General features: G+C 48.0%; 1 protein-coding gene and 1 long non-coding RNA gene across 3 annotated transcripts; both read left to right on the forward strand.

The window, feature by feature from the left end:
- The first annotated feature begins 11,686 nt into the window (after nucleotides 1-11,686).
- On the forward strand, nucleotides 11,687-14,800 carry CRYAA (crystallin alpha A). Its single transcript, XM_083855803.1, has 3 exons — nucleotides 11,687-11,895; nucleotides 12,837-12,959; nucleotides 14,006-14,800. Exons 1-3 carry the CDS (start codon nucleotides 11,707-11,709, stop codon nucleotides 14,213-14,215), a joined length of 522 nt encoding a protein of 173 aa, XP_083711929.1. The 5' UTR covers nucleotides 11,687-11,706; the 3' UTR covers nucleotides 14,216-14,800.
- A 10,556-nt stretch (nucleotides 14,801-25,356) lies between these two features.
- LOC310906478 lies at nucleotides 25,357-40,289 on the forward strand. 2 transcript variants are annotated; one of them, XR_014589405.1, is made up of 3 exons: nucleotides 25,357-25,719; nucleotides 26,649-26,801; nucleotides 38,197-40,289. It is a non-coding gene; the product is annotated as an uncharacterized lncRNA (long non-coding RNA). The 2 variants fall into 2 exon arrangements; XR_014589406.1 differs by lacking the exon at nucleotides 25,357-25,719 and adding an exon at nucleotides 26,423-26,565.
- Nucleotides 40,290-70,933: the final 30,644 nt, after the last annotated feature.

Genomic DNA, 70,933 nt, shown 5'->3' on the forward strand with positions numbered 1-70,933 from the left:
GAAATTCTTTATATGAGGGTGGTGAGGCCCTGGTACAGGTTACTCAGAGAATCTGAACATTGCAAGTGTTCAAGCCCAAGTGTTCAGGCTGGATGGGGCTTTGAGCAAACTGGTCTAGTGGAAGGTGTCTCTGTCCATGGCAGGGAGGTGGAACAAGATGATCTTTAAAGTCCCTTCCAACCCAAACCATTCTGGGATTCTGTGAATGGGAAAATCACCTCCACGAGGTGAAGAGGGATTGCTGGTCTACCTCTATGGCAGTCATTAAACCCAACCACTCCCACCTCTGCAGTGGCAGAGCAGCAGCACATGTCCATCCCACCCCTTTTCCACACAGGCTCTCTGTGCCCTTTGTCTCTCTCAACAAATGGGCAGCTGCAGTGAGCAGACCCTAAGGCAAGATCCGTGGCACTTTAATCAGTATGCCAATGCCTACAAAAGAGCCTGCTTGTTTTTTTCCCCCATATAAACTGCTTTCCTAAGCAGTTGTCTTCACTGGAATGTCATGGGAATTTTGCTGTGTTTCTAGAGCAGAAGTGGTCCTAAAATCACGGCTGCAAAAAACCGTGCTGTTAGCAGTGCTTGGGTATTGAGCAGGCATATCAATGCAGGCTCACCTACAGCTGCTATCTAATTACACATTCTACTAAATAGCTGGACGAACAAGGTCAAATCCTGCAGGCTGTCATTCCTCACTCTGTTTGGATGTGCTAGATAGCGTGTGTCAGGTCTTCAGCACTCCTACATCCAGCTAAATTTTGGGAAAGAAAAAAAAATCGGCTGCTCTTTATTTTTCCTGGTGATTCCCCATCCCTAGTCTATCCTTGTGGCCAGTGGAGCACAGAGTGCCATCTGCAGCACAGATCCAGCTTGGGTGTGTGTGTGTACCACTTTTGGGCTGGTGGAGCACTTGGTGCACAGGTCAGGACATGCCACATGTGGGAGGACAGGAGGACAGGAGGCTCCCTAGCCGTGGATGCAGCAGGATGGGGAAGGCTTAGGCTAAACCTTTCAGCTCTGGATTCTGTACAACGTAGGGCGTTTAAACCGAGGGTCACATAACAAGGCTTTGCACTGGAGCTGAATTTCCCATTGCAGCTGGAAGGGTTTAGGGAACAGCTCAGGTTGAGAAGTCATCCTGCAGCAGGGGCACGTTAAAGCCAGTGCTTACCTCCAAAGGGTACTGCTGACTGGGAGATCAGCTAAAGAGGTGTGAAACAAGGCTACAGCACCTTCAGAAACCTCAGCTCTTTTCTTTGCACCTTCTTTTGTTTAGTTGATAACTCTGATTTTCTCCACCTCTTGCCTATTTGTGCCAGGTATTAGAAGAATATGGCCCATTTCCTGAGGGCTGCTTGGGAAAATCTAATTGTCTGTGGGCCGAAATGAGCTGGGAGATGAACACTTCGAATATCAGATGTGATTTAAGGGTGAGAATGAGGCACCTATCTTTGTCCCTTATGTAGGGAATTACAGCTAACAGAGCAACTCGCTGGGATGGATGAGATTCCTGACTAATTCAGGTCATCTTGTCGCCAGTGTGGGTGTTAGTGCTTTCCAGAGGTTTGGAAAAGCCTTTTTTCGGTGCCTGGGAATGGTAACAATGACCCCGCTGAACCCCTTCCAGAGCCGTGCAGATTTTACAGACCCAGGAGCATGTTTTGCCTGAGTGCTTTGTAAAGGAAAAGCCAACTCTGCAGTGTGGCAACCTCTGGGAATAGATGTTAAATGGATGTAGAGCATATTGTGATCTCAGCTGAAGGCTGCACATCGCGTCTGATATGTTGTGAACACACTGGAAAAATTGCCTGTGCTACAGTTTATGGGGATAAAAAGCCCGTGCCAACCTCTGTAAGCCATGGAGCAGCCATGTCCACACCCTTGGAATGACATTCACTGGAGAAGGGAAACGTCTCCTCTGCTTGGTGGGAAGACATTTATTGCACATCCTTACAAGGGTTGCACTTCTATTCACATGGTCTGGAATTCTCAGGTTCTGGGAATCCCAGAGGGACAGATGCAGTTTTTGGGAAGGCTGTCCTCATTTTCTTAAAGATACATGCCAATTTTCTTTATATATATGTATATATATATATATAATTAAAAAAAATGTTTTTATTGATCACAGTAGGTATTGTCTCAGCTGATTGTTTATTTTTTCAACCAAAGTGGATCTTTGAAAGTCAAGATAACCCACCCCCCTGGGTCTGGACAGAGGTTTGCAAATAAAGTGTCACAGCTGCAGCAGTGGCTTCGGAGGAGCTGAAGGACTGGCCCTTTCACAGCTGCAGCCTCTTGAAAATCTTGTCTTCAGAAAGAAAAGAACCCCCCCAAATTCCAGAAGAAAGTGGTGCAGGAGAGGAGAAACAGAGTGAACAGGGACTGGCTAAGTTTAGTGGTGTGGGCTGGAAGAGGAGGAGGAAAGGTGCTGTGTGTCAGAGTGAATTGTGAGACTCTCAGGAATACTTTTCCCATAGGGAAACATCCCTTTGCCCTCTGTGATGCTTTCTTTACACAACTTTTGAGCACTACACCTAGTGTGGTCATGCCTATATCCCCTTTTTCCCCTTTACAGGGTAATCAGCACCAAAGTGTGAATGTGTCCTTTCAGGTAAGGAATGTCTCCTTCCACCTGGGAAGTCGTGCCCACCCTCGAGAGGAGCAGAGCTGATGGAGCCCCCAGGACCACATTTTGTTACCATAGGGATAATTTAATATATGTCCTCCTTCTCTTATCTCTCTTATGTTTGGGTTATCCCTGGGCAGGAGCCACCTTCCAGCACAGGCTGGGACAGGAAGAGGATGGGCACAACAGGGACATAAAAGCAGTGAAATCTTCATGCCCTTCAGAGAATGGTGGCCTGCTTTTAACTCGATTGGGAGGAGCAGGCAGCTCTTTAGAAGCACCAGCTCTTTTAGGAACCCTGGAACGGGTCTATAAAGCAGCACAGACCCAGGGGAAGACTGAATAGCACTGACAGCTGTCAATCACTCCACAGCACAGAAATACACAGATATCCTGGTGAATAAAACTAGAGAGTCAGAGTGAGAGCAGGACAAGACTTTGGGGGTAGCAAGGGAAGGTTGAACACTCTCGGTCAGTGGCAAAACAGTGGTTATCACTGAAGGAGATTTACCTCTCAGATCTCTGTGTGTGGCTGCAGAACATTCCTCCTCTTGTGCTCTAGGTGGAGAAAGAACACCAAGCCTTGGGCTGCAGTTTTATTTGCTCGTCTGCCTGAAAGCTATGGGAAGGCTCCAGAACCATTCTCCTCCATCCACAGCTGATCATAAAGTGCATTATTTAAACCTTTATAACTGAGAGCCCCCTCTTTGCGTCACTGAAAACCCCTCTGTGATCTACAGGTCACTGTGTCAGCCCAGGGAGGGAGAAATGTTATCCAAATACTTTTATGTTTGCATGCTGCCAGTTTAGATTGGGGACCTTGCATTTAAAAATGATTGTTCTGAATTTCCCTCCTGTTGTTGTGCCCACAGCTGCAACTCCTCTCCACTGCAACACTTTTCCCAGAACTAACATACAAATTCTTTTATTTCTTTCTGCAGCATCTGCAGCAGGGATTTGTCTGTTTGCTTGTTTTCCCTCACTGCATTTGGTCCCCCGGCTATGACCTTTTGACAAAATGCATAAAACATCTGTGAAGGAAAAAAAAAAAAAAAGAAAAAAAAGGAAAGTGAAAAGAGCGTTTGTTTCAGACTGCAGATGCTGTGACAATCTTTATCATTTAACCTTAATTATACACAGCAGAGCCATGGCCATTGGTGTAGCGTCAGCAACACCAATGATCCCATCTGCTGTGCCTGAGCCGAGCACTTTGCTGTGGGTTAAAGCCTGGGAAATGATGTGATGCTCTCCAGCTTGATTATCCCTTAGTTTGCATCTCCTCCCCCGGAGCATGCTGCAGTCTGGCCCTGGTGCTCTATTTGCCTCACAAGCTCTTTTAGAGACGTCAGGGGGAATTTTGGCTCAGGGTGGCTCTTTCCCTTGCTCTGGGGATGTGGAAGAGGCACAGAGCTGTGTGTGCAGCAGCTGAGGAGCCCTGCTGGGGTCAGGCCTGGGCTCGGTGACGCAGGAGAGGCGCGCTCAGCGCTCTGCTCCAACCTCCGCCACCCTCCTGCTAATGCTCATCCTCACATGAGTGCGCACAAATCCAGCAAGAGGATTTGGCAGCAGCTTAGACAAATGGTTCATTAGGGTCTTTTCTCTGCCAAGGGGTGTGTTGTTTTTTTTTTTTTTTTTTTTCTTCCCTGAGGTTCCCATCAGCGAGGTGCTGTAAAAATAAATTCTCCAAGTCACCAGACAGCTGCCACCCTAAACAGACTCTTCTGGCATCCAGGCATGAGGGACAGGGATCATTATCCCATCAAGAGATGTGGGGTTTTTTTGCTCTCAGTTAAGCTGCTGGATGGACAGAGTGGGTCCCTGCAAGCCAGATAAAAGCTGAGATTGTTTTGTGTTTCTCCTCCGCATGGGGAGATTTGCAGATCCTGTGGTGCTGCACAGGTACTTCTGGACCTGGTGGTGGTTCAGAGAGATTCACTGCTGTGCAGGGACATGCTCCCTCCCTGGGGAAGTCTCTGGATGTGTGCTGTTCAATCACTGCAAGTTTTCCAGTTTCACTTTAAATAACCTAATTATACAGGTAGCCTGTGTACTCACAGAAGCTGGTGGAGAATCGAGTTGGTTTTAGTCTCTGTAGGACCAGCAGCTCTGTCAGCACCTCCAGCCTGAATCAGTAACAAGCCTTGCCTGTCCAAACCCCCTTAATCAGTGTCCCTGTTACATTTGATACTGCCTTTTTGCCTTGTCCACCATCTCTGCATGCCAGTCTGCACTGACAAACAGCTCCATTCCCAGTCCCCCATTGCACCTGAGCACTAAACAACTACTGCAGCACCACCAGGTGATTTTTGGAGCTTTCCTGGGTGGTTTAACGATTCTTGCAATGATGTCTAAATTCAATGTTTAGTGCTTCCCCACCAAGCCCTGCTCAGACAGAGAGGCAGACTCAAACCAGGACTGGGTTGTTCACTGCAATGATCACCAGGTGGCTGCAGGGTTTGCAGAATGCCTTTTACAGAGCTGCTTGTCCTGATCAGACCATGGTATCTTCTCTTCCAGTCTTCTTTCCTCCAGACCTCCTCCTCCTCCTGCCTCTCCTTCCCCACTACATCAGCACCACTTCCCCTGCAGCAGCAGATAAAGCCACTTTTCCTTCTGGTTACTCACTCTTCTTTCTGGCTTCCCACTCCTCCCTGTATTCCCTACTTTCCCAGTGCAAAGGCTGGGTGTCAATCCTTTGGAGAAGAAAATTCTCTATGACCACCCTGCAATGGGCTCTGTAGGATGAACTGCTCAGTGCAGGAATGCTCATGTGGACTGTGAAGAAATAACCCACACATAAACAGTCAAGAACACTGGAAGAAAAAGAAAATAACTGTCTGGATTCAAAGTTATAGCAAGTTGTGATTTATTTTTGGAGAGGTCTCTGCCTGAAGAGATATTTTATTTATTTATTTATTTTGAGGTTCACACCAAACTAAGAATGGACATAATTTCTCCTTTCTTCTGAAAAATAGCCAAGATTTTAATTCCTCAAGGTGTTGCATCATTTGCCATAATTATTTGCTTTAGACGAGTAAACATCACGTCACAAAACAACCCTATGCTCTCAAACTCTCTGGTCTGAAAATAAAAATTGATCTAATTTCCAGAGCCAATTTTATACAGCAGGACGAGGGGCCATGGAAAGCTCAGAGAGATGAGATCTGGTTGCAAGGCAGGGGAACTCTCAGCAGCAAGCTCTGTGGAGTTACAAACGAGATGGTTTTATTTAAGAAAAAGACCAGGGGAGTGCAAAGGGCTGAAATTGTACCTCTGCCAAGTCGTTTTACAGGAATGATACTCACCTGAGATCTACAGATGGGGAGAAACATCACTGCTTAGCAGCTGTAAACTTCCAAACCTGCTCCTGTCTCCGTTCTCCTGCTCTGTGTGTGTGTGTGTGAGATGCTCCCTCCACATCTCCCACTCTCTGGGAGCTGCTGCAGGCTGGGAAGCAAAGAGCATCCCTCATTCCCTATGCAAATCCATTGATGAAAACATAAAATGCATTGTGCTGCTAAAACTTGCTGAGCTTGTTTGACTAAGTGCCAAGGATTAGCAGCACGTAAATTCACCATTGATTTGACAACAATGATATTATGTGCCCTAAACACTGATGGGATTTGTTCAGTGTTTAGGATGTGGGCTCTGATGTGGAAAAAAGGGATTGCTAGTAATTTTTTAAGCCTCTTTGGCTGCACCAAGGCAGACTGTTGATATTATATAAATTCTTTAGATAAAATAAATATCAGTCTTAGGATAAGTGGAGTGGATGTTTAACTTTTCCCGTGTACAGCTGAATTGTAAAGCTGACTGTGGATTGCTGCAAACTGTAAAATGAAAATTGCCCCATCCCTATAAAATGGGCAAAAAGGAGATGTTGGAGTAGAAAAATAATCACAAAGGTCAGCAATAAAACAGAGGACTATGCCTTAAAAATGGTGAGGTGAAGATTTGTCAGTAGAAGTCTAAAAATGTCCCTTCCACGACTTGTCCCCACTGTGATTGTTCCCTCCTTGGCTCTGGGGTCCAGCAACTTTGCAGCCACAGTCCCTGTGGGACAAAAGCACTGTCAGCATGAGTGGGGACCACCTGGGACAAACCTTGGGGTGCAGGGTCGACCATTCATTAGGCAGGAGCTGCAGAGGTAAGGGAAGGGAGTAGCTGTGGTGGTTTGCACCAGGACAAGCTTAGCCAGGAGTCTGGAGGGCAGGGGCTGCTCCCAGCTGGGCACTCAGGGCTGTTTGAGAGCCATGGGAATTTGCAGGGTTCCCCAGGGATGTGCTGGTCTCTCTTTAAAAGGAAAGCAAGCCCAGTTTGGTGATTTTTCTTTTTTTTTCTGTGAACTATTCCCAAGAGTTGTTTTCAAGTGTTCTCTGCTTTTAATAAAGAATCACTAATTAATCTAATTTAAAAACAAAATAGCAGCTGCCATTTCTCACACCAGACCTCTCATTGCATTGTCCCAACTCCAGATAAGAATCCTGCAAACTACATTGATAACGTGGCCTCCCTTCCTCCCATCCCTTATAAACTGTAGCAAGATATTAACAGCGTTTAGAACTCATCAGAATCACTGCTTTTCTACTTTCCATGGTGTCGGGTGGGGAGGAAAATGAGAGTCACTGCTGTTATGATCACCTGCTCCTTCCTCCACCAGCATCCCAGGTCGGCCTTGGTGAAAAGGTTTGAAGCTCCCAGCCATGAAGAACAGGAAATGAGTCTTCTAAAGAAAAGAAAGAAAGGAACAAATGCTCTCTGATAATTTCTAGGGAAAGCTTTTAGTTAGTGCTTAGCAGCCAAAACTGATAACCACGAGCGAGCCTGCCCTTTCTGCTTGACTGCTTGCCTTCTGACTTCCATGACTTCATACTGACTTCTTGCATCCTTTCCAAAGCTTGATCTATGCAAGGTTAGGAAAAACAAGGTCTTTTGTTTCTTTTTTTTCCCACTCACTAGCTTTCTTACACACGTTATGTAGTATTTTCCATCGCAGCAAGAGTGGCAGGAAGAAAATCACTTTATTATTTACTCGAGTTTCATGTCCTTCTCACGATCTTGTTTTTGTAACTCATAGATTTCTATGAAGTGGTAACAGTCTGACTGGCATGCTGCAACAATTTTATTATTAAATATTGCCAGAGGTTGCTCAATCCCTTATATCATCACTAAGCAGCTGACATCTAAACACAGAGGACCTTTTCAATGAGTATAGTTGTATTTTGGGGGTTGACATGTGTATTTGAAAGAAGCAGCACTGAGATGCATTCCTGTTTTCCATGAAAACTATCTGAAGAGTTGCATCCTCTGCAGGGTGACAGGGCACTCTTGACTTGGGGGGAAATGTAGATCCGAGCAGAGTCTGCCTTTTTTTGGTTCTCTTGGGGCTGCAACAAACCACTTGGGAACAGGAGCCCACATTCTATCAGCACTTCAGAATCTCCTACAAACCCTCCACAGTCACTGCTGACCAGTCACTACCCCTGACCAATGACTGCTCCACTGCAGTATTTGCTTTTTTCTTCACACTGGGCTTGCACAGAGCTTGGCAAAGGGGCTGGAGACAGCCCTGGGCTCTCCTGGAAATGGGGAGGTGGGAGTCAGTCATGCAGACAAACACAAGCAAAGGCTGTCCTTGATTGCTGATGGCAGCTTTACTCAAGAACGTGGTCTGGGATTTCTTCAGTTTGTCCTCGGCAATATCCTTTAATAAATGTCTCACTCACACGCTGGCAATTACACATCATGGTTTAGGAAGGGATTATTTCAAAGGTAAGCTGGACAGCAGAACATTCTGGAGGATTTTCTCAGTTTGACTCACATTCTAAACTTGCAATGAAGCTTTGGAAAAATCTGCCTTTGATGCATTGCTCTTGGGTGTGCTCATGACCATATGCATTCATTTTCTTCCATTCAATTTCCTCCAACAAACCTCACTGCTTTTGCCCAGCAGGTGATAATGATGCTCAAATGTTGTGTGTCTTGTCAGGTCTGGTCTGCTGAACTGGTGGAAAATGATCACTTTCTCTTCTCATACCAAATTCTCACTGGATGGGATTCATCTCACCAGCTTTGCTTGTCCAGAAGGAGATTAGAATTAGAATTAGAATTAGAATTTGCTCCTCAGCTCCCTCCTGAGATACAGACACTGCTGAAAGGGGTCTCATCTGTCCCTCCACTGGCTGGACAGGCACCATGGACAATTCATTTGAACAGGACACCAACGTTTTAGATGTGATGCATCTCAGGAGATTAGGTTGGTTTTTTTTTTTCCCAGAGGCATGCAGGCAGTGTAAAGTCTGCATCAGGAAAAAAAAGAAACCAACAAAAAATGCTGTAAATGAAATTTACATTTCAGCAAAATATTTTTGCCCACAAAAGACAAAAATGCCTGTCCAAGACACATGGATGTGATTAATTCTAGGGAAAGCCATGAAATGTGGGTCCAGAAGAAAGGAAAGTTATAAACCCACAAAGCTGGCTGCTGCTTTTCAATTATTTGAATGTGTGGTAATATACATAAGGAATATACATAAGGAAATTATAATAATTTCAGATAAAGTTCAACTGGAGACATATTTCTCATTTTTTTTTTCTAAAGAGCCAATTCCTTTCATCTCACTGAACATACAGAGTGCTCTGGTTCCCTGGATGTTGCCCACTGGCACAGGTTGCCCAGAGAAACTGTGGCTGCCCCATCCCTGGAAGTGTTCAAGGCCTGGTTGGATTTGCCTTAGAGCAACCTGGGCTCCCTCCTGGCCTCAGTAATCCAGGGAATAATCTGGGGAACACGCTGGAAGTCAGAGCTCAAGGGTTTGGCAGTTTTGTAAGGACTGAAGGATGCCCAGAGAGGATCCTGGCTTAGTGTGCATTGCTCCCTGTGCTCCCAACATAACCCCTGATTTGGGAAACACAAAGAGGATGTTCCCAACACACTTTAGGGATGGCATTCACCCCTTACCCCCTAACCTGGGGCCCAAATGGTCTGTCAGACCCCCAAATCTCTCTCACTTTCTGTGTGAGCACAGTTCCCACAGTTCCTCTACCAGCCAAATAAATAACTTTGTGTGTTCCAGTGAGTGCTTTAGGATTTGAACTTGTTCCTGTGTCTCTCCTCTCATTTTTCCTCTTATCCTGCACATCAGGTGATGCATTCTGCATCAGGTCACTGCTGCCAGTTGGCTAAGTACAGGTTAACAGGTCTCTGGAACTGGCTGGCTGAGGAGAGATGTTTTTTTCCTCTGCTAGGACAAATCTCACAGAGTTCTTGAAGAAAAATCTTGGTAGTGCTTTATGACTCCTTTGCTTTCCCTTAATTTCTCAAACAAAATGACAGATTTGGTAAAATGGGAATAAATGAGGGGTTAGGCCTCTCTCTTGTGGTTTTTCCCTCCATGGCTTGAGGAGGGAATAATCTCATTGACACCTGATTTTAGAAAATCCTTCATGCCTGAGAGCCAAGGCTGAACCATGGGGCCTTTTCCTCCTGGAGCTATGTAAGGTGGAACCTAAGCTCTTGTCTGTCTTAGCAGTCTTTACTGTTGTTTGGGCGTTTTCTGCTCAAGTTTTTGCTTTTCATGAAGGAAATCCTCTGTGACAGGATCTTTTGGTTCCTACAATTCCTCCAAGGTCAAGGATTTTCCGAGCCCACACAGTGCCTGGATGCCAGGCAATTCTGAGCTGAATATCACTCAGTGACAGAAAAGCCTCAGTGGTTTTCTCAGTTTATCTCCTCTGGCCTGAAATGATCTGGTTTCTCCCAAAGAAGAGGGCAGGATCTCAGCCACCCTTGGTTTCTTTAGTCCCTGACAATGTGAGAGGATGATTCAGCCCCTCATATCTGAAGTGCCTTCTGGAAGTGCCCTCTCCTCTTTTTCTTTTGTTCTCTGCTGACTGCAAAAGGTGCTGAGATGCACAAGGCTCCCAACACCAGTGCTGCTGCTGCTCAGGGGCTGCTGGAATGCAATCCCTGCATCTCTGGATGTGATGGAAATGGGGTTTCAGCTGTGGCCACAGCCTGTGAGCCTTGCTGTGGAGCTGGGCAGCCTGGCTGCCCTTTCAGTGCCCAGCCCAGCTCAGCTCTCTGGCAGAGCCCACGGTTCCGGCGGCGGGCACAGTGCCCATGGCCCAGCAGCCCAGGGTGCCAGCTGACCCCTTAAAGGAGGCTTTAAGTGAAACAGAAATGAAAAACAGCTGTAACCAGAAATGCATGTTAAGCAGGATCTGTGCTGTGACACCAGGAGATAAATGGATCTCCCACATCACTCCTAAATCAAAACAAGGACACTCTCAAGAGCAGCTTTGGGACTGATGTTACGGTCAGAGACCAAGCTTATTTTTCTTTATTTCTTTTGCCAAAGTATTTTTTGTTAAAAGTTTTTGTTTTGTCAGGCAAAAAATTATGCTCTGCATCATTTGTTAGTCCTGCTTCTCTACCAGTCCTGCCATGATCCCTGTGCCAGGGATGTCAGGCCCCTCTCAAGTGGCAGAGGCACTTTGTAGTGCATTGCAAAAAAGTTTCCCCTTCTTCAACCTGAATCAGACTCTTTTTCCTTGCTTGGAAAAAAGCTGTTCCATTTATTTGGAAGAAATATTGAGTTTTTGCTTCAAGGAGGGGCAGAAAAGAAACAAATTAATGAAACCCAAGGTGAGGTTACGGAGACTCACGGAGCAGATCTCTTTCACAAGCATCTTTGAGATGCCCACTCGGGTGTCCTGCTCAGCCTGCCTGATTCCACAGGGGACATGCCAACACCCCTGGGCACCCTGTGCCTCGCAGCCTGCTGCCTGGCATCGTCCCTCCAGGACATCTGGCACCGATTCCAACCAGACTGTCATTTCCAGGTCAGTCTCCGCATTTCTGCTGACCATGTTGCCTCCATCATGAGATCATGTCTTTCCAGAGGGATCCTGCTAATGCCTTCATTCTGCAGGGCCGGTATAAATAGGGGGAGCTTCCCTGGGGCTGCAGTCCAGCCAAGGCATCGCCGTCTCCCCAGCAGCGGCTCTGCCCCTTCCGCTCTCCCCTTGCAGCCACAGGTCTCAGCAGCAGCAGCAGCAGCAGCAGCAGCAGCAGCAGCATGGACATTACCATCCAGCACCCCTGGTTCAAGCGTGCTCTGGGACCCCTCATTCCAAGCCGTCTGTTCGACCAGTTTTTTGGAGAGGGTCTCCTTGAGTATGACCTCCTGCCTTTGTTCTCGTCCACTATCAGCCCCTACTACAGGCAGTCCCTCTTCCGCAGCGTGCTGGAGTCTGGCATTTCAGAGGTAAGGGCCCTTTCATTTCCTCCTTTTCCTTCCTCCTTATGCCTCCAGCCACTCCTCTCCACCCACACCTCACACCGCTGTTGTTCCATGTGAGGGGATGAGGAAGACCCCCAAAATGCCAGGCACAGCCCACCCACCCCCTCTTGGGCACAAAGGGAAACCCTCACTGAGAACAAAACTTCTCTTGGAGAGACAGGAACCACTTTGGCTCCTTTGGAGGGTTGTTTCCAATATAAGGAGTCTGATTTTGCTGCTCTGTGCCCGCCATGTGTGCAGCAAAGAAGAGCAAGGCTGCTCCCAGAGTAAGTGCCTGTGAGGGCAGCTCGCCACGGGAGAGGACCCTGGCAAGTGGGAGCTATCTCCACCTTCTCCTCCACATTGGGAGCTCAGTGTTTTTAGCAATCCCTCACTGAAGGACTGTGGAGCAGAAGGGAACTGTAGGGGAATATGTAGCTGTGGGGGCCATGATCTGAAATTCAGGTATAGGTGCTTTCTGTAGCCCTCTCTTATTGCTTTCCTCTCACAGCTACAACCACAACAAAACCATAAATCACTGAAAGGACAAAACACGTGCCACCAGACAGTCTTACACTGGTCTCCATCCCCTCTCTGTACCTGGTCCATCTGGCAGGTCACTGAGTGCTAAAGGGTCCCTGGCACAAGAATAGCAGCAAGGAGTAACACCTCTCCCCAAAGGAGTAGCCAAGGTGCAGACACCTACCAATGGCCTCCTGGTGACCCTGACACCTCCCAGTGACCCTGACATGGCCTCTCAATGTCCCTGGGTCCCCACAATGAGAAAAAGACCCCCTCTGAGGCCCAAAGTCACAGAAGGACGAAGTGCCAGACCACCCCTTTTTTTGGCCTTTAATCTGCGGTGATGTTGGCACTGCCCCCACACCCAGAGCTCTGGGCTCACTGTGTGACAATGCTCGTTTCAGGTGAGGTCTGATCGGGACAAGTTCACAATCATGCTGGATGTAAAACACTTCTCTCCTGAAGACTTGAGTGTGAAGATTATTGATGACTTTGTGGAAATCCATGGCAAGCACAGTGAAAGGCAGGTAAGTGGAAGTGATGGTGATGGTGGAGCAACTGGGGAGTCCAGCTCCTGTTTTCCTTCTTTCCAACAGTTCTCAGCTGAAGGAAAAAAAAAAAAAGAATATATCAGAAGAAGGAGTTAATTATGAATTGTCATTATTGGCATGGCCTGTTCCCATAGAGCCCCCACCTGATATCTTGACAATAACAAGCTAATCCACCCCTCTTTTGTTTATTTTCAATCATCATCTTCCGTAACCATCAGATGACGATGTCCATTGTTCACTAATAACACTGGGCCAGACACAGAACATCATCTGGCGCTGCTGAAGCATGGCTGAGTTTTTATAAGCCAGAATCCTTAGTGAAAACAGAGTTTTCATATGCCAATCTGAGAGAGAAAAGCAAGAGCAAACAAAACAAAAGAAAACCAACCAAGTGCCTCAGGCTTGGAAACTTTTAACATGAATGTCATGGAAATATCTGTGGGGGTCAAAAAGTGAATTATACCAGCAGGGGTTTAATTCTTCTCATACACATTTTTGGCCAGACAAAGCTCTAGCCTGGAAACAGTATGTATTTTTTAATATAGTTATTATTCTCATGGCCAACTTTAAAAAAAAAAAATTGCATTTCTCATTCTTTTGGCCAAAAAAAGAAGGGGGCCAGGATTGTGTACTTTGGCTGACGCAGCATTGCAGCCTAGTAAATAAATACATGGGTGTACACGTCCACCTTGGTTTTACCTTCCCAGGCCTCCAGACTTTGTCTCTGAGCATCCTTTGAAATCAGAGGTCCAAATCAGACCCCAACCTATGGCCAAAATCACTCCCTGCTGCTCTGCTCAGCTCTTGCAGCTTCAGAGGTGCCACAGGGAACACCTGCCCCTACAAACCTGTCAAATTAAACCCAGCAGAGCTGTGCCCAGCGGTCTGGCAGTGCAGTGTCACCATGATCCAGGGTGGCTGTGAATCCCCTGCTCTGAGGGAGCCATTCAAAGGGAAGCACAGCACATTGCTGGAGAGTTTCTGACACACCTTCCCCCCCCCCTTTCCCCACTGCCTCTCAGGACGACCACGGCTACATCTCCCGTGAGTTCCACCGCCGGTACCGCCTGCCCGCCAATGTGGACCAGGCTGCCATCACCTGCTCCCTGTCCAACGATGGCATGCTGACCTTCTCGGGCCCCAAGGTGCCCTCCAACATGGACGCCAGCCACAGTGAGAGGCCCATCCCTGTGTCCCGGGAGGAGAAGCCCACCTCTGCACCCTCCTCCTAAGCCCGCAGGCTGCCACCACCCCGCCGGCCTCGCTCCCAGAGCCTTGGCGTAGATATCAGTGAATATCTAGAGGGGTTTTCTTCTGTTGGTTCCTCTCCCCCACTTTGTTTCCTCTTTTTTTTTTTATGTTTTCTTTTTTTTTTTTCTTTTTCTTTTTTCCCCCCCCTTTTTCCCCTCGGATGGAACGAGGGGCTGGGTGAGCGGCTGGTGGACTTGGGAAGGTTAAACCTCGTGGGGATGGCATGGATGGCAATGCTGCCATGCTGCTGTGTTTGCTGAAAGGGTCTTTGTCTGGTGCTGTAGCCTGTATCCACCATCAGGCAGGAAGGAGTGCAGGAGTAACGCTGGCTCCTGGTGCACCAAGCCTTGAGGCGAGGCTTGGGACAGGGGGAAAAAGCCCTGTAGAGTTGCTGTACCCCATTCAGAGTTAAACTGGTTACTCTCAAACAGCAACAGAGCCAAGCCCCACACTCAAGACCCCACGTCCATGTGATGAACCTGACATGAGATCCTTGCAACCACAGGAGAAATAACAATAATAATTAATAATAATATCTCACCTTTGGGGGGTTGCAATGTGTATTTTTTTCTTTTTCTTCAGCAAAGTTTAAGTGTCTCTGTTCACGCCTCTGCCCTGTCATTTCCCTTTGGGACAACTGGCAGGAGGACAAGCACGTCTCTCCACTGTCCTTGTAGGCCCTTGGGGTGGGGGAGAGGGGGGCTCACCGCTGTGCAGAGGCTTCTCATCCCCAGCCAGCTCTCCCCAGCCTGTTTGTGACACTCCCTTGCTCTCTCTCCCTGTGAACTGTAGGGTAGCCCCACCTCTCCCACTGGTATCTGTCGCTCAACCTGAGAAACGTGGTCAGTGGCGGTCAATAAAGTGATATAGGAAACACGCAACCAGCCTCAGGGTTTCATTTTCTTCCTTTGTAAGGCTTTGTGAAGGTCAGTGTGGTGCCCAACACCACTTGGAGGATGTGCTTTCCACCACTAGAAGTATGTCTTGTGAGGATGACTCGCCCTTTCTTTTGTGTTCCCGTTGCCCCTCATGCAAGCAAAGCCAAAATCATCAGAGAAAAAAAACAAAATTCAGCAGCCTGACCACCACACTGTCCCTTCAGATCACTGGGTCAGTACAAAGAGCAGTTCCAACCTCATGTCCATGGAATTTAATCCAAAACTAATGATTAAAATTGTTTGAAGGCAGGGTGGGTGGGGTGGAAGTACGAGCTCTCCCTGCAGTTGCCACACATGAAATCCACAGCTCCAGTGTCTGTTTATACACCCGTGAATACCCAAGGCTAAAGGTTTCAGCACTCATGCTCTACCCAAATAGCTTCACACACAGATGGATATCCAGGGTGTGCAGGAAAGGCCCCCCACCATCCCTGTAATTTACCACATAGGTATCATCATCTCAGCCAGTTTTTGCTCTGCCAAAAAGCTGAGCCCACCAACCTCCTCCTCTCTGATGCTGATTAGCTGTGAAAAACAGAGGGAATAAATGCAGTTGTTTGTTGGTTGTGGCTTTTTAGTTTTTTTTTTGTCACAGCGTGGGCTTTAATATTAATATGAGCCATAAACACAGGAGCTCTGAGACTATTTAAATTTAAAAGCCACTTGCTTCTGCCATATCTAGGCCAAAACTCAGGGAGGGCTGGGAGTTATGGAGCAGAGGCATTGCTTCTTATCCAGAGAAAATGAGTGTGCCCCAGGGCTCATCCCAGTCCCCTGCCTGCATCCCCTGAGGCATCATTACAGCATCACAGCACCTGAGGCAGAGGTTGGGAGTGGGACAAGGCTGCAGGAGTGGGAAAGTGCTGCAGAAGCAGGAGAAAACAGGCAAAGGAGGCAGATTACTGTCGGGTAATTAGAAAGCAATAAATCCCCTCAGCGTCTGACACTCTTTTAAACCAATTTTTTACTGAGATTAATTACTGGACAATCTCAGAGCTTTCTACCGCAAATTGTGCAGCCCGTTGTGTTTGCATCTCCGGGGGAAAAGGCGTGAATGAGTGCACTTTGGGGAAGGGCAATTTCATTCCAGGAGGGAGCTGGAGCTGCAGGCATGGAAAGGGCATTTTAACTGAAGCTGCCTCCTTTCTTTGCCTGGTGCTAACAGGTCCCCAGCCTCTGCTGCTTTCCCTTCAGATGCACCTTTTTTGCCAGAGCCTCGGTGCCTCCCTGCCATGTGCTGACATCTCTCTCTCCTTCCTGACAGAAACCCAGCAAAGCCAGGAGGAAAAAAAAAATCGAATCCCAGACATTTGACCCCTATTCAAACCTCTCAGAGGTGTAAACACAGGGAAACAATATTTTGAGCGTGATCTGTGTGCAGATGTTACCTGCGGGTGCCTGAGCACCCTGTGTGTCTGTCAGGGCCATGAAATGACATTTGAGCCATTTGTGAGCTCCTTTTTATGCCTGGCTGGCAGAAAGTGAGAGTTTTGATAGGAAATGATGACTGGAAATCAGGGCAAGTTTGAGGAATGCCAAGAGCCATGCAGAAGGGGCAGCAGGTCAGGACCTATGCTGCTCCTCACTTTTGGGGACACCAGACCATGACTGTCTCCCTGCCCTGAGAAGGGATGATTTTAAAGCCTTTTGCAATCCATAAGATAATTAAAACCATAAGCAGCTCGGAAAGCCTCTGTGCAAGGACATTGGGGTGTCTGGTGGGACAGGGAATGTGTCACTAAAGGCTTCCCAGCCTGTCCCCAAAACCCAGAGCCCCTCTGACCCCAAAAGTCTCATCCACTTGCAGAACAGCTTGAGCACTGCCACTAATGTGTGTATGTCACTCAAAATATTTCACTTTTTTCACCCAGAGGTCTTCCCCGTCACATCTGTCCAGGATACTCCTCCTCTTCCTCCTCTTCTCTGCAAAAATTCATGTTCCCCTTTGCTGAGATTGTCATTTAAAGAAATCCTTGTTATTCCTAACCTATGGTGGTTGCAGGAAGGAGCTCTTCACCACAGCTTTCTTTGCAAATTCACCTGTTGGTAAGGTGTTGATAATACTCCTTAAGGAGTACCAAAATTTACTTGGAGGTTCTTTTAGTTGTGAATTAGTTGTCAGTTTCATGATGGAGGGAAAGGCAGCAAAGGACCCTGCCCACAGGGAACTTTCAAAGTGTCTGGGCGGTTTGTGAAGCGTGGCCTTTGATCAGGGGCTTCTGCTCAGGATGACTATTCATCCTTTTTGCAGTGTGCTTTTCATTATCTGCCTTCCATTTCCACCCAGACTGATAATCTTGCTTCCCTACAGCAAAGCAGAAATGACTATAGCCTCTCATCCAGGGGAATTATGAGAGGGATCGCAGGAAGATGCAGCAGATGGTGGTCCAGGGACATGCAGCCTCCTCCAAGTAATTCCCCTCCTTCCCACAGGCCCCAGTGACTCAGTGGAGGTGGCAGTGACGTGGGGACAGCAGCAGCTTCTGGTGCTGTACCTGCCCCCTGCCCTCTTTGGCAGTGCCCTGCTTGGGCAGGCTGCCTCTGCCAGGATCCTGCTTCCTCCAAGAAAAACCCAGGAGCAAGAACTGGCAGGATCCAACCTGCAGGCCACCAGCCAGGAAGATGTCCCTGAGCATTTGGACCAGAGCTCCTGGCTTGTCACCCTTCTTGGCAGGGGGATAAGGAGCCTTCTCCTCATCCTGCTCTGGAGAAGGCACCAGAGCTCACACAGCCCTCTCTGCAAGGGAACAGGCAGTTAAGGGATGCTGCATCCTGCCCACACTGATCCTTTAGTTTTGGAATGTTGTCCTTGCAGAAGGACAGCCCTGGAGACAGGGAGGGATTGCCTGGCACAGCCGTGTCCCCACGGGGTGGCAGCGTTTTCTGTGCTCTGGCACTCCAAAGGGATCCCTTCTCACCAGCTTTCAACATCTCCCCTGGGAGGTGGGACCCAGGGCACAAGGCAAGCAGGCACATGGACCCAACCAGAGTTGCACAACTCTTGCACACACAGCAAGCATTCCTTGCTTTCTGATTGATTTACAAGTTAGCCAGTACTTCATTAAAAACTGGGAGCAGCCTGAAAGTTTACCAGCATTTTTCACCCAAAGCAAATTCTGCTCCATGCAATTGCTGTAACCCCTCATCTCCTTGGCATCATCATCATCAGGGTTTGGGTCTCTAAATCTGGAATTAAAATTGCAGTAGCTGCCTCTGTTGGCAAAAAAAAGGGGCTCCAAACACATAAAAATCCAACCCCCCCCTCCAGTATTCTCTCACATCTCTGCAGTTTATTGCTGCAATGTTGGGCACATAAATTTGGGAGATGCAGCCAGAGGAGACTTTAATGACCTGGACTCTGTTCCCCCTAACTTGGACTTTGTCCCTCTGGTGTGACCTCTTGTCAGGGCTGGCTTGGAAAGCTACCAGCCTCACATGAGAAGAGCAGGTGGCTGCTGTGTCCCTCATTTCCCAGCTCCTGGTCTGGCTGTGGGGCTCTTCCCAGGGGAAATGCACTTGGGGCCCATCCAGAACCCATAGAACAGGGCTGGAGCCTGGTTATATGGCTGGTGCTTCATTTGCAATTAACTGTCCATTTTAATGAAAAATGTGAGCTTGGGACAGGCCCAGATGTTCGTGGCATTTCTGAGAGAGCAGCACAAGTGGAATAAAAATGAAATCTCATTTCAGAGAGGCTGAGGCAAGATGATGGAGTGACGCAAGTCAGCCAAAGCTCAGGAGACTTGTCTCTGCCTCAAAGTTCATCCTCCAGCTGACTGCAGAGATCTACCACGCTGCATGAGAGCCCTGAACTCCTCTGAGAGAGAAAATTATCTATCTGCTTGGGGAGGGTGAGACCCAGCTGCTCCAGGGTACAGGCAGAGGCTGATCCACAAGGCCCTGGAGCCTCCTTGAAGGACTCATGGCTTCCAGAGTGGGCTGTGATGTCTCTCTGAAGCTGTTTTGGGATGGCTGAGGGTCACTGTGTAAGGGTCCAGAGGTGGGGAGGGCATGCCCAGGGTGGGTTCAGCACAGGAGGGGCTCAGGGGCAGTGTGGCATTGCCTGGCTGGTGTGTCCCAGGGGAAAGAGCAGCTCAGCTGGCAGGCAGGAGAAGGGGAATTTCCATCATTTGCTTGTGGTGCTTTCTCTGTTAAAATTTCATAGCTGGTCGATCATGTCATTACACTCTGATGAGGGGAAAAGGAGCATTGCTTAATTCAGAGTCTGCCCTGCTTTCAGACCAGCAGTGAGGGTCTGCACACTTGTGTATCTCAGTGCACACTGATGCCTTGGGAAGGCTGACCTGAAACAGAGGCTGGACAGAGCTGGAGAATAAAGTAGGTATTTATTGAAAGGCCTTTAGGATACACCTTGGGCAGGACAAGAGCCTGACCGGGGCTGCACCCAAGGTGGACTAAGAATGGTCACCAAAATGGCTGACCAGTCACAAGGTCTCACACTTTTATAAGTTGTGGTCCATTTGCATATTGGGGTTTAACTGTCCAATCCAGCTTCAGGTTGTGAGGTCTCATCCTGCTTGTTCCTCCCTTCAGTCCACTGTTGTTTGTGCTTTTGGGCTTGAAAGTTGTCCTTGGTCTGCAGCAGGAAAAAGGTTTGTTTTGTCTCCCTACTCTGTGAGGAGAGCTGACTAACACTTAATAAAAGGCTCAGAACTGCACCCCTGGGCAGCACAGAATCTGAAAAACACAAAAGCTAAAACTTAAGGCACCGACACCAAAGCTGCAGTACCCAACACAGCATTTGCACAGGAACAGTTTTATTTCCTTGGCGTCTTAAGCGCTGTGCTCAGAGATGCTGCACCCGAGGATTTTTACAGACTCATCCAAGTATTCCTGCGTTATTCCAAGGAACCAGCTCTGGTCCTTTGGCGATGCTTTCCTGCCCTGCCCGCCCGGCAGGATCCGCTGCGCTCCCGGGAGGTGGCAGCAGCCCCTCGCCGGTGGCTCTGAGCATCCTCCGGCTGGGAAGGGAGCGCACCATGGGAAGGTCACACTCGGTACTTGCCCAGCACCTCCTGTACGTTCCTACAGAGAATGCTAGGCTTTCCTTTCTTCCTTCCTTTTTTTTTCCCCTCTCCCCGACCCCCAACAATAATTATTTCAGTTTTCTTTCCTCTCTTTCCTTTGTCGAGGTGCTCAGAGGGAGCAGAGCAGCCCCATTGTCTGCGCTGTCTCCGTTTTCCACCCACTCAGGCTGATGTCAGCCCCTCACTGCAGGGTTTAATGCACTGCTGTCTGCCTTCCACACTGCTTATTTCAACAACTTTTTGTTCCCCTCTTTTTCCATCTGCTGGGGAAATCTTGGAGCCAAAGCCTGGCTCTCACTTCTGATGCCCTTTTCCTCCCTGCTGAGCCACACTGGAGGATGGGACATGCAGGATCACCCTGCCACTGAGCCACCAAAGTGGAAACAAGGGGGAGCCCAGGGGAATAGGCCCCCCAAAGTGTTTTTCAGGCCACTGAGGGTCAAAGAGGTCTCTTTTATCCCCCCCTCATCCCTTCCATGAGCCCAGGACACTGGGCTGAGCCTTGCACAGAGCAACATTTGGCTCTGATGATGTTGATATTAAGATAATTTCAGAGCTGAGCTGTAAGGGCCTTTGAAAGTCTGCTTCATAGTTCTCAGTGCTGACTAAGGAAGGTCTGGGGTTTAATTTCCTGCTATGTTTTTGTTGTTATTGTTGTTTGTTTTTACTTAAAGGGAAGTATTTGGAATGTCTAGCCTTGTCTCCGCTGGTTTTGCTGGAAGGCTCCTTGGACTTTTGGGAGGATTTGCATGTTGAACTCTCACACTGTAAACAAAGCATGTCAAATCCCTCCCAAGGATGCTGATTTTCCAAAGCATTCTTTAAGAGCCTGACCTTTCTTCTCCAGTAATTTATGAACTGCTTCCAAACCCTCCACAAAACAGTAATGCAAAAAGCCTGACTTATTTATGTGCTTCAGCAGGCCATAGGGGTAAGAAAAGCTATACATAGCTGTGTTTCAGTCTCTGGATATGTCATTATTTCCCCTGTGAGGTTCATGACACCAGGATCTATGACCCTGTCCATGGGACTGAAACCAGGAAGTCCAACAGGCTCATTCAGCCCCTGTAGCAATTTGGCTTCCCCCAAGATAATTTCTGCTTCTCATTGATTTCCAACCTGTCAGCTCAAAGTCTCACCTGAATTTAATGCAGAACAAATACCCTGTCACATCAGCACAGGGAAAATGGAATACAGTGAACTTAATTAGCAGTGGCAGGGTGGTTCAGCAGAGTCTGGGAAAGGATTTTGTGGAGGGAAGCAGTCGTACACAATTTTTTGCTGGGCTGTACTTTCTCTAGCAGCACACACCAGAGCTGACTTGCAAGCCTGCCAGGCTGGCTTTTCTCTTCCAGGCACTGCTGATGCCCTATCATTCTATCTCCCCATCATTTCAGCCCAATAAAAAAGGCAGCACAAAGTAAGAGAGGCATAGACTGGGATGCATGGAAGACTCAAACAAGAAATGGTATCAGTGGGTGAGCTGGAGAAGTTGGCTATAACAATATTTCCATCTCCCTTGGAAAAAAGGCACCCCAGCCACACTCCACCTCTCCTGGGGGGCTGGCAGATAACCCAGAGATAAAGTCTAAAGAGCTAAAGGAAAGATCAACTCCTTTATGGTTCAGTAACACAAAATTTTAAAAAGTCAAAACAAAACACAGATTGGAGGCTGTATATGTATTTTTCTCCTTTGATAAGATGAAGTGCAGGAGCCACTGTAGCACCTGAAATGCTTGTAAATACTCTCCAGTGGAGTGTAGAAGATTCAGCTGTGGTCCTGCTGGATTGTCCTGCTCTCCCTCCCACCAACTGATGCTCAGTCAGCCACTGAAGGGGACAGAACTGGAATTTGACCTTCTCATTCACATTTGTACCTGGAAAATTGCAGGAGGTTTCCTCACTGTGTGACTTCCATGTTTGGGCCATTAACCAAGCAGCTGAAAATGCATTAATGAAACCAAGAGATTAAAAATCCCTTCTCCCCGCCCCACCCCCCCCCAAACAAACAAACAAAACCAGAGAAAAACAACCAACCAACCAAAAAAAGTAATTAAAATAAGACAGAAGACTCTGACAGAATTTTACCTGCATGTTTTGGAGTAAGACAGCATAAATGGAAAGAAAAACCCATACCCACAGCACTTGTGATTTCATTTGCTCAGACTTCTTTATTGCCAGCCCTTGCAGGAGGGGATTGCAGCAGGAGTGACAGGAGTCACTGAGGTGAGCAGTCACTGTGCCAAGAATCCCCTCTCCCTGTGACCAGCACAGTCAGAGAGGGGTTTCTCACCATGTGTTTGCACGACAGAATCAAGTCCCCCAATAAATTCAGATATGAACTCAGGTTTCTCAGGCCTCTGAGGTGAAATGCTCTCCTGACCTTGGAACAGAACCAGTCTCTAGCACAGTTTCCTGCAGCTGCAATGTCTCAGGACACAGCCAGGTCAAAGGGCCATAGACAGAGGGAACATTCTTCATTATATCCACTAGCACAGCTGGAAAAATTAGAGGAGATTTTGAACACTGAAGACAATCTTCAGATCAGTGAGGACTCTGCGAGATGAGCCTTGACCATGGCTGTTATGGTAGGTCTGACATTACCCCCTTGTACTGCTGTGGATTGGTCTGCAGGGGAGGACAGTGGCAGCAGCCACATTTCCCAGACCGTCTGCCAACATTTTCCTGCAGGATGCCTGTGCTGCAGTCCTTCCATGGGCTCACAGGTGCTGTCAGCACTCATGTGTCTGCCAGTGAAGGGGAGCAGAGTTGGGAGACTATGCAACAGCAGCAGAAATCTGGTTTAACCTCTGGTCTGATAAGTTCACTTCTCTGATAAACCTTAAAGAAAGAGAAGATGGAAGTCTGGACATTGGAGAAGGGTAAAGAGGTGGGTAGGATACAGTTAAAGTGTTATTACTTCTTATGATAAGGTAAGCATGAAAATTAGGTATAATTCTTTATGTTAAAAAGTGCACTGTAGACATACAGATTACAGAAACCTGGCAGAAAACTCTTCTAGACCATGGGATTGCTTTAAGGCTGGGTGCTCTGGGTGCAGAAGCTGCTTGGGTGGCTCTGGGCAGACAGATGACATGAGCTCAGGTGGCTGCACGAGCCCTGCACAGGCAGGGTTGGGGCAGGGAGAGGGAATTATTGAGCCCTTTCATAATGGGGACCAAAGTTTAATTGTGACAAGATTTAAGAAGACAGAGGAGGGGCAGAAGAGGAGGTACATGGAAAAAGGAACATTTGCAAGAGCAAGGACAAGGGGGAATGGCTTCAAACTAAAAGAGGGTAGGTTTAGATTAGATATTAAGATGAAATTTTTCCCTGTGAGGGTGGTGAGGTCTGGGCACAGCTTGCCCAGAAAAGCTGTGGCTGCTGGAAGTGTTCAAGGCCAGGTTGGACGGGGCTTGGAGCAACCTGGGGTAATGGAAGGGGTCCCTGCCTGTGGGAGGGGGTCGGAATGAGATGTTCTGTAAATTCCCTTCCAAACCATCCCGGGATTCTGTGAGAAGCAACCACAGGACACTGACACTGGGAATACTCAAGGCATGAGGGCTGTGTGCCAGGATCTGTGCCTGGAGGAGGCTTTTGTGGTATTTTTGGGCCTGGTGGGTGGGTGCCCTGGGGAAGAGTGTGGGTGTTGTTACTCTTGTTAGAACTCTTTGGCAGCATCTGCTCACAGAGGATGGACAAAATTCAGACACGTCCTGTTCTGGGGAAAAATCTCCTGGGGAAAGTCCCTGGAGCTAGAAAGCCAAAGACTCCTTGGGAAAGCCCCAGAGTATCCCCAGCATGAGGTGGTGGAGAAGAGGCCTCAAGGGGAGAGATGAAGTTGTGCATAGGTGGAAAACCCCCTGCCCAGCCCAAAGGGAGGGCTCAGGGCCTGGCTTTGGGCTGGGGGCACAATGACACTACCTGGGACATCTCCAGGGCATCAGCTGGGCTCCTGCAGGGAGAACATGAAGAGAGGGAACAACAGCCACTTTTTTTTGTTGGTTGTTTGGGGTTTGTTCTAATTGGTACAAAGCACCAACTTTCCCTGCTCCAGAGAAACTCAGAGGGTTTTTTTACTGGGTTTCCTTTGAATCCATCTCCCTTCTGAGATGTCTCCCTCCTAAAGGCCTTTTGATCCATCCACCAGTCCCTGGCACTTCCCTGCCCCCAAAGTGACTCCAGCTCTCCCTCTGTGTCACCTCCCTTCTGCAGCCACCTCCCAGCTCTGCTCCTGCTCACCTCTGGGATTAATTCCTGATGTTGCACCCCTGGGGCAGCTGCTCAGCCAGGTGAATTTGGCAGCAGTGCTTTCCAAAAGGGTCAGCTCTGGGCTGGGAGTGAACAGACACTGTGTGCAGAGGAAGGTGCTGACCCCTGTGCTGTACACCTGCAGTGGGAATGCCAAAGAAGTAACAGAATCACAGACTCACAGAGTGGTTTGGGTTGAAAAGCACCCTAAACATCATCAATTTCCAACCAAGGGCCAGACTGCTGACATTAATCAAGCTGTCACTTTACCCTTGGTTGTGTGGACATGGTGACACCACCATGCCAGGAGCACTGTGGGGACCAGCAGGCACCAAAAATTCAGCTGAACCTTGCAAAATGCCAGAACTCTACCCACAACTTCCCCTTCCCGGATAAAATCACAGCTGAAAATAACCCTCCCTTCCAAAGGATGGCCCTGTTTGAGCCCTTGGTGTGCCCACAGTGCATGACGAGGGGGTTATTTATTGCCAGCATGCCGAAAATAGGATTTTACAAGGATTGGGAGGGTGACAAAACCTATTCCCAGCAAGCTGGGACATTTGGACACCTGTTACTGAGTTAACCAATGCACTCACGTGCATCAGAGGTGTATGGAGTTATCAAGGTCTCCTGCAACACTTCAGAGCCCACAAATTTTCCAGCTGCCACCAACACGCTGGCTGGTGTCCAGGGCTCTCCTTGGACATTTATTTTCATTGCAGTTGGATCTGGCTTGGCAACAGAACTCCCCCAGCAATTATGTGAGTTTCCCTTCACTTTTTGAAGAATCAAAGCCCAGAAGGCTGCACACCAGTGGAACAGGTAATGTGGAGGCTGACCTGCCCTACTGGTGCACCTGGGGATGTCAGAGGGGAAGGGACTGCCTGCTCCACCCCATCCAGTCCCCTCCTGTCATGAACAGCAACTTGAAAGCCTGTCCTGCCCAGCACAGCTCACAGAACATTTTGTTCCCAAGCCTCAGTGCACTCCAGAATGCAAAGCACTTCCTGACCACCCTTGGGCCAACTTGGATCAATAAGGTGGAAGATCAAAAGACCCAAACTCTGCTGCTCTAGAGGAGGGCTGCAGGTCAGCTCAAGGGCCTTGCCAGCATCCCAGCAGGAGAGGGATGCTTGGAGATGAAAATGCAGGGAGCAGTCCACAGAGGAATAATCCTGCTTTCAACTTGCTCAAGCTTTTTGGAGGTTTGTAGGAAGTGTGGGGAAAGCTCAAACTTGCAATGAGCAGGTAAGAAGGGATTTGGGATCAGGCTGTGAATGGCAAGCCCCACCATCCATACATTTCCCATCCCTATTAATTACTCAGGATTCAGCTCTCCTGGCTCTCCTCTTTGGAGGCCTAGGGTAGGCATCCCAGTCTGAGCTCACGGTCCTTTTCTCCCTGAGCAGGCAGAGGAAAGGAGGAGCTGCTCCATGGACACACTCCAGTTAACCCATTCCTTGCCATCCCCACCAGGAAGGGAGGTATTGCCACCAGGATGGGCTCTGTCCTTGGGCCAGGGAGCTCAGGAGGAGATAGTTAATCTACATCCGAGTGGATAAATCTTTTCCAAAGCACCCACCTGGTGCTTGGGAAGACCTGGATTCAGGAGACCTGCTGGATGACTTTGCTCCTCATCTGAGTGCCTGGAAACCTTCCTTGTGAACCAAGTGCCAGGCTCTCCCTCTTGGCAGCATCCTGGAGCTCAGGTGAGGAGTGTGCACAAGCACAGACTCATGCAGAGCCCATGTGGTGGTGGAGGAAGTTGTGACAGAAGTGTGAGGATTGGTACAAAAGGAGAATAAATAGGAATATTGGCATGCAAAACTCCCAGAGGAGTAACTGGCAGCAGGGGGACAGGAGGGATGTTGGTGGCACCTGGACTGGCAGGTCTTTGAGAAGCACAGCTTGGGGACAGCTCCTCAGAACACCCAGATCAGGAAACAAAGGGCCCAGGAGACATTCCCTGGTCTTGGAAGGGTCTTAAAGCATCCTGGTGGATTTGTACTTAATTATTGAACTTACTGGATGGTGTTAGGCTCCATCAGAGTCTAAGCTTACCCTTAACTTTCCAAGTGAAAGGCAGTGGCTCAGGTTTGCTTGAGACTTGGTCTTGTCTTGTCTGACAGATCTGTGAATCCCTAAAACCCTTCAGCTTTTGCTCACTTGTTTTACAGGCTCCTGGCGAAGTACAAGAAATTTGCTGCTGCATTGATCACAGACTACTCTGAGCTTGAAGGGACCCACAAGAATCATCACAGCCCAACTCCTGGCCCTGCATGGGACACCCCCAAGAATGCCACCAGTGCCTGAGAGCATTTTCCAGCCAGGTATTCCAGTGCAATGTTGGTTAGGGTGGATCTGGAACTCTGGGACCATTGGGCAGCCCCTTGGTCTGTGATTCCCATCCCTATGGAGAGCCTGACTCTGGCATTCCACTTTTTTTTCCTTGAATCTATCTTTCCTTGGAAGTTTAAAGCAGAGATTCCCATAGGAAAGGTGCCTTCCCTCTTTGGTCTGAGGCTGGCTCAACATTTTCTGAGTGAAGACCTGGAGACAAACTGCTGGGAAATGAAGGCAGAGGGAGGGGGCAATATGGGTTAGGTCTTTGCACACTGGGACAAACAAGCCAATGGAATGGATGCTCAGTGTGCATTCCAAGGCTGGAATTTCTGCTTCAGTGTCTGTTAAAATCCTGCCCTGTTCAGCTGCACACCTTTATCATTACATTCAGACATCCTTCTCCACATGGGGTTATGTAGGACGTCCAAATTGGTCGGTATCCACCATGAATTTCTTAATTTTTTAACACATGCACACACACACACACACACACACACACGCTTTAGTAATGGAAGAAAGGATCAAATCTAGACCAGCTGAACCAATGAGGCATTCAGCTAAACACAGCCTTTTTGTGCAAAGGCCAGGCACAGAGCTGGTTTTGCAAAAATCTTACCAAACACGAATTGAAAACAGTGGAAGTAGCTTGCAGACTTTTGCTCTTGATTTTGCACTTTTTGTGGTTTAGCTCCAGCTGATAAATAAGCCAAATGGAGCCCCACACCAGCCACTGTGATGAAAATTAACTCTACCCCAGCCAAAACCAGCTCATCACCTCACCTGCCACATGGTGCAGGGATCAAAGACTTCCGACACATCCCAGCCATTCCTGGAAACAGGCTTAAAAGGAGCTCAGTCTTGGCTCTTCAAAGCCTGAAAGCCAGAGGGATATTTGATCAGGGCTGTATTCTGCCAAGATCCAGAAGGAGGCAGGTGGATGCTTTGGCTCTCTTGCAGATGAGGGGGAACATTGTGGGTTTGTACTTCCCACAGAGGCCAGCGGGACCTCTGGAGATGTTGTTTTAATTCCCTCAAATGGCTTTGGCAGACAAGTGGTCAAATGGCTTAAAATGAGGGGCCTCCCAGAAAGGAGGCAGGATGCCACCATCCCTGGGGGCAGCCTGAATGGTGCAAAGAGAAATGTGGGGAAGAGAAATGTGGGTTAGACTGGGAGCTTTAGAGGAGAGCAGAGGCACAGCCTGGACTTGGCTGTGTTTGTACACACGAGGGAAGGATCCACATCAGCATTAAAACAGGAATTGCTGCTCTGACAAGACGTTACCACATTGACTGTGGAGGAGTGAGCCTGCCTACTGTAACAGGCCTGGAAGGTTTATTCCAAGTCTTGCAGATGTGGGACTGTTGAGACAAACCTAGAATTGGTACCTCTTTTGGAAAATTACCATTATGAGAAGACTCATTAGGGATAATATTCTCATTTCCTTTCTGGCAGCAAGTCTGTCAGCTAAAATAGACAGTAGGATGCTTTTCACTGATAGGGAAAGACATATCTCTGCATTTTAATTTAAAAGGATAAATTATTTTCTTTCTTTAAAGCAACACAAGTAAATCATCTGCATTGTGGCTTTAGCATAGATTGGATTTTAGTTATTAAGTTTCCACAGGGCAGCCTTAGGTCTTGGTGGAATGTCCCAGTGGACAGGCTGAAGGTTTTGTTTCTGCCTTGAGCTGTGCTCTGCTGGAGTCCCCAGGTTTCAGGTGTAGTTACTAACCCTGTGGTGCCTTACAAATGATTATAAAGGTTTAGTAACCCTGAGGTGAGAATCATGAGTCTAGGCCAAGTTTAAGAAATCTCTCTGGTTCTTAGGAAGGTGCCTGGGGTCAGCCAGGCTGAAGGTTCACAGTTTTCTGACTGAGGCAGAGTGAAAAGTGAGGGATGTGCCAAGTCCCAGTGCCCATTGCCTCTGCTTTGTGCAGCTTTGGGTGCTGCAGCTCATCTGAAAACGAGGATGTTTCCTTCTCCATGGTGAAACCCAGCTTTGCCAATGGGATTTTGGAGAGATTTTAGAGGACTAAAGCTTCCCTTGGCCAGCAATCCCTTGTGCCTGGCTCGGGCCCAGGACAACTCTTTCCTTGTCCCAGTTAGAGAATTGCCTTGCCCCGAGGGCAGAGATGTTTCCATTCCTTTCCTCACTCTGGTGCTGCTGTGCCCTGAGAGCACACATAATGAGATAACATTGTGTTCACACTAAAAACCGCCCCTAATTCCTGGTACTGCAAATCTGTGACAACTCACCAGCCAGTCTGTGCTCTTTGAGAAAGAAAAACAGCCTGACCCTGCCTTGGGGGCATGAGCCCAGCTCCTGTCACAAGCCATTGGGAACTGGGAGCAGATGCTGCTTCTAGAACTGCACATTCCAGGGTGTTCCCATCCCTGGCCATCCAGGTCTGGCACTGCAAAGCCCTGCCAGATCATCCACAGGTGTTTTTGCCTGTTGAATGCCACCTCCTTCTTTAGAAGGGTGCAGGACACGGCCACGGGTCAGTGCTGAGCAAACCACCTTGCTGTGCCTTTGTGTTTGACACAGGTCACTTCATCCAGGTGTTTATGGGCACAAATATCACGTGGGAGAGCCCAGAGATTCCTCTGGCTCAGGGTCATGGGCAAGGCCAGCTCGGTGAAGGTCACTGAGTTTAAGCAGAGTAAAATCAGGGCTTGTCTTTCCTCTGAGGAAAGGCAGAAGTTAGAGGCAGACAGTTTTTGGAGAAGCCAGGTAGCCCCTGGTCTGTTTTCTCTTGCTCCCACTCTGCTGGGTGACAGTGTCTGGCTGGGGCAACATGGAAAAAAAAAAATATTTCCAGTTTAAAAGCACCTGTGCTTGGAAATATTCAGGAGGCTTATTCTCCACCGAAACCAGGGCAGGCAAAAAAAGTGCATTTGGGGTTTCTAAGTGAAATTCTGGGCAACTCAACCCACCTTAAGCATGTGTATGAGTTCAAGTGGAGGCTGGCAGCTCCCAGGATCCAGGCAAGGATGGGCCACACTCTGCTGTGGACATCTGACTTGTGGCTGAGACAAAACTTTCCAGGTGACATTTGGGCAGATAGAGGTAAAAGTCCTTAGGATTTGAAAAGAGAGAGAGAGAGAGAGAGATTCCTTTTAATTGTGTCCCTGCCCACGATCCTCTGACTTGTTTAGAGAAGGTATTTGAAACAAATGAAGGTTCCTGCTTTGTTTCAAGTGTCTGACACATCCCATCCTCTCTCCTCCTCCCCAGAGAGCCCTGCTGGCCCTCCTGCACTGTGCTGGGCTGTGGCCTTCTTCCCAGCTGCACTTTTCACTGGGGCCACAACTTGCTGGAAGCCTTTCTAAGGATTCCCATGAAGAATAAATCAAAACAACAGAATCAGACTAAAAATTAATTGTTTTTCCATCTGTTGAAAGTAAAAAAAAACCACCTCCCCAGCACCCTCTTTCATTAATCAGTCTGTTTTCTATCTGCTTTTGACCCTCACCTGCTTTATTTAACAATAAAATACAGACAAGTGTTTTGATTATCTATTGTTGAGAAACTATTAATTCAAGGAAATGTTTGCAGTGGAAGGAAATTTAAGTCAAGGAGGATTTAACCTTGGAACAGTCCTGGGAGCAGTGGGAGTGTCTGCAGGGCTGGCAGTGTGGGATGTGGTGGCCCTGACACCCTGGTCCAGCACAGCCCAGGAGGCAGCAGGAAGGGAAGGAGTTATCCATGAAATACCCAGTTATTCCTGCTCTCCACAGAGCCAGGAACTCCCTGGGAAAAGGTCCCTTCCTGGCTGATTTGGGGTTGTTGCTCTGGCCCAAAAGAGAACAGGGAGACAAGTGAGTGACCCCCTGCTCCAAACCTTTATACAGGGTGGGAACATTTTCTGATTCAGAAAAGAGCTATTTTTTCCCAGAGGGTGTCTGAAAGCAGCCAATTCCTCAGATTTTCTCTGCTCATGCTGATACATGGTGCAATCCATGTGCAGATCCAGGTGGCAAACACTGCAGTGCAAGGTGGGATCCACATCCAGGGTTTGATCCACCTCAGAACTGGAATCACAGAAATCATTTGGGCAACTGAGTCAGATGTCCCCACCATCATCAATGGTCGGGAAAATCTAAACCACACAACAGGACCACCTTCAAGAGTCAATTCTGTGACTTGAGATAGACCCTTTCCCCCCCAAGCCCAGAGTCCTACATCTGTAACTCCTGGGGTTACAACAGGCAGACAGGAGATATCCTCGAGTGCTTTCTCAACTCAGAGTCCAGCTTAGCTGGAATAAAATAATAATAGTAATAGTAAAAAGCAGTGGCAGTAGCAATAGTAATAGTAAGTATAAATAACTATATAAACAACAACAAGCAAAATATAACAGAGATGACGAGGAAAATCAAATCCTTTGTCCTCAGAAGTGCAGTTTCCACCTACAGCAATCTAAAGTCTTGCTTCTGGAAAACTTCTGCAATGCCTCTCTTACTTCAAGCCCTCCACTGCCGACAGGAGCCAAGCAGGAAAAGAGAGAAGGCAAAGCAGGAGCTGATGTGACAGCAAAGACTGCAGTGATTTTAATTTGCCCAGACAGCCCTGACATCCCTGCCTGCCCAAAGGATGCTCTTGCTAATGGGATGGGTGGCAGGTCCTGAACCCGGGCCCTCAGCCAGGGAAGCTGCACACATCCCTCCCCTGGGAGAGGCTCCACATCCATCCCAGAGCATGGAACACTCACCTGTGGGGCTGAACAGCTCACGGGGGGAGGAGAGGAGGAATGAAGGGCACAAGGAGGGACTTGGGGCTCCCAGGCTGGAGGAGGCTGAGGAACAACCTTGTGCCATGGTCTCCTGTGAAGGCTGAGCCTGGTGGAACCTCCCCACACTGACAGCCAGAGCAGGGCAGGGCTGAACCCCACATGCTGGAAACTCCTGCAGGACCTCTGTGGTGCACATCAGGGTTTTAAAGAGGTAAATAACGGTGTCTGAAATGTGGGGCCCAGGAGAACTGCAGGTGCCAAAGGTCCCAGCCTTATTCTGCCAGTGGCCCCATTGCTCTGTGTGCTTTGCTCAGCACCAAAGGCAGGAGGAGGCAGGGACAGGGACCCTCCATCTTTCTGGAAACATCACTCTTGAGCATGGCCATTGAGGAAAATCACAGGATCAATGAGGTTGGAAAAGGCCTCTGAGACAGAGTCCAACCTTTGTCTGAACACATTTTATCAACCAGACCATGGCACTGAATGCCACGTCCAGTCATTCCTTGAACACAAAGATGTTCAGGCTGAGTTGAGGGACAGGTACCCTCTGTTCAAAGGCTTTCAGAAAAAAACAAATGCCACAGCCTTCCTCCTAGCCCCTGTTACATGCTCAGGTTCCCTCCTTTCCCCCCTTTGCAGCTATAATTAGTCTGAGCAGCAGACATGGAAAGACACTCCAGACAAATCCTTGTGCAATCCACAAATCTCTACTTTGGGCTGATTGCTCAAGTTGCCTTATTAGCATCACACCTGCTTTAAGCACCAGGGCTACCAAATTAGATGGAAAAAACATGCAAATGCTCTGTGGCTCTCTGGCAAATTAGCATGCTTCCTTTACAGAGGTGGAGATTGCTTGGAGGGGGGAGAAGTAGTAACAGTCATCATTTGCTTAATTATCAAAGCAATTATATCAAATTAGGGAAGGGAGGACTTAAAAAAAAAAAGAAGCACAAGTATCAATGCTGTCATATTGGCTGGCAGCTGTAAGAGTGGCACAAAGAGCAGTTCCTCTGTACAGCCACAGGTATCTATGAGGAGGTTTTGCCATCTAAATCACCATTTTTAAACTTGTGATTTGATTGAAAATTCCCAAGATTTCTGTGTTTGTTGGTGGGGGTTTTTTTTGTTTGTTTGTTTGTTTGGGTTTTGGTTTGCTTTGTTTTTTCAGGTTTTGTTTTTTTTGTTTGTTTGTTTGTTTTTTGTTTTGAGGATGTTTTGGTTTTGGTGGGGGTTTTTTTGTTTGTTTTTTTTCTGGTTTTGTTTTGTTGAAGGTATTTTTGTTTGTTTTTTGGAGGTTTTTTTTGTTTGTTCCTTTTTTTTTGTTTGTTTGTTTGTTTTTTCTTTTTCTCTTTAAGATAAAATCACAGTTTTTTAGAAGAAGCCTAAGGAGGAGAAAGGAAACAGCAGCTTTCAAGCAGTTGCCATATCAGCAAAACCCACTTGCTGCAGCAGTGGGGATCTCCTGCTCCCCTTTCCTAAACAAATGGCTCAGCCAGCCCTATTGGCTGTCCCACCCCTCTGGGAGCAACAACCTTCAGCTCTTCTGTTTTCTGGAACATCTCTGCTGTACTCAATGTCCCCATAATCCACGGGTCCATTTTCTCCTCATGTCTGCACCTTCAAAGGACTGAAAACTTCAATAATTCCCAGAAAACCACAGCAGTTACCTCAAACCATCTGATATATTTTTAAAATAAATGCAAATGTGTAGCTGTTCTGGTTTAGGTTGAGTTAGGGGAAACCCTCCAAGGAATCCCCTAATAACAAAACCTCTACCACCCCTCCCCCCAACCCTGGGTTTGGGAAGGAATCTCTTGAACACAAAGTGGAAAAAACCGGTTTATTAACAAATGAATAAACACCCCCCGACACAAGGGAAAAAAAAAAAAGAACAGAAAAAGCTCAGGTTACTGTGAGGGGGAGGGCGCGCCGCTTCTTTTACAAGCCCCGGCGATCTTCCTTGGACTCCTCCAGCCAGATCAGCTCCGGGTGCCGGTCCTAAATCTTAAAGGGGGGGGGGGGGGGGGGGAAGGAGAAGAGGAAAAAGGAAAAAAAAAAAACAAACAGAGCACAGAGGCGGCAGAAGGAAAGGAAGGAAAAACAAAAGAACGAAAAGGGCAAGAAACTAGCAGAAAAATTTGCGATACAGCGAGCGACTAGAAGCGACTAGAAGCAGGGAAGCCAAAAGCCAAAGTGGAGCCAGCCCCGCAGGCCAGTGCCCGCCCCCCCTAAAGGGGACGGATCACCTTCTTAGACATAACAAGGGTGTCCACGATATGGGATTATGGGATAGAGAGCACTGTCAACCCAGGACATTCCACCCCTTATCCCATATCGTGGACACACAATAAAAAACTCCCATCTCACTTACTCAGACCCTTGACACTTACACATTTCCATTCATCTTACTTGCTCAAACCTTTGACACTTACACGTTTCCTTCTGTTTCACCCCACATTCAGATCTCCCTGAGGTACACATCGTGTTGTTCCATCTTTCTGCATTATCCACCACGTATAACCTGGTCCTTGAGCAGAGACAATTCCACGGATGGGTTTGTCTGTACTCGAGGAAGGGTTGATCCATACTGTCTTTCCCAACAAACCTCTAACATGGGCCACTGGAGCTTTATCTCCATCTACTATATTAAGGAGCTGGGACTGAGCAGGACCCGCTCGGTTGGTAGAACCTCGGGTGTTAACTAGCCAGGTGGCCTTCGCTAAATGCTGTTCCCAGTTTTTTAAGGACCCCCCACCCAATGCTTTCAGGGTGGTTTTTAACAACCCATTGTACCTTTCCACTTTACCTGCAGCTGGTGCATGGTAGGGGATATGGTACACCCATTCAATGCCATGTTCCCTCGCCCAGGTTTTAATAAGATTATTTTTAAAATGAGTCCCGTTGTCTGACTCAATTCTCTCGGGAGTACCGTGCCTCCAAAGGACCTGCTTTTCAAGGCCCAGAATAGTATTGCGGGCTGTAGCATGAGACACAGGGTAGGTTTCCAACCATCCCGTGGTGGCTTCTACCATGGTCAGCACATGGCGCTTGCCTTGGCGGGTTTGAGGCAGTGTGATGTAATCAATCTGCCAGGCCTCCCCATACTTGTACTTAGACCACCGCCCTCCATACCAGAGGGGCTTCATCCGCTTGGCTTGTTTAATGGCAGCGCACGTCTCACAGTCATGGATAACCTGAGAAATGCTGTCCATGGTTAGATCCACCCCTCGGTCTCGTGCCCACTTATAGGTGGCATCCCTACCTTGGTGACCTGAGGCATCATGGGCCCATCGTGCTAGGAACAACTCTCCCTTGTGCTCCCAGTCTAGGTCTATCTTCAACTCTCCTATTTTTGCAGCTTGATCTACCCGCTGATTGTTTTGCTGCTCCTCATTAGCTTTACTTCTGGGGACATGGGCATCTACATGGCGAATCTTCATCGGTAGTTTCTCTAACCGGGCAGCAATATCTTTCCACTCTTCAGCAGCCCAAATGGGTTTTCCTCTACGCTGCCAGTTGGCCTCTTTCCATTTCTTCAGCCATCCCCACAGAGCGTTGGATACCAGGGCCTCTAATTTGCACAGCCGAGATTTGGAGGAAGTCCTCCTTAATCTCTTCCCTGAGTTTCCTATGATTCTCCTCTATCTTGTCCTCTAATTTCTGCAGTCGTGTTTCCACAGCTGCAATTCTGGCATGAGTTGGGCCATGTACAGCATCAGCATATGCTCGAAGCTTTTTTGCCATATCGAGCACAGTCTCATCTGTCTCCTCTCGCTTCATTATTGCTAGGGCAGAGGCGTATTCAGATGGCCCAAGTCGCACAAGTTTCCTCCACATTACAGGTGTACATGCTACCAGGTCTGGATTCCTAGTTGTTATGTCATCTGAAAAGATAAGCTCTGCTACTGCCATCTCTCTCAGACGTTGGATCCCCTGTTCTATGGTCCTCCACTGTGTCTGCTGCAAATAAAGGTCATCTGCACACAGGTATCTTTGTGCTACACCGTCCAGAATCCGTTCCCAGAGGCTGTGAGGGCTAGCCTCCCTCATCATGCCCTGATCAATAACAGGGTCTAGCGACAGAGATCCCAAATGCCTCGCTTCAGTGCCATCCAGAACTGTAGCCTCCCCTGCAGCATCCCAAAGGCGGACTAACCAACTTATTATAGATTCATCAGGTTGTCGTCTGTAATCTTTCCTCAGGCCTCGAAGGTCCTTTAGGGAAAATGAATCAATATTGGCTCCAGAATCTACACCCCTCGATGTAGTTTCTGATTTTTGTGAAGGTCCTTCTCCTGGATTATCATCATCATCCTCCACCTTGCGATCTGTCTTAGTTGTACACTTTCCGCCTCTTCTATTAGCAGCAACAGCCCTCGGTTGAGCCCTGCTGTCTGATTCGACTACTGGCCTGGAGCCTGGGATACTAGCTGCAGCCTGAGTAATTGGGATAGTAACTAGCTTATCTCCCTGTTCCCTGTTTTCTGTCTGCTGCCCTTCAGTATCTAAGAGAGTGCGATAAACATATGCCAGGGCCCAGCTCACTGTAATAATCCTTTTCTCCTTGGTATTACCCTGGCACCTCTCTTTCAAATACTTAGCCACCTCGGCTGGGTTCTGAATTTGTTCAGATGGAAAGTCCCAGGCTATAGGGTCGGAAAATTCCTTTAAAATTTGGCCCATATCTTCCCATTTCCCACTCCACTCAAGATTTCTCCTACTTGGGTTTGCTGGTAACTCAGAAGTCTCATTAGCCCCTTTGGAAATCTCAGCTTTCAATTTATATAAACTGCAGACAATATAGAGAATGCTTATTAAATTAAATGTCAGAAAGATGGTCTCTTTGACACTTAGGGGAAACTGAACATTTCCTAATAAAGATATAAACAATTCAAAGGAGAAGAGGGAAAACAGAGGCTGAAAAACCTCTTCCCCTGCTTCTCCCCTAACAAACTGAGTGCCCAACCATAACAACGAATCATCAAACATATTTACAACCTTCTTGTAAACAATCACAAACAATCCGAGCCCGGTCAATATTCTGGTTAGTGCCCCACGGCAACATAAGTTACGTATAAGAAGAAATGCTAAAGCTATCTCCGGGTAAGGAAATAACCCTAGACACCACAGAGGTAATAAAACCTCAAAAAACCCTAGAGACCAGAAATATTGACAGGCTTTCACCCCGACTGCCATTACGAGTCCAGAAAAAAGCATCCTGATACACCCACCAAACAATTAGAATCACCAGTATTATTATTAAGGTTTTTTCCACTTTCTTTGACTCGGGTTTCCCGGCCAATGCACCAAACTATGTTCTGGTTTAGGTTGAGTTAGGGGAAACCCTCCAAGGAATCCCCTAATAACAAAACCTCTACCACCCCTCCCCCCAACCCTGGGTTTGGGAAGGAATCTCTTGAACACAAAGTGGAAAAAACCGGTTTATTAACAAATGAATAAACACCCCCCGACACAAGGGAAAAAAAAAAAAGAACAGAAAAAGCTCAGGTTACTGTGAGGGGGAGGGCGCGCCGCTTCTTTTACAAGCCCCGGCGATCTTCCTTGGACTCCTCCAGCCAGATCAGCTCCGGGTGCCGGTCCTAAATCTTAAAGGGGGGGGGGGGGGGGGGGGGGGGAAGGAGAAGAGGAAAAAGGAAAAAAAAAAAACAAACAGAGCACAGAGGCGGCAGAAGGAGAGGAAGGAAAAACAAAAGAACGAAAAGGGCAAGAAACTAGCAGAAAAATTTGCGATACAGCGAGCGACTAGAAGCGACTAGAAGCAGGGAAGCCAAAAGCCAAAGTGGAGCCAGCCCCGCAGGCCAGTGCCCGCCCCCCCTAAAGGGGACGGATCACCTTCTTAGACATAACAAGGGTGTCCACGATATGGGATTATGGGATAGAGAGCACTGTCAACCCAGGACAGTAGCTCTGCTAGAAACCAAGAGCTGGAGGGTCCTGGCAGTGTCCTCTGTTATTTTTGGGACATCCCAGTGGGCTCCTGTCTGGGAAGTGGCTGTGCTGCCTTGCCCTGTGTCCTCCCCAGTGCTGGGAATGGTCCCTCCTGCCCAGTCCACCAGGAATGGGAAAGTTATAAATATATATTATAAAGTTGGCTTTTCGCAAATATTAAGATAAATGTTATATGTATAATGTTAAAATAACTCTGCTGTAGGAATATAGCTTTTATGTTTTTACTTAGACATGGCAGTGGAATAGCTGATATATAGTTATGTTTGCAATTGAACTGTCTGTTTGGTTGGGATAACATCCAGTAAAGACATGATAAAGACCCCTGTTATTGATATGCCAATTATCAGCACCTGCCATCTGGAAAAAGCATAGACCACAGCCCAAACTAGAGGTGATAATAAAACCACAGCCAGGAAACACACATGCTCTAAAAAGGCAGAGTCAAGGAGGGGCCATGCTAAACAGTTCTTAGAAAAATATTAATATGCATAATAATCTATGAATATACAACAGGCTGATGTAATAGAAAAGGTATTTAAGGGATTTCTCCAAGGAGTGCTCTTGGCTGAAATCCAAGCACCCAACTGTTTAACCCTTTGCTTTATTTCTGTCTGCTATTGCCTTTTAATTAAACTTTTTAAATTTCACCAAAAAAGTGAACCTCGTTTTTCACAGGAGGGTGAGTGGGCAAGAGGCAACCAGCATCATCCCTTGAGGAAACACCCCCTGAGTACAGAGACCATGAGAAAAACACGTGTCTGACACATGGGACCAGAGGTGTGGACCTGCTTCTCCCTGCAAGGAAAGGTTTGCCCTGTTGTCATGGGTTGCAATATATAACCAAAAGCATGTATTCTATTCCCAATCTGTTGAAACCAGTTGAAGAGGTGTTTTTTCTTTTAACTCTGGGGGCGGGGGGGGGCAGGTGCCTTCTGTTAATGGGCAGCTGTTAAAACCAGGTGAGGCAGTGTTCTTTATCTCTCCCACCACCCATCCTCCCTCCAGGGGATATCTGCTGTTCATGGGCCATCGAGGCTCACTGCAGGGCTGATACAATTCCATCATTCCATTGGGAGGAGCCAAGCATTCCTACCTGGATAAAACCTGAGATTTGGAACACCAGCACAGCCTGTTTGCACTGGATTCCCAGAGGAAAACCCGATCCATCTCACCAGCACTGACCTTCAGAGGAAAACTACACCTGTCTACAGGATCATCTCTACTCCAATAGAACCACATCTGTTACTCCAGGAGGATTTATTTGGACTTCTCACAACACCCTGACTAGGGTGTCAGGTCATATTCTGACTGTGTCAGTGTTTCTAGGATTTTTTTTTTTTTATCATTTATCTGCTTTACTACATTTGTTTTTTTTAATATTCCTAGTAAAGAACAGTTATTCCTATTTCCAAATCTTTGCCTGAAGGCCCTTAATTGCAAAATTATAATAATTTGGATGGAGGGGGTTTATATTCTCCATTCCATGGGAAGCTCCAGCTTTTCCTGGGCAGACACCTGTGTTTACCAAACCAGGACACCTGTGGAAGTGAACAGCATGGCCAAAAAAGCTGCCCACTTTAGAAATACTGGCCAGTGTGCTCCCTTTGCTTGGGATGAAATGGTCTGACTTCTGTCACTGAGTAGCAGTGCAGGCAGCTGTCCGAAAACACTGCCCTTCCTTTGGGATGGCCTCAATTTTCCTGTCTGCTTGCTGGAGTCTGAAAAGCTTGTTTTCAGTCGAGTTTGCTTACAAAGCTCAATTAGCACTTTGCACGCATTTGATCAGGTGCTAATTTAACTCAGGGGACGATTTCCCTTCCAAAACATATGCTAATAGTTCTCTCCAAGAAAAAAAAAGAAAAAAAAAGAAAAAAAAAAAAATGGGGGGCGGGGTGGGGAGGAAGGGATGACGAGACAGAGAGAGAGCAGCAGATAAATTATTTTTAACTGGATCAAAATGATGACATTCCTTTTCCAACTCATCCCTGGCTGAGTCATGCAAACCCGAATGTGAGGACGTGCAGCAAGGACAGCAGCGAGCTCAGAGAATGCTGGAGGAGCACCCAGGGGTCTGCACCATCCCTGGGCAGCTGCCCTGCCCTGGCAGAGTCCTGCCATTCATTCCCAAATCCTTCCTTTCCCACTGCTCTGCTCTCCATGGCTTGGCCAAGGCACAGGTTCATGGGGCAGGTGTCCCACTGCATCACCTCACCCCCAAATATAAGATTTGTATCTATTCCTTCTATCTGAGGGCATTCAATGGATGTACAGACTGTTGCACAGGGTCAATAATATGTCCTTAATCTGGACAAGTGGGGCATAAAAGCATCTTTTACACCAGCCTTGCCAGGGAGGTGTTGTAACAGCACCACAATCTCACCCTTTCCTCAATTGGCTTTTTTTAAAATTAGGTTTTTTTACAAAAGCTCTGATCAAAAGTCAGCAATTAGTTGTTGAATCTCTGGTATCCACCTAGTATATGGAAGGGTTCATTTCCTACAGGTCTGCTGTATCTGGGAAAATAAAATTTGGTTTAAAAAAAAAAAAAAAAAAGGGGTTCTTGGAAGCTCCCCAAAATCTGAGGAGTGTGAACATCACTGGTCACTTCCAAGAGCTTTTGTAACTCGCATTGTCTGGCACAGCTGAGCCCTGGATTTGTAGAAACTCCATAAAAGAGTCAAGGTCTTTTTTTCCACCCTCATTTTGTATGTCTTAGGCTGCAGCAATTCCATCACTGCCTCACATTGTTATTCAACAACTGAAAATTTTCTCTGCCAGAGATATTCCCCAATCCAACAACATATTTCACATCACTTTTTGTTTTGTGCAGGATTTAAAAAGAAAGTTTATGAGCGTGGAGACTGAGCCTAGCAGATCCCCTGCCATTCTCCCCTCTGTGATGCCACCCTTCAGAAACTCTCCTTTACCCTGGAGAAAGCAACCAATTTACTCTGGGCAGGGGAGGAGGGGGTGGTTTAATAAAAACTGCCAGGATATCACTGCAACACAGGACAAAAGGGCAGTAAGATCTACATAACTCTCCCCAGAACATCAAAAATGCTTTAATTCCTGTGGTCCAGGGCCAGGTGGGATGGTAGCAATTATCTGCTCCTGCTCTTAATGTTAATGAGCCAAAGAGAAAGCATCAGGCACCATCCCTGCTCCTTGATTTGTCAACATTAAAGTCACTTTAGTCAAAGTTACCAAGGGGTCTGTGTTTCTGCTGGGCTGTGAGCTGGGAAAATAAGCTGAAGATTAGAAATTTAATGGGTTTTTTTCCCTTCTTTTAATTTTAATTTGCTGTAGCTCAAGCACTGATGGCAACATAATTTCCTTGAAAACAGTCTCCTGGCCAAGGCAGGGTTATCCAGATGCAGTCTGGGATGCAGAGTGGTGCACCAGGAGCCTGCAGGTGAGGAGAGGCTGGTGGAGGTGCAGGGAGCATCCCAGCATCTCTGAGTCCTGCTGGACAGCAGGAGTGTGGTGGGGCCAGGTCACCTCTGGCTGGTGTAGCCTGTGGGGCTCTGTCCAGGCTGGAATCCCTCTGCAGTTGCCATTCCAGAGGGCAGCAGTGAAAAAGCCCAGAGTGTTTTCATTTACCCTCCCCACAAACGCATTCATTTACATGCCTTGCCTATCCTCCCTACCCAAAACCGTTTCCACTTATTTTCTTTACTCTGTTCAAATTGCTTTTACACCGTGTCTAATGCCCCACAGGTCCCTTCAATTCACAACTGCTGTTGTTTAGTGAAATGTTTTCCCTAGGTCAACAGACTTTCATTTCAGGGTAGATAATCCTCGGTATATCCCCTGCGGGAGGTCGGGCTCTGCTCTGCAGCTGAGAGACTCTTTGTCAGGGTAATAAACTGAAAGCAGGATTTAGAAGAAATTACCTAGAAATTGAGTCCTTTGCTGCAGCTTTTTATTTCTCCTTTGAGTCATGTTTTCCTAAGGGCTTTTCAGAAAGAGGGCTCAAGAATATGTATTATCTTTGCAGAAGGGCAGAAAGGCAGCAGACAGATTAGTCTGGCAGGGAAGGGCACACATGCAAAGGCCACTACAAAGACAATAAAAGCAAAAAAAAAAAAAAAAAAAAAGGCTCTACCTTTAGCTAAAGATGAAAAAAAAGTTGTGTTTGGATTTTATTGTCTTTGCTATGAAAACACACACTTAAAAGCATTGTTGTTTTTTCTGGATTTTAATTCCTTCATGGCTTTCCTGAGACAATAAAGTTCTCTAAAACAGTCTCCTTAGCACAATATTATTAATTACACACACATGTATATTTTATATTTAAATGCATTTTATGTGTGTAATGAATGTGATAAATATTTATTATGTTAATATGTAAAATACTATTACTTTGCTTAGCTTATGACACCAGTGGATCTGAATGTCTTTCCTAAGAGGCCCTTCTTGGCTTGGTAGTAGTGACCTCCAGTTTTCTTGGTGCTTTTTTGTTTCACAGGCATTTTAAGCAATGGCAAAGTGTCTGATTTGCATCTTCCCCATTTGCACTCTCTTTTAAAAGAAATGTCATTTTCCTGGTTTCTTTTTCCTCTCTACACCCTTCTAGCACTCACTAGTTCCTGGTTGTTTCTTACAGAGAGAGCAAACCCAGTTCTTAGGCAAAATATCCCCACTCATTAATGCCTTTTCTGCTTGTAAAAATCACCATGAATCAAGGAAGCTTTTCCCTGGCACTCAGTATAGGAATGCTGAGGCCCTGCAAAAACCAGTGACCTTTGGCTCTTGCAGGTTTGGCTGCCTCCTGTTGTCTGAACCCCATCCTTCTGAAAACCCCAGCACTGCAAAGCTTTTAAGACCCTGCATTGTGGACACTAAGCAGAATTTATTAATGGATTAACAGAAGCATTTTTACAAGCTCTGAGGGCCATCACCGTTTTAGTGTCAGAGGCACATACAAAGCACAGAGGTGAAGGGAACTCCTGGGTCACTGAATTTGTGCCCCTGCTGTGGCAGACAGCCAAGTCCCATAAGCCCATACAGAAATTTATCACATTCCAGCCCAGAGATGCTGGGGGCAGGGTGGGGGGAAGAGAAGAGGGAAGGTCTTATTGCTTCTCTTGCATTTTGGAAAATGTTCAAAAATCTCCTCAGTATTCAAAAGTAACTTCTAGCCTATATGGGTTTTTTTCTGATTATCTGAAGTAATTCACTTCAGAAGATCCTTTTCTCCCTTGTGAAGGTGTAGAAGTTATCAGATGCTCAGGTCTTTCAGTCTTGTCCTGTAAGGACCAGAGAACCACAGAATGTTAAAGGGTTGGAATGAACCCTAGAGATCATCTCATCCCAACCTCCAAGGGGGTTTCCAAGGCAGGGACACCAGGGCCCCATCCAGCCTGACTTTGAGCACCTCCAGGGATGGGACATCCACAGCTTTTCTGGGAAACCTGTACCAGGGCCTCACCATGATCACACTAAAGAATTTCTTCCTAATATCTAAGATAAAATCTTCTTTCTCTTTCAGTTTGTACATTTTCCCCCCAGTCCTGTCATTACAGTTCCTGACAGAGCCCTTCCTTCTCCATCTTCCCTGTAGCCCCTTCAGACTCTGGAAGGTGCTCAGAGCTCTCCACACAACCTTCTCTTCTTCAGGCTGAACAGGCACAACTTTCCCAGCCTGTCTTCAAAGGGGAGGTGCTCCAGTCCTCCTCTGGGCTTGTTCCAACAATTCCACATCCTTCTGATGCTGGGGACACCAGACCTGGACACAGAACTGCAGGTGGGGTCTCACCAGAGCAGAGGTGAGGATATCTCCTCCTTGGACCTGCTGCCCATGTTCCTTTTGATGCATCCCAGGATGTAAAATCTACTTTGTGCCAGTGCCAGAGCCAGCTCAGCTCAGTGGAAAATCAGGAACATGCCCTGTGTGTGTTCCTGCTGAACCCTGGGAAGTGACTGGTACAACCACAAGGTCTTATTCACCTTCCTCTAATGGAAATTATCATTTTGGACAGGTCCTAAAACATTTGAAGTTAGGTAATTCCGTGAAAGATAGAGCTTAGCTTGATCCTTAGGATGACTTTCAGCCAACTCATGTATCTCCCTCCCTTACTACAATACTTGTAATTATTTTTTCCTCCATGTGTAGCTGAGATCAGATTAATTCACCAGTGATTTCCCCTTCCTTTTCCCTGTCATTGCTCTACAGATTCTCCAACCATCTGATGCTGTTTTTTGATGAAGAGCACCTCTTTCCTGCTGGGTCTCACCTCACCAGGGTGCCAATGTGTTACTCTGATAAAGAGTGGCAAATGTGACACTGTGCTCTTGACATGCCATCATTAACACACAAACACCAGCATTTTTTAATGCTAAATATCATTTCCCAGAAGTCAAGCAACACAAGCTGAAATAACAAATTTATGGTTCATGCCCACCGTCTGATTTGTCTTCCTGTCAGCCTCATCCCTGTCAGCATCATCTGAAGATAATTCTCCATTTTGGTGAGAATTAATCTGTGAGGAGAAAGGGAGGGGAGGACCAGGGGAATTGGAGTCTGTTGAGAGAGGAGCTGCCACAGTGACAACACAGGCAGTGATTTGTTACCTGTTATCATAACGAGAAAGTCAATGCAGAGCAGGGGAAAGTCAAATGTTGAGAGGTTTGCCTGTGTGTTTCTCAGTGTCTTGGGTTGCAATGCAAGATGTAACTAAAAGCTTGTGTTCTATTCCCAATCTGTTGAAACTGGTTAAAATTTTTCTTTTTCTCATAACTCCTGGGGTGGGGGGGAGGGAGCAGGTGGCTTTTGCTCATTGGCAGCTGTTAATACCAGGTGGGGCAGTGTTCTTTATCTCTTCCACCACTCATCCTCCCTCCAGGGGATCTCTGCTGTTCATGGGCCATCGAGGCTCACTGCAGGGCTGATACAATTCCATCATCCCATGGGGAGATGCTCCACCCAGGGGGAGGAGCCCAGCATTCCTGCCTGGATAAAACCTGAGATTCAGAACAGCAGGACAGTCTGTTTGCACTGGATTCCCAGAGGGAGACTTGGACCAATCTTGCCACCACTTCAGAGAAAACTACACCCTTCTACAGGCTTATCTCTGCTCCAACAGAACTACATCTGTTACTCCAGGAGGATTTATTTGGACTGCTTCCAAAACCCTGACCAACAGGGTGTCAGGTCGTATTCTTACTGTGTCAATGTTTCTAGGATTTTTTGTTGGCTTGGGGTTTTGTTTGTTTGTTTGTTTTTACTACTACATTTGTACTTTTAAATATTCCTAGTAAAGAACTGTTATTCCTATTCCTATATCTTTGTCTGAAAGCCCCTAATTGCAAAATTATAATAATTTGGACAGAGGGGGTTTACATTCTTCATTCCAAGGGAAGCTCCAGCTTTCCCTGGGCAGAAATCTGTCTTTCTAAACCAAGATACTTAAAGAGCCAAACCCTTCACCTTTGATATTTCCCCTGGGGCTGTTTTGATGCTGGTGCCCACTCTGAGCAGGGCTGAGGGGTACCAAGGTGTGGCTTTGGCCAGGAGGCAGGAGGGGAATGAGTGGGCAGGAGAAGGTTTGCACCTGTACTCTGCTCATTGTGTAAAAGGAACATTGCCACCTACTAAATAAGGAGATTATGCAAGGAAGAGATTGCTACTGAAACAAGTTGAATCAAATCCCCCCAAAAATTCATGGCATAGTCAAGAAAACTGCGACTGACTGGCCTGGGCACAGACATCTTTCTACCCTTGGCTGGTTAAATTGGGGAAGGGAGCAGCAAATTGGCTGGAGCTTCCTTAAACTTTGGTGTAGCCCTTTCCACTCTTGTGCCATGAGGTCCAAAAGCAGTGCCTGGAGTCGTGCTGGGGTGATCACCTCCCTTCTTGCAAAGATATAGCCAAGGAGCACCCCATGGCTTCCTCCCCAGCTCCCAAAGGGATTCCATGAGCAAAGAAAATACTCTTGAAAACTCAGAAGGACCTTGGCCTCATCTGGATCAATCCTGCAGGAGGTTTGGGAGGCTGGACTGGCAGAGAGGGTAACAGTAGTTTTCACCAGCAGCTTCCACCTGGGGTGCCCTTGGTGCTGGATGGACACCCTCCTCTACATGGTTTTGATTTCCACTGTGCATTGTGCAGCTCCTCCTTGCCCTGCTCCTGAGGAGGATGAATGCTCCTTGCTCCTGCTTTTGAGAAAAGGGAGGCTCCCTTTGTTTCTCTGGAGGCCACCTGCAGTGCAGTGAAAACGAACTGCAGGGAAGTTTTACTGTTTTAATTTTTTTTTAATGGAGCAATTTTTCCAATCCGACCTCCTGCAAAGCCGGTTGACTTAGTCGTCCTGGGCTGCAGATGTGCAGGGCTCGCTGGGAGACAGCAGCTGTCACACCAGTGCTGTGAAATGAATTATCCTCTACAGCAGCCTCTGATACCTTTGGTCCTCCCAAGGCCAGAAGTGAGTGCCCAGTCCTTGTCCTGAGCTCTCCCCTTTCAGCAGTGTAAAGTTCCCAGGTCACAGCTGCTGCTGCAACACAGGGTAAAGCCATGCTGAAGGCAGCGATAAAATTCCCACAGATCATGGTGCAGACCTCAATTACACCCAGGAGCTTCATTTATCCCTGCTGTTTACCTTATGAGCCTTGTCCTTTTGCATATGCATATGCACACATCCAGACACAGGCACACATGGCTTAAAATGGGGTTCTTTTAATGCCCCTTGATTTTATAGCAAAAAAGGCTGACTCCAGATCAATAATCTTTGATTTCTGAGTTCCAGATAGTTTTGCTGGGATGTGGCATTCCCTAACTTTCACCTGAAATGCTGATACAGGATTTATCACTAACAGTTCTGATAACAGACTGCAGGCAGAAACTTTCTCTTTGCTCTCAGCCTCAGATAAATGAGGGAGAAACTGTGTCCCCATGAGCAGAAAATGAACAGCTGGGCATTCAGAAAGCCTTCACTGGGGCATGCAGAAAGCTCATGTCTTCACTTTCCTCACCTTGGATGTGGCTCTTAAAAAACATGGTGCACGTGGTGAGCAGGGTGCCACTGGACATGGTGAGCACGAGATACGCAGTTTTATTTCATTAAATACACACAAGTAGGTAAAGTTTGGCCACAGAACACCTCCTGACCCTCAGGCTCTGTGCACAGAGCATGCAAAGAGCTCTGAAACAGCTGCCTGCAGCCACCAGCCACCAGCCATCAATCACATGTGGTTGTCCTTGAGGTGACACAGGGTGTTAATGCTTCAGCCAAGGTGTTTCAACTGATAGTGGTACATGGGTTTCATACCTCCCTTTTGGGTTATCATCAAAAAAGCAGCACTGGTTTTGTGCCTGACTGCTGGAAGTTCCCAGAGGATAAATGCAGTCCCACAGCCAGGCAGGGAAAAAGCCTTGCCCAGCCCTGGGAAGAAGAAGTAAAACCTTTTCCTAAACCTCTCCCTTCAAGCCCAGGAGGTGGAGAAGCATCTCTGTCTCCTCTGGCCAGTTGTCCTAGGGAACACTGAGGAGTGACTTCAAGCCCAAGTGGAAGAGGTGGGGTGTGAAGCTTGGAAATACTTCTTTCAAACGAGTTTTCTTTGGGGTAATGATATCATGAAATAAATCAGGAGGGAGCATGTCATCCTTGAATCACTGTGGAGCCCACCTGTGACATGACTCATGGCCTTGGTGACTTATTTAGGATGACTGAACCTCATGAGAGTCCTGTGATTAAGCAGCCACCAGCACTTGTGAAGTGCCTTGACTTGTCAGGGCCCCAAATATAGAAGGTTTTGGTCAGACTGGAGGAATGTTTTGATGAATAAAGATTTCCAGGGGAGCCCACATTTGCCAACAGCAGGAAGAACAGTGATTTTTAAAAGTGATGTTCACAGCCCAATTTTGGCTAAGAAAAAAGACATAATCTAGGGACTTTCAGCATGAGTGCTAATGCAAACGCCCTCACCATCTCCTTTATTTGCACAAACACACAAACACACTCAGTTTATAAAATCTCAATTCTCCCCTGTTGCTTCTTCAAGCTGCCCATCCCATTGCAACGGGAGCAGTGAAGTGGAGCTGTCCCAAACGTGGCTCCTGGCCTGGATCCCACCCCAGGAGTGCTATGCCACGCTGTGGTGGGCACACAGTGCCTCCTGCTCTCACCTCTCACAGGAGAAACCACAGTTTTACAAACAGGGCTGGGAGGTGATGCCACCCATGTGTCCATCCTTGCCCCAACCTCAGGTCTCACAGCCCTGCTTTGTGCCCCGACCACTGGAGTTGATCCCAGGAGAGCCAGCACAGGCTCCAGCCATTCCTAGGAGTCACACTGGGGTGTCTCAGCCCCTATCCTTGCTCCAGCAGAGGGAGGTGCTGGGGCTGCCTCCTGCAGCCCACACACTGGGGAGGGAGATTAAGATGCGCTTCACACACACACTCCAGTGTGACTGCAGAGAGCAGTGTCCTTTAGCAAATGGTAAATAATTGACACTTTACTCTGCTGGCAGCCAGCACCCCCGTCGGCAGCTGGGTTTGTCATTTTGCATCCCCTCAGTGGCTCTAATTTCAAATTTACAGTAACATATGCCCAGAGAGCTCCTGGCCTTCCCCCAGCATCACGGATGCTGATTCCCCGCTGCCGTGTGCTGTGATGGGTGAGGAGTGAGTGACATCTCTGCCTCTGCCACGGATCTTTTCTTGGCCTCCTGTGGTGGGAGAACAGAGCCTTTTTGTTCCTTCACTCTGGTTTGTTTTTTTTTTTATGATATGATTATTATTGAGACTGGGCAGCTGGGGGACCAGGGTATTTCCAGTACACTTATTTAGCTGTATGTCTCCCATTAGTGTCAATGACAATTGCACGGCTAAAACTGACCAGATCCTGTTGAAGATTTACCCCCTGGGTGAGCATTTCACAGAGATGAGATTTCCCTTCCCCCTTTCAGAGCCTTTGCTGCAGTCATTCCAGGGAGAAAAAATTGGAAATCCCTGAGCAAGAGGAAGAGTGACTCCATTAGGAAATGGAAATCTGCATCAGGGATGGATTATGGAGGGACAGGCAGAGGAGAACTTCCCCTTCCAGTCTCATTCTGCCATGTCAAGGCATAGAACATCTGCCCAGACCCAGAGATCCCTTTGCTGTGACCATGTTAAAACAAGACTGGAAGAAGAGTTTTTTCCTTTTAAACCTCATTTGCTACATACAATCTGCCTGAAAGATAAGCAGAACATTTATCAGCCCTTTCCTTCTGACAACTTATCAGTTTCATTGAGGGTTTTGGGGTCACCTAGGAGGGGAAGCCTGGGGGAGGATGGGGATTGTGTCCCCAGGCTGTGACCTGGCACAGCCATGGAGCTGCGCAGGATGAGCAGAGATGCCTGGACAGCATTTCTGCCACTCTCTCCTTGAAGATGGTCATGCCTTGGGAGCTCTCTCTGCTCCAGCAGGCTCTGCAGGAGGAGTTATTTGCCCCTCTGACATCAGCCATAAATTTCAAGGCCAGAAGGAGTCATTACAGTCAGCCAGCCTGACCCCTGATACAACACGGAGCGTGATTTGTGCGCCAAGCCCAGGACTTTCTTTGGAGATTTAAATAAATCACTGGGAAAGGCAGCCAGTCCTGATTTTAAAGGCTGCAAGCCACTGCACCGTGGCCCTGGGTAGGCTATTGAAGTGGTTAATTATCCCAGGGGAGTAAATGCCTGCCTTTATCCCCAGCCTGAGCTGCCCTGCCTGTGCACACGCGCAGCCGTGGCATCGTGTCGTGCCTCCCCCACGGATCCACTGGGCACAGCTCTTCCCAAGGGGGCAGGGGTTGTCATCCACGGTCACATCACCTCCTGACTTTCCCTCTGACAAGCCAAACAAACTGTGTTTCTTTAGCCTGATTGGCCAGCTCACTTGGGAGAGGCAGCTATATGGATTTTTTTCCTCTCTTGTGTCAGCAGGTCATGCAAATCCAAGTCAAATGTAAAGTGGAAGAGGGGTCAGGAGTTCATGCTCTCAGGTGGGTGCCCAAGCCCACCTAGAATCACCTATAGGTTGAAGGCACTCCCCATGGATGGCAGAGAAACAACCCTTGTGTTTTACTTTCTGGCCCAGGCAGGAAGAGCAGAGAGCAGTGTTTGTCAGAGTCACGGCTGGGAGGACAGGGAGTGAATGTGAAAAGGACAAGAGATCCTCTCCAGGTCACTCTTGCCCAATGCTTCATGAGCCAAGTGACCCCAATCCTGTCAGAAAGGATGGGGTTCCTTCCTCAGAGGTGGGGGCTTGGGGCCCAGGAAGGGTCTGATCTACTCTAGGGTTTACTGGAGTGTATCCAGAGAAAGGCAAAGGAGCTGGGGAAGGGTCTGGAGCACAAGTCTGACGAGGAGCAGCTGAGGTTTAGACTGGTATTAGAAAAAAATTGTTTCACCAAAAAGACATTAAAAGCACAAAAACATTAAAACAAGGGCCCAGGGAAGTGGAATCACCAGCCCTGGAAGTGTTCAAAACCACTGCAGATGTGGCACTTAGGGACATGGCTTAGTGGTGACCTTGGCAGTGCTGGGTTAACAGTTGAACTTGATCATCTTAAAGGTCTTTTCCAACATGTGGCGTGAGCAAGAGGCTGGCTCTGACACTCACATCACACCCCTCTGGACACAGTACAGTGCTTCACACCTGCCCAGCTCAGCCAGGGGAGATCCTGACCCATCTCCCAGACCAGCCTACCCCGTGCTGTGCAAGTCCTTCTGCCAGGGAGGAGAGGAGGCAGCTCCCAAGGGAGGTGCTGCTGCCTGGAGCTGGGCTTGGCAAGGCCAAGGCTTGGTAATGTGGAGTTCCTTCAGAACCTCTCTCATTTCCTGAGCTGGGATCAAGGACACTGATTTTCTTTTCTTTGGCAGAGGATAAACCACTGAAGGGAGTCTTACTTCAGGCTCCCAGCTTGGTCTGCAAGGAGCCAGAGGAGGCTGCCCTGCACTGGGGAGGGCAGGAGGTGAACTTCAGTGGAGGATTCTCACAGGACCAGTGCTTTAAAAGCAATTCAGAGGCCAGAGTGAGCTGGCTGCTGGTTTTCAAATCCTCAAACCTTCCTCTCTCAAGGGAAAGAAACAATTTGCTCTAAAAGGGTCAAAGACAGTGGAATTAGTCTGCATCATTGCATCTTCCCAGGCACAGGATGGAGTGCTGTGGGTACTTTGATGTCCAGCAGCTGATTCTTTGGCACTTGCATTTCAGGTTTCATGCTAGACAGAGGGTCTAGGAAGTTCTCCTGCTTATTTTTTCCTACATTACAGCCTGACCTGACCTCTGCAGGAGTCAAAATTATTTCCAGGGTGGGTACATCTTACAGCACTGGGCTGTCTTCTCATCAAACAGCCCTCAAGGCATGAGACTTGGTATCAAAAGGAAAGGATTAGTGAGGAATTTAAGCAGGTGCATGTCTTCCCATGCCAACAATCTGCTGTTAACTCCAGAGTACCTGAGATGGGAGAGAAGTACAGTCCCCAGACAACAGGTGATCATCTCTTGCATGTTAATTCCTGTAATTACTCTCCATTTACTCTTCTTTCTGATGGTCCTGTTGTCACTATCAGAACAAAACCAAAAATCACACGTTTGTGAAAGGACAGGTAAAGCTCTCTGAGAGCCAACCTGTAGCACAGAAATCAACTGCTATTTTGAGTGCAATCACAAGTACCAGAATTTCCCCTCTGCAAGTTCCCAACGTCCCCTCATGTTGGTGTTCCTGATCTACTGTGCAGGTCAGGAGAGCATCAGAAGACCCCTGGGGAGGTGATGTGCAGGAGGGAATGCCAGGAGATGTTCTAACAGTGCAGTGAAGGTGAAGGGCTTTGTCCTTCTTGGCCTAAGCCACCCTGGAGACACTGTCACAGGTGAGCCTGAAGGATGCTGTGTCCCCTCTTGGTGGAGACACCTGCTAGAGGTGCAATCAACATCCTCTAGGGATGTCATTCCTTATGCTGTGGGCACCCTGTACCTCCACACAAACCTCCTTGTGATACCCTTGGCACACCAACCCTCTTTCCAGGTGGCTGTTTTCCTTTTCTGGACACATTTCCTCTTCTGTCATGCCAGATACACCAATGGCATAAAACACAGCCTCAGAAACTGCCCTTGTTGTTCTCTGATTTACCCAGTGTGCCCCAAAGGCCCAATCCTGGGCATAGCAAAGATGCACCAAAGGTCTTGAGATGCTCCCCTTGATATGGATCTGCCTGGACCCTGCAGCCAGCTCTGATCCTGGGAGGTCACCATCCTGCTGGCCTTTGCCTTGGCCCTCCAAACCCAGGCATGTGCAATGATGGCTGGACACTGTCCTTCTGGTTATGAATTTTGGTCATTTGGATCAAAAAGGGTGTGATAGAAACATTTATGGTTCAGCAGAGGAAGCTGGTATCTAGGTAGATTCTTATTATGGCTTCAGTTGTTGCCTTCTTCTTTAACTAATGAGTTGGATTAAAAGGACAGGCTGGTTTGGGGCTTTATAGAGGTCCTTTCCAGAGGTCCCTTCAAGCCTGTGGGAGAGCTGGCACAATTTAAGAGCTGTGTCTGTCCTGATATTGCCTCTTTAGGAGCACAGCAGAAATTGGCATTGCCCTTCAAAGGAGACACTTGGATGCAGGGGCTTTGTCTGTCCTGGCTTCCTTCACTTGCCTTGCCCTGGAGACTCTAAATTCTCAGGTCATGAGTGGGGCTTTCCAAAGGCAAGTCTGAAATAAGCCATACCTTATTTATTTGCCCCAAAGCAGTGGCCATGATTCATCTGCAGATTTCATAGCAGTGTCTAGCTGGATGCCCCTGTTCTATTGATTTCTGCAGCTCTGCTTGCAGATAATGAGTTTAAAATCATAGGACTGGACAGGATCTCCTGGGTTGTTGTGTCTCATCTCCCTCTGTCACCCATAGTCATGTTATGCAACTGCTTTCATAGGCTTACAAAGCTTCAGCTTAAAATGAGGCAGAGCTTTGCTCCTAGGATTCCTTCAGGAAAGCCTTTGCAGAATTTCATTCCTCCAGCAGTCATCAGTGCTGTCATTCCTTGTCTAAACATAGTCAGGAATGGTTTAGAGGCATTTGCTCAACGGCCAGCATTATCCTCCAGCTTAAATCACTCATCTCTCTTTTTAGTGGACATGTTGGAAAAAAGAAAAGTGGTTGTGGAGAGGGGCCACGTCCTCACCAGAGCCCCTCGAGCTGCAGGGAGCTGCCAGGGTCCATCTCAGGGTGCAGGGCCAAGGCCTGAGCTGGCACGAGGAGACGTCCCCAGCAGCTCAGGCACAGTCCCAAGGTCTCAGTGAGCCCTCATCCCCTGGCACTGCTCTCCCCAGGCCCTTCTGGAAACGCTGACTCCGTTCTCATCCGCCTTTTCCCGTGGCTCGCAGCCATCTCATGCCTGAGTGATCTATCTCTGCTCCTTTGTGGATAAGCTGCCAGCATGTAGCAGGAATTCTTGTTTGCAGTGTCCAAGTACATGGTGGTGCATTTTTTGCTGCTAAATTACATCCCATTTGTCTCAGTCTCACCCTTGAGGGCACCCGGCTCCTCCTGCGCAATATTCCAGCCCTTATCAGCACCAGCAGTGACTCCCAGCCCCACGTCATTCCTGCCTTCCCTGCTAGGGTCATTTAAAGAAAATAAGGATTAAGATAGCATCCGAGACAGCTCCTTGATGAATTCCACCAGGAGCTCACTGCCAAATTTCAGCTCCTCTTTCAGCATGGCCTGTTTTCTGCCCATTGGCTGGTTCTTGACCCAGACCGCATCTCTTTCAGGGCACCTCATCTTAATGAGCACATTCCTGCTTGGCAACAAGGAATCAGGCAGACCTGGTCTCTCCTGTGCCCTGACTCCAGCAAGCCATGCACAGGCTGCAGCTGGGGAACCTTTCCTTTCCTTTGTTTCATTTATCATGTGTTTTTCTCCATCCTCCCTGCAGAGCTGGTCCCAACACCTCTCTCCTGCAGAGGACATTGGTGCATGGCTGCTCCCACTGCATTCCCCAATCCCTCTGCCTTCCCTGTTCTCATGTCAGCTCTTCTCCCATCCCTTTCCACAGTCCCTGGCTTGGTGGCTTAATCAGCAGCTGTCAGCCTTGCAGTTACAAATGATGGTCCTTCCTGCACACCAGCTTGGAGATATCCTTGTCCCCTAGACTCGGTGTTCTCTTTATCTCATAAATCCCAGGCATTTGCTCCCATTTCTCTTTGCCCCCTGCTGCTGCCAGTAGCTGCTGCTGATAAAAAGTGTTGGGGTGACAAACTATTTAGTTCATGCTGGGCTGATACATAAAGTACCTGAGCTAAGCCACATATTTTTTGTGTATTTCTTCCTGCCAGGTTCTTCTTTTCTTTACTGCCCTCCCTTTTGCTCTCTGTTGGTCCCCTCTGCATTTTTAATATTAGCACTGTTAAAGTTTTATAAGCTCAGACTGGCATTTTTATGGGTGTAATATTCTTACAGTTCAAGATGTTTTTGAAATATTATATTTATTTTTTCCTCAGCACTCAAAACTCCTTCAGTTGGCACAACAGAAGTGATTTGAAAGCTTTAAGCAAGGTTAAAAATCAGCCTTTTTTCTCCTCCCTACTTTGGAGCTATGAAACTTTTTCATGGCAGAGTGTGCTTGTGTATCTGAGTGCAAAGAAGGCAGGGAAAGAGAGAAAAGCAATAGATAATTAATATTGCTGGGAAATGAACTCTGTGCCATCCATTCCATCTGTTTTGGCCCTCCTAAACATCTTTGGGAGTTACTTAGAGCCAGCTGCTCTCTCTTGTTTTGCTGAGAGACCAGTTTTTTCAAGCTCTGTGCTGGATAAGTCACTGAAGTGTCACCTGCAGCCTGGGAAAAATCAACCACACCAAGTGTGGTGCACAAACTCTGCAGCAGAAGACGTGGGTGCTGGCAGGGATGGGTGAATGTGGGGTCATAAAGGTTGTGCTTCAGGCTCTATTTTCCCCTCATAAAAAATGCCCCCAGGCCACTTGACTGAGAGAAAGATGGAGTGTGAGCTCTGTAAAAACTCCTATCTTTTGGGTTCTCACATTGCCCTCAAGAGGAGTCTGATTTTATAAAAAAATAAAAAAAACCCCACAAACCCACAGTGGTGAAGATTTATGCTCTCATGGATTATATCTTCTAACATATATTTCCTTTGCAGAGTGGGTCATACATCATCCATCTGGATGCACAAGACCCCGGGCATGGATGGAAATTGTGGGCTGCATGAGAACACCCCTGAGGTGCACAAGGAGTGACATCAGAGACAGTAAATAAATGGCAGTCTTTTAAAACCTGTTTTGAAGGAAGCAGTTGCAGTGCTTTTTCAGCACACCTGTGTTCACTCAGTGAATAAATCCTTTCTTCACCGTTGAGCCGGCTCAAATCCCGAGCCCTAAAGGGCCCCCACACATTGTGAAAGTCCATTTTTCTTCCCCTGAACCATTTCCAGCCTGCCTGAGGTGCTCAGCTTTGAAATAATTTCAGCAGTGGTTTCTTTCTGGAACACTAGCACAGCTTCTTAAAGCACCTTAGCAGTAATTACCAGGTTAGCTTGCAGCAAATCTGGGTGATGGGTGGTGCTGCTCCAGAAAATGAGGCACAGGAGCTACATGAGCAGCACAAGGTCATGCAGAAGGGCTGTAGCAGAGCAGCACTTCCCCCACCACTAATTCTGAGCCTTTTTCTAGTCAATATAACAAAGTGCAATCAGCCAGTGCCTAATGATGTGCCTCTGGGCAGATTTAGGTACCCTGAAGACTGGCTGACACTCCTGCAGAGCACCAGCTCTCCACCTCTTTGTGGTTCTGCACGCTCCTGGCAGCAGGTGAGTTGAAACTAAGTAGAAAAGATCATTCTGTTATAAAGAGGGGGGAAGACAATTACTTTGACTTCCAGCTTTCAGTGGTGCCTGCTTCAATTTCACCCCAGGGAGTTACCTCAGCAATTAAACCTTAACTCAGCCACCACATGGCAACACGACACAAACTTCCCTCACTGCCTTCCTGTGAGTACACCTTCAGAACCTCTTACACAGCCCGAGCTGGTGTTGTTTGCTTCCATGCAACACCAGCAAAGCTACTTTTTAACTAGCATTGTTCTGTGACTCGATCTACCTTAGAGATGCTGCACCCACATCAGCAGGAGCAAACTGCTGTGGATGGGCAGAGAGCAAGAGGCCTCATGTTGGCCAGGAATCCAACCAGCCCAGGGTTTGGCACATGATTATGTGCTCTCTGAACAGGCAGAACATCCCTCTGGACTGGTGTGGTTGTGGTGGGACTGGGGGCAGAGCCATGACCCCACATCTCCCTCCAGCCCTACCTGACTGGGAACCTTCCTACCTTCCCCAACAGGGAATGGTGCTGCCCCCAGGGAATTCTCCCTGTCCCCCTGCAGAGAGCATATTTACAGGAGTGCAAGGCAGAGATGCAAAAAGGAGTGGGTTTCTCCACAGCCACAGATCTGCTGTGGACAGCTTGGTTTTGATTTGGTTCACCTGGAGGGCTCCATGTGTCTCTCTTGGTGCTTTGACAGCCAATATCACCCAAGGACACAGAGGAGCCAGGGCTTCCCAGGGCCTGTTCATCCCCTGAGCTTCTGACAGCCACCTCCAGGCTCAGCAGGACTCCTCTGAGAGTTCCTTCTCACAGCTGTGGCTTGACCTATGACTGCTTTCCAGGTCTTTCCTCACCCTCCCAGGGCACCTCTTGATTTTGCCTGAGGGAAAAATGCACATTTCATCGGGAGAAACATTTGATGAGTAGCTCCATTCATTTTCAGGGAATTAGCACTGGTTAAACCAATCATCAGACAAGCAGGCATGGATTTAAAGCCTACAGGGATGCATTTACAACAGCCTGTAGTCTATAAACACAGCTACATCTCCCGTGCATATGCTGATAGTAACGAGGTTTGTGCAGGGGATTTGGTGGGAGGTGGCTGTTTGTTACACTGTACCACAGGTAATGTTTGTGCAAATGCTTTGTGCCTCCTAAGCAGCTGGGGAAAGATGGTGAAAAATGTTTCCAGGCTGTCCTGGGCTGGCTGTCCAGCCTGACATCCCATGGCCAGAGATACCCAGTGACCACATCCCACTTGTGAGTGCAGTTCACACCTGGCAGAGGTGATGCTCTGGCTCTGCCAGAGGGGTCACTTTCAGCTCACCTCAGACATCTGGGTGCCTCTTGGTGCTGGTGTCCAGCCATTGGGTGGACCAATGCAGCCTCTGTGTCCCCACCAGTGACAGCAAGACCAGCACTCTCCTGATGGTGACCAGTTCCAGCAGCACAGATCTGCTGCTTTCCTTAAATCCAGCCCCTTGTGCCTTTCCAGAGGAAACCGAGGCAGGAGGCTCCTGCTCTGTGTCTGTAATTGGCTTCCAGCTTGGCAGAGGATGAGACACGTTCTGATTTCCTCTTTATCTGAATCCAGATGGGTTTTTTCAGGGCTCAGACAGGGATAGGAAAGTGCTGTGGTACATCTGCAGCCCAGGAGAGCCTCACAGGGGGAGGGTCAGGAGTGGGGCTGGGGTCATGGCAGGGGGGCAGACCTTGGCACAGCCCTGTGAGGACCAGGGGATGAGATGCGCCTTGCTTTTGGCTGTGGGGGTGGCACAGAGTGGGGACACCCCTGTTCTGGACCTTGGTGCAGGAGGAGCTCACAGCCAAGGACTCTCAGTCCCCCTGCCTGCCCCATAAGAAGCACTGGAGGGCACTCCTGGCCCACCACCAAGCCTGAAGGACACAGGGCAAGGCTGGAAAAATGACTTCTCCCTCCTCCAGGACTGAGCAGGTGAATGGGGTCAAACCCCCAGTCCCTGGCCCTAGATGTGCTCACTGGGGCTTTACTCCAGTTCTCCTCACGCTTGAGATCTCGTGGCTTCCAGCCACATGCACAGCCTGAGGCAGCACTCAGCATCCCCCAAACCATGCAGCCAGCTGCAGGCAAGAGACTTGCGCCTGATGGCTCTGGCTCCTAATGCAAGCTCCTGGCTACAGAACTTCTCTCCCTTTTGGAGCAGGATGCTGCTCTGAGGAACAACTCTGCTTATCTAACATAGGACTGAGGCAGTACAGCCTGTGGTCTGGCCAGGCCTCAGCTGCCCTTGGGAACCTCGTGGGGATCCTGCCAGGGGCTGATAAATGCCAACAAAAGGATGTCAGTCGCCAGCAGTTGCTTCCAGGTTTGTTTATCCCTCTGATTCCTACGGAGGCGCACAAAGAGTTCACACGCAATCCGCACAGAACGCTCTTCATAAAAACAAACAAAAGGGCCCTTGCTGTTCAAAATCAGCTTCCCTCCAGGTCTATTTTAGCCCTTCTCCTGAGCAGCAGCTCCTTCAGAAGCCGGGGGGGCTCTGCTGATGGGAGTTACTCACTTCTGTCCCTCAGCAGGCGCCTCAGTAATTTTCTCCAGCCGGTTACGTCAGCGGAGCCCTGCACCAGCAGCTCCCCGATTATGCAAGCTCCCTTCCCAGGGACAGGGATGGTCTCTTCAACCTTTATTCACCACAGGCAGGGCTGCAATAAAAGCTTTGCTGATAAAGCCCAGCAATATATCGATAAAAGAGAAGCGTGGCATCGGCTGGAGATGGCATTTGTGGGAGACTGAAAGGAGAAACAAAGGAGTGGGTTGCAGCCTGTACGGGCACAGTGGGATCTGCAGCAGTGCCGCCTCTTGAAAAGGGAGACACACTTTTCTAGTTCATCCAGGCAAAAGCAGGGACAAAGATTTTTTTTTTTTTTTCCTGGGGTTTCAGTTTATTAATCAAAGCTTTGCAGTCATGGGTTTTGCGTGACTGAGCTACCTCTGTGCTCCCACTGAGGCACCCTAGAGCTTGCTCACAGATGGTGCAGGAATCCCTGAATTACAAGGCAGGAGCCTTCAACTTATTTTATTTAAATCCTCATTCCCCCCTCCTTTTTTTTTTTTTTTTTTTCCTAATGGTTGTGCAATTTTATCTTTGTAGAAGGACTCTAGAAGGGGGAAGATGTAAGCAATTTTCTTCACCAGGGCCTTCTCAGAATATTTTCATTCACTCAGCTCCAACATCTTCTTAGTTGTCCAAGTGTGTTCTTCATCCCATGGAATGGTTTGGATTGGAAGGGACCTTCAGAGCTCAAGTCCAACTCTCCTGCCATGAGCAGATGATGGGGAATCCACAACTTCTCTGGGTGACCTGTGACCAGGGGATAGAAAAGCAGGGGAACAGGATAATGTTACTTCCTGGATCTCCAGTCACAAAATTCCTCCTTTGACCTTCCTGCCTTTTTTTGCTGCAGCAAGACCAGTTCAGAATGAATTGGCTCATGCAGTGTGATTCTGTTGACTGTTCAACTCCAGATCAGGCAGTAAATCTGACTATAAAGAGAAATAATTGACTGACTGCTAGGGTTTTCCTGGGACAGTAACTATAGAAACTCACTCCTGTCAGACACAGGTGCAGCAGAGACGTGTTTGTCTGACCAGAGCCAGAATGTCTCAGCCAGTACAGCAAAGTTTACAAGAGGTGCTCAGTGCAAAATGCCACGTGCTAGTGTTTCCCCGTGGATAGCAGGATTGCTGAGGTAATGCTGGGAAAAGGAAAAAAAAAATAAAAATCACTTATCATCTCTAGCTGTGAGCGTCATAGAGGAATAAATGTCAATATCTGTATAATTGAGCTCAAGAGGTTCCTGTTAGCCACGGTGTTCCACATGGAGGGATGTGGAGCTGAGTCAGACAGATAAAACTGGTCCACATTTTTCAAATCATTTATAGGTCCTGGAACCCTGCAGCCCTGAGCTGAAAGGAACCAACATCAGATTTGTGCTCTATTACACAAATATTTCAGCCCAAGGAAAAATCCAAGCACTTTCTTTATGACATTTTAAAGAAAACCAATTACTGTTGGGACATTAAAAATTCCCCAACATCATTGAAAAGGATAAAGAAGAGAAAGATAAAGACAGAATCAAAGAACTGCAAAGCATTTATTGGAAACAGAATTAATATTTTCAATGACTCCAAGAGGTCAGGGTTTCTCATTTGCCAAACACAGAAGGGATTCCTTTGCACCCATCTGCAATGATATTGTCTTTCCCTTTGGCTCAGCCAGCAAAGTCCAGCAGAAACGCAGGCTGGGAGTGTGTGCCCTGAGAGGAGAACTTGGAATTAGCAGCACTCTGCCAGGATATGCTGGGAAAACTCAAAACTGGAATATTCTGAATGTGTTATCTGAACCAGTACTCAGTGCATGGGGGGAGAAGAAGAGGAAGATGCAGGGAAAGGGTGAGGCATGCTGTAAAGTTTGAGAATTCCATGTGCATGGTCAAGCTGAACTAAATGCTCCCTGAGGAGCCCTGAGAAGCTGTGCAGGTTAAGGCACAGAATAATGGAATTACAGAATGGGTCAGGTTGGAAGGGACCACCGTGAGTCATCCCTGTCCCAGGGATCAGCATTCTCAGGAAGACTGAGGGTGAGCAGATCCCATCCTGGCCCCAAGCAGTTTTCTGCCACATTTTAAGCCCTCTCAACCCCTCAGTGTCAAAAGCATCAAGCACTAAACAGCTTTTGAGGCAGCACATTCCCATGTAGCCTTGTGAAATATTTAATATTAGGGTGCTGTATTTGGGACAGGCAGCATTTGTGACAAAGGGGACATGGTGAAACAGCTCTTTTTTGTCTCACCAAGCAATCTGCCTGCAAGGAGGATGGGCAGGTACGAAGCAATGAAAGGGATCTTTATGTCCTTTGAACGTGTAAGAAACTCCTTGAATTAATAACCAGCACTTACATCTAGAGGCAGACCCATGTTATTAGGAAGATTAACAGTAGCCAAGCACTTTTCTTTAAATGTGGAGCTGCAAAGAGCTCCCTTGGCACGGGCCTTGTTGCAGAGGACGTTTCAATCCATCAGGGGCTGAAGGGAACATAAATCAAACCTGAAAGTGTAAGATAAACCCACCCAGCTCCTGATGACCCTTCCTTAGCTGTAGTGCCCAGTGACATTGAAGCACATCATGGGTGCAGACCTGAAAGGACTTGTGGGGACCTGCTGCATCATCCTGCTGCTGATTGCTTCAATCCACATTGTGAGCTCAATCCTGCTCACACTGGGACCTGCAACATGCCCCAGCTGGAGCATTAAATACAAGCATCAATGTAAAATTTCCCCAAAATACAGGCTTGACACTGACTTAGGAGTCCCCTTTGGTCTTCTGTCTAACGAGGACTTGGCTTAGAATGCAATTAGCACACAGGCTTGGTGGTTAATAAACCTGCTCACAGAGGTGCCAGCAGGTGCTCTCCAGCAGGGGAGGCCAGGGGGACACACACAGCTGCCTCCTCTGTGACACCAAGGTCCCCCTGCTCAGGGCATTGCAGCTCTCTAAAGCCACCAACTCCCTTCCCTCTCCTACGTGGAGAGTTTCCATCACCTTGGCCCTGATGTGTGTCCTTTGCAGAGCCACAGGATGAAGAGGAGGAGGACTGTCGGAATTCTGGAAACCTAGAATTTAAGATTTTGGTATATAGTAATATATGGACCAAGATGGAGGATTGTCTTCTCACCTTCTTCCTTTTTCTTGGGTTTGGATGGTTTTCTGTAATTGGGTGAAAAAGGTCCGCATTGCGGGCCTTGGGTGGCCATTATTGGGTCAAAAATATAAGTAATATAGATGTCACCTTGTTATTGGGTGATCAGCACTTAAATAGCCTTGGAAAGAGTTAAAGGCATCCATTTTACCTTTCTTTTCAGACTTGCTAGTTAGAGCTCATGGTTTGTGAGGCTGTAACATAGATAAGAATTAATAAACACCGAGTCTGAACACGAAAACTGTGACTCCCGCGTTATTCATCCTGGCTCTAACACAAGAAAAAAAGAAGATAAGAAATCAAGAGAGGAGGAGAAGGGCTGGATTTGGCCGTGGCTGGGTCCGGGCACAGGAACACATCCTGGCTGTCCCACGTGTGTCACACGCCTCGCCCGCGGCTCCACACGTGGCTGCTCCTGCCGCCTCTCCAGCCTCCCCTCTAATCAGCGCTAATTCAATTTTCGGCTTTGCTCCCTGATCCTTTCATGCCGCCTCTTGAGCCGCTTTGTGCCGACGTCTGCTGATGTCAGCGGCTGCAGGACGGGGAGCAGAGGGCTGGGCTGCCCAGGGGCACTGGGGGGGGTCCCCTCCACCCTGGGATTTTCGTGGTGGAACTCTCCAGGATGCGCAAACTCCCTGGGATGCCCTGGGATGACGAGAGAGGGGTGTCGCAAGTGGATTCTGCGCAGCCAGATCCAGGCAAGGGATTAAGATTTTGTGCCAGTGGTATGAGGAGCCGTCTACCGTGCTCCAAGGGGAGGATTAGTGAGCTCAAGCTCAGCATGAAATTCAGGACGAAAAAAATCTTATCGCGCGCCAGAAATTTTTTTTTTTTTTTTTGCCTCGTGCTCTAATCCTCCTTGGAGGGGGCTGAATAACAAACAGCATGGCCTGAAGGGGCCCTGCTTGGCTGTGTCCAGGTCGTGGAGAGCAGCACAGCCTCCACACACCCAGCTAATACCCCCTTGTCAGCCCTCACTGACCCTGTCAGTGCCCATGTCAGTGAAAGCCTGATCCCCGCGGCGCTGGGCACGGACAGGCGTGGGTGTCCTTTCCTCCACTCCACATCCTCCTCCTGCTTTGTCTGAGCTCCCAGGGGGAGATCAGGTGGGGGGAAAGCTGGACAAACGCAGAGGGGAGCTGAAAACCCTTGGCACAGCCTGGTGTTGTGAGTACTCAGGATCAAAGAGAGCACTGGGAAGCCCAAGGACACAGCTTGGTACTGCTGATCCTTGGAATACTCCTTGTCCTGGCTCACACCACTGCCAGGGCTTGGCACTGCCCGAGCCTGGCTGAGCACTGCTCCTGCTCTGGGCATGGCCATTCTCCTCCTCTCAAGGGAATTTCAGGGATTCCCAGGTCCTGGGATAGAACAGGAGTCCCAGGTAAAACAGGAGCATTAGCCTAGGCATATTAATTCACTTAATTTGTTAAGTAATTAATTTGTTCACTCAGACACAAAATGCCAAAGGCATGCACCTGGAAACAAGCAGCCCTTCTGCTCTTATGAATCCAGAGCCAATCTTCAGGCCCCAGAGGTCGGGGGTTTTATGTGCCATGAAAAGGAATATAAAGATCCCTTTCATGTGGCAGAGGGTTTTCCAGTGGCTACTGCAGTGTTCTCCGACTCCCAGTCCCAGCTTTGATGGCAAAGCCAGGATGTGCTGCCTCCCCCAGCCACAGTCATCTCCTCATTTTCTCTCTGAGGGTCTGTTACTGACAGGTGAACCCAGCCCTCTCTCCATGCAATGCCATCACCTCCCCTGCTGAGGCTTGACTTCTAAAAACTGCTTTTCCTGTCACCAGTCAGCAGTGGCCAAGTGTCAGGGCAGTGCAGCAGGGGCAGGGACAGGGGCAGGGACAGGGACAGGAGCTTTTCCCTGTGCCCCACATGTGCACACAAATGCACTCTCAAGCATCCCATGCTATGGCTCAGGACAGAGCAGGCTGCAGGTCAGAGGAGTCACTGCTGAATGCCACAGACACGCTCAGATCTTCACAAAGCTTCCTGCTCCTTGTGACAACAGTGCAAAGGCAACTGGGGTTAGAAATTATTTTTAAAATTTAGAAAAAATATTTAAAAATTAGAAAAAAATAATTAAAAATTAGAAAAAAAGAGGTTGGGATAATTTACAGAGCAAAGAGGTTGTGAGTGACCTCCCCAAGGCTGGGAAGAGGGGACACACGTTGCCCTCACCATGAGTTTGCCCTTCAGCCCTGCCCCGGTGCTGCCACCAGAGGCAGGAGTGACACACCGTGACACCCAGCTCCGGGAGGGGACTGTGATCTCAGAGATGTCCCTGCCTTTTTGCGTCGATCCCGGGGTTTGCCGGGGGGCTAGAGATGCTTTCCTCATCCCCAGTGCCTCCCCTGCACGGAGGAGAGGGGCAGACCAGGCCTTTTGCACATTGCTGTCTAAGAAACGACTTTGCTTCTGTGTGCAATGAGGGGTGGTAAAACATCTTCAATTAAGAGGTGTGAGGTAACACAGACAAAAAGAAAAAAAAATTCTCTGTGAAAGAAACTTCATGGGCAGCACAGAAAGAGAAATTGCCATTGAGCCATAGGAACTTTTAGCAGGACCCCTTTGAGTTGCCCTGCACCCAGAGGTGATGCTTGGTGTTTACATCTGCGTTGCTTAATTTGCACAGTCTTTCAGGCTGTGGGCAGTGGAATATGGAACAGAGGCACTGGATCCATCACTGCTCCTGTGCCAATGCCAGACTGGAACTGCGTCACTGCTTGGTGAGGGATGTATTTGCTGCAGCTGCATGTTCTGGTAAATCTGCATGTTTGGGAGAGCAGATTCAGGGGGTTGCTCCAAGGAAACAAACTTCTCACATCTATGGAGGATACAAGGTAAGGGAAAAAAAAAATCCTCATTTCTTTTCAAGATTCATTTGGGATATGAGGAAATTCTACTCAGAAAGTTCCGAGCCAAGAGGAAAAGTTCTAACAGCTGCCTTTCTGCAGATGTGCCAAAGACAGCAATAGCCAAATGTTAGACTTATACATCATCTTAACAGATTGGCTTTTCTGCCTCCAGCTTTTTGCCCTCATCCTGCTCCTACAGACATGCAGGGAAGTTTTTAAACCAGGAAGACCCTTGAAGTCTGTCAAAACTGCTTGTAAACCCCAGTTTAGGCTAAAACTCAGTGACAAAACACACAGGTTTCAAAAATTTTTCACTGCAACCAGACCTCAGTAGTCTTCCTGGATTCAGTCTTTGCCTCATAAATTTACCAGCAATGCTCCAGTTGAATCCAGGGCCCATAGGCTAAGCCTCAGCAATTAATGCTCACTGATTTATTCACATACATATTCACCACCAGGGTACAGAATCCTCTGCAGACACTATGCAAATAATGTATACTAATAAATGCAACTGCCTTACTCCAATTTACAGCATGATATTCATACTCTACCAATTAGGACTTTCTGTAGTTTGTTAGCATATAGTTATTAATGGCCAGGAAAAAAGGGCTGCAGCTGTATACAAACAAACATTTACCTTTGTAGGAAACCAGCAGCAACAATCCACAAAAAAAAGTGTTGTTTCCCGAAAGAAAACTGAGCTTTGGAAAACCTGCAGGGAACATATTTTGTGTGCCAGTACAGAACGTCTGATCTTGAAATATGTAATTATCTGGGGAAACCACCTCATTATTATTATGATAATTCTTTGGTTTTGCATGTCTGTTTTTATTTTTAGAGGATTTTTTTTTTTAATGGGAAATTTGGTTTGAAAGCCAATAGGGCTGTATTTTCTCTGAAATCACAGCTCTCAGGCTTTTCTAGAGTGTCCAAGAGCTGCAGTCCCATGTGTCCACAACCAGGTGAGCACTCATCCCCAGCAAGGTGAGATGTGGCCTAGATTTTTTTGGCAAAGTTATTATTTCTCACTCTCTGTTAAGCCTCCTGGACAAATCAAACAGTGTCACTGCTCCCTGGAGACTGTGAAAACCCTTGGAAATGTACATTTATGGGACTGAGGTATGGACAGTCCTCATAAAATGGTCCACTGACACTGCACTGCCAGACCCCTCATCCACCAGCACCACTAAGGGGCAAGGAAAGAAGAACAGCAGTGGTTGGGAAGCATCATTTTCTATAGGAGGATTAAGAAAATTCCCAAGGACTGAGGTGCACCAGTACTAGGACGTGTGATCAGGATGATTTCTGCCAAGTTTGTTTCCCTTCTCTCATTTGACACCAAACCAGAAAGCCAAAGTTTTTGCAGTGTTATTGATTTGGGTTCTACTGTAAAATGCAGAATGACAGGACACCTTCTGGACCAGATATTTTGCAGTTCAGCACCCCCAGGAACACGAGGCCTGAGGAGCTGCTCCTCATTCACAGCTCCCTCTGGATTTTTAACCCAGTGGGCAGTCAGGTTGGTCCAACATGGTTTACCCTTCTTCAGTCCATGCTGGCTGTTCCCAGCTGCTCTCTTCTCCCTCCTGTGTCCACAAACATACTCCAAGGGAACTCATTCCATTATTTTCCTGGGGACTGGCCTGAGACTGACTGGGCTGCATTGCCCTGTGTTGTCCTTGGGCCCTTTTCTGGAGAAGAGCACAATGTTTGCATTTCTCCTGTTGCAGGGGTATCCCCTGATCCCCACAACCTTTCAAGCATTATGAGAGCATCTCTATGAGGACAACAGCCACCTCCCTTGGCACCCTTGGGTGGAGCCTGGTGGGTCCCATGTGCAGGATGTTCCCTCAAACAAACCCTGACCTGATCCTCTATGAAAAAAAAATCACAGAGGATCCTGATCCTCACCCACTGCTGATTGTTTCCACTTCAACTTGTCTCTCAGAGGTCTGGGAGGCCTTGTTGGTCAAGACTGAGGCCAATAAGGCCATGAATGCCTTACTTGTCTCTGCTGTCACTACACCACCTGATACAATTGGATGTGCCCCAGTTTTCCTTATTCAGCCTTTTACTTCTAATGTTGGTGCAGAGACTCCTCGTGTTGTGTTTGATGCCTCTTGCAAGTGTCACTTTCGATGGGTTTTGCCTTTTCTAGCACTGCCCTACACACCTGGGCAGTGTTTTTAAATCCCTTCTTCATAGGAGGGATTTTGCTTAAAACTCCTGTTACTGCCTTTTCTCCTTGGAGGCCAGTGGTGAGTTCCCAGCCCTTCAATTATCCACAGCCACAGTTTCACTGCACACGGGGTGGATCCAACAGCTGCCTTCTAATGGAAGAGAGGGAGAGATGCATAACTTGCATAAATTAGCTTCTAAATTAAATTGTAGCCTCATAAAGTACGACTCCAGCACATAGTTAACTTTTACAGCCTGGTGAAACCCAGCCAGGAAGCAAGCCAAGAATGGCATGTGGAAAGGGCTCTGGAGGAGATGCAGCAAGATTTTCACTCTCTGTGCTTGGTGCTGCTCCTCTGCCCACGGCTGAGGGCAGAGATCTGTCAGGGAGCAGTGCAAGATGAGATGTAAAGCTGCATTTGCAGCTGATTTACAGTAACAGGAAAAAAGAACATCACATCCAATGCAAGATGCTGACTCTGCCTGCCCTGCAGAGCCTCTTTGGCTATATAATTACAGATCAAATATCATGTTCATTCAGATCCTGCTGGATCAATAGCCTGCAGCCTCCCTCTGCAGCTTCACTCCTACACCTGAGCCTAAAACCAGCTGGTCAGTGCTTCTCCTGTGACCTGCAGTATTGGAGGGCCCCAAAGGAGGATCAAAGAAAGGACATAACAGCCAGGAGCCAAGAGGACAACCAGGATCAGGGAGAAAAATCCATCTGCTAAAACATTCTATTAAAAAAACACACAAGCTTAGACCCAAAACACCAAGAAAAGCAAGCACTGACCCTTTCCCCTCACCCCTGAGCAGTGAACTTTCAGATCCTCCAGACTCTTCTCCAGCAGGCAGCTTCTCTGCCAGGGCACAGCACACACACAGCACAGCTTTTGTTACAGCAAGGAAAAATCTCCCAGGTGATTTTATAAAGTAGAGGAGTCTGAGTTTAGGGCCTTTTCTCTGTTGCCCTTTGTTCTGCAGGCAGGTTACTTGTGGTTGAGTGAATGGGCAGGACCACCGGCAAAAGCAGCTTTGTGCAAATGGTGTTCCTGTGCTCACTGGCTGGGGGGAAGTCTCTGCACTAAAGTTTTGGGGTTTTTTGACCTCCAAATAAAAGGATACAGCTTTGGAAAGGCCATGTGGAACCTGACATAGTCTAGCAAGGAAGGTGAGCCCAGGTGTGTGGGGACAGGCACCACTGATGTGGTTGGAGTAAGGTGGGAAGCCATGGGGACAATCCCAATCTGCCCTTCAAACCAGCATGTCGGGCGAACTGCAACTTTTTAACATCCAGGAGGGCTCCTATAAGAGAAAGTGAAGTCATTTAATGTGGTATTGCCAAAAGCCCCACAGTGGAGCTGCTCCAGACCTTGAGAAACAAGTGTAGGGCTGAAGGATCTGCCTGGACCCTGCAGGGGAGGCAACTGGGGAAGAGCTCACTGTGAATTGAGGGATGTAAGAGATTTCCCCAGTTCAACATTAACCTTGAATTTTGGCTCCAGCCCTCCAAGGGGGGGACATCAGCAAGTTTAGACAACTATCCAAGGGTCCTCTCTGTACACAGTCCTGGTTTAGCAATGAGCCTCAGAGCAGTCTGGCACTGGGGAGGATTTGCCTAGCCTCTGCTGTAGCTTGGCTTGGCACAGAGGCAAGGGGAGGTGAAGCTGACAGGCCCTGCCACTGGCATTGGTCTGATCACCACGGTGGTTTCACTACACATTTAACAGAAATCCCTGTTAATCCTCATGTACAATCTCCAAGGTGCAGCCCATCCCCACACTGTAACACTCCACCCCCAGTTTGTATCAGGACCACATTTGATAGAGCCATGTTATGGAAGACAAGGAAGTCAAGCCAACCAGACAAAAAAAACCACTCCAAACCAAACCAACCCAAAAAGCAAAAAAACCCAAAACCCCAAAACAACAACAACAACAAAACTCCACAAAACAAGCAAAGTGGGAAAATGAAGTGTTATCAGTTCTCTGGTTTGGCTTGCAGTGTGCCCTGCCACTGGAGTGTTCCCTCAGGGAGCAGGAGAGAGCAGTGAGGCACTTGGGGCTGGAGTGGCAAGTGTGTTTCTGACATCCCCACTGAATTCTTTGCCTTGCAAATCCCCAGCCAGAGGGTTCAAAGTGGCCAGCTGCTCTTCCATTAGAGGTGATAAAGCAGGAGATGGAACGATCCCAGCTTGCCTGTCGGAGCCCAGACAGCTTTGCCAAGCTGGCAGCAAGAGCCAAGCCTCTCCTCCTTGCATGCTGCCTTCTCCTTGGGACAAGCTGAGCAGTTCTGGGAGCCAGGGAAACCACCACGGCTTTGAGGGCTCTCTCCAGCCATGGTCCCTTTGCTGGCACCATTTTTACCACAGAAAACTGCGTGCTTATGGTCACCGATCACCACTTACAGCAACGTTGTGTTTTACAATGAAAAGAAATACCTTTCTTTTCACATGTGACTTACAGAGTAGCATTCCAGATTGGAGGGCAATGGGGTGCCATCCCTTTGGTGTCTGGTTCTTACTTTTCCTCCAGCAGTGTCACCCAACCCTGCTCACAACATGGCTCGGGAGAGATAATGTGACGACGGACGTCATCGCTGCTCGCAATTGCGCTCTCCGCTTTGTGCTCGTTCCCCTCCTCTTTTTATTTTTTATTTTTTCCCTTGCCAAGTTATCCTAAGAGAGGCAGTTTCTGACTGGCGATGTGAAATGTTACCTTTATCACTTCTCCACAGCACCAGCAGTATTATGGGCTGTCAGTCTAAAAAAAGCAGCTTTGTTTGACTGCGCAGAGCAGGCGCTGCACCAGCGGCGCGGAAACTCGCCACATCAGCATCCAGAGGTGAAAGGGCCCCATTAGGTGCTCCAAGAAGGTGTCACAGCTTGCTCTCGACAACTCCTGCACGTCTGAGCCCATTTAGATGTCAAATGTATAAATAGGGATCCACGTAAAAGGCAGTGCTGCTCAGCAGAGACCCACATGCACACCTCCCTCCCTCCCCCCAAGGATGTGAGCAGAAAAGTGGAGGGAGATTGCTCAGTGCTGAAACATCGCCAGTGACGCAGATCTCTAAGTGGGTCAGATGGAAAAGTGATGTTAATGAGTTTACGTGTGAAGTTTGGGGGAAAAAACCTTCCAGTGATGAAGGTGAAGACAAAGCCAAGGGGTTTTCAGTGTGCTGGGTTAGTGAGTGAGCAAGAAGGTAAGAGCTTTCCTCCCCTCCCTCCAACAGGGGCTTTTTTCGTTTCTTCACTACAGATATGAAACAGATGGGGAGAGAGGGAGAACAGGCCCAGCTGGGGATTATTTAAAAGCAGCAACAAGTAAAAAGTTTCCACAATGAAATTTGATTCTTGCAGAGAGCATGTGTGGCTCTTGACTATCTCAGGGCAACCAGCCGAGCTCACGGTGCTCCTGTGATCTCCGCAGGAACCTTCCCTTTGCTGGGATGCCATTGCAGAGAGGTGCACAACTCAAGGAGGGCCACAGAAGGCGTATCTGGATTTATGGCTGCCATATTTCAGGGCTGTGTGAGAGGTGCTTGCAGTTTCAAATGACTCCTCTGCAAAATGGAGCAAACCAAAGGCACCGATGTTAGTGCTCCCATCTGTCATCTTAAAAAGAAAGAGCTACTGCCTGCCCATCTTCTTTTCAGCAAGAGGCCACGCTGAGTATTGTCAAAAGCAATCATTTTCCCTGCTAAATCTTTCCTTTGGGCCACAACGTTTCTGGCTGAAGCATACGGGAGAGGATAAAATAAACTGAGTAGCAATAAAGAGTCACAGGATCAGAGCCACGGACATCATCTAGTCCACCCCCATTCTGCCCTGAAAATGGGGATATTGCCAGCGTGAGGTCAGCACAGGAGTAGTGACCACTCTTTAAACCTTCAAGGAGACTCTGCTGCTTCTGGGCAACTTGTTTGACTAAGTCACCACATACAGAAATGGGCCAACCTGTTTACAGGACCAGAGTGATGTTCCTTTTTTCTGGACGGAGGCAGAGGTGAGGCAGAGGTGATGCCACGGGCAGTGAAGTGCTGTGGGAAGTGTCAGGATTATCAGATTTTGAGAGCTATAGGGCTTGATTGTCCCCAGGGTGAAGGGAAGCCTGGTGCCACCAGGGTTTGGTCAAGCAGCCTGGCCTCTGTTTTAGCTCTGTTCTCTGGCTGTTCCCCATCTCCACACACTGAGCAGCCAAGCTGAGCTGTGCACAGGTCCCAAGGGTGATGTCCAGGGTCAGAAAGTGCAAGACCCTGGACTGAGCTGACCCAGCTTTGAGGGGGCAGGAGGCAGGACAAATGTACAGGTCTTGAGGTTACTGAGTGGGAATTTGCAGCTCTGCAGAGGGAGAAATGGGCAGGATCATTCCCAATGGACAGCCCTGACATTAATGGAAAGGGACAAAAAGGAGAAGGACTGGAGGCAATGCTAACAGCAGCCTGACATCAAACCAACACCCAACCCTGCTCCCAAGGAGAAGCACACCCCCTCAAGAAGAGAATTTCATCAGAGGAGCCTGTACCAGAACCATCACTGCTGTGCTGCCTGTCCTCCCCAGAGTGGACACAGCATTCAAAGCACTGCCAAGTCCCAGATATGTCTCTGCAGGCAGCAGTGTGTGATTGCAGAGTCCCCCTGGGCTGTCCCAGGCAACTCCAAAGGCTTTGCTGCTGCACCTTCCCACCTGGACATCCCTCAGAGACTCAGCTTAACCCCACTCATGCTCACCTGCAGGTCTCTGGGGTACGTGCAGATGTAACCCATCTCTAATTGTGCTGCCTAGAGACTTTTGCCATGCTGTGGGTACACACAAGC

Source organism: Zosterops lateralis (assembly GCF_965231275.1).
Source record: "Zosterops lateralis genome assembly, chromosome: 2".
Taxonomy (NCBI): Eukaryota; Metazoa; Chordata; class Aves; order Passeriformes; family Zosteropidae; genus Zosterops; species Zosterops lateralis.

Bases quoted from the DNA above. Each gene is read 5' to 3' on its own strand.
- CRYAA (XM_083855803.1), top strand. From the start codon at position 11,707: ATGGACATTACCATCCAGCACCCCTGGTTCAAGCGTGCTCTGGGACCC. The intron at 11,896-12,836 runs GTAAGGGCCCTT...TGCTCGTTTCAG, and splicing joins TGGAGTCTGGCATTTCAGAG to GTGAGGTCTGATCGGGACAA. The intron at 12,960-14,005 runs GTAAGTGGAAGT...ACTGCCTCTCAG, and splicing joins GCAAGCACAGTGAAAGGCAG to GACGACCACGGCTACATCTC.